The sequence below is a fragment of the Lactuca virosa genome, chromosome 7 (genome assembly GCF_052849685.1).
Source record: "Lactuca virosa cultivar CGN04683 chromosome 7, Lactuca_virosa_CGN04683_v6, whole genome shotgun sequence".
NCBI classification, from domain to species: domain Eukaryota; kingdom Viridiplantae; phylum Streptophyta; class Magnoliopsida; order Asterales; family Asteraceae; genus Lactuca; species Lactuca virosa.
The window spans coordinates 1,544,056-1,616,144 of NC_136432.1; the positions used below are offsets into that span (position 1 = coordinate 1,544,056).

At 40.5% G+C, this 72,089-nt stretch overlaps 1 protein-coding gene across 1 annotated transcript; it reads right to left on the reverse strand.

Moving 5' to 3' along the window:
• Nucleotides 1-22,589: 22,589 nt before the first annotated feature.
• CRK3 (CDPK-related kinase 3) lies at nucleotides 22,590-26,724 on the reverse strand. Its single transcript, XM_079059123.1, has 11 exons — nucleotides 25,737-26,724; nucleotides 24,756-24,886; nucleotides 24,599-24,640; nucleotides 24,402-24,510; nucleotides 24,235-24,313; nucleotides 23,869-24,165; nucleotides 23,666-23,775; nucleotides 23,464-23,571; nucleotides 23,277-23,339; nucleotides 23,008-23,175; nucleotides 22,590-22,928 (listed from the first exon to the last, which is right to left on the reverse strand). Exons 1-11 carry the CDS (start codon nucleotides 26,310-26,312, stop codon nucleotides 22,797-22,799), a joined length of 1,815 nt encoding a protein of 604 aa, XP_078915249.1. The 5' UTR covers nucleotides 26,313-26,724; the 3' UTR covers nucleotides 22,590-22,796.
• Nucleotides 26,725-72,089: the final 45,365 nt, after the last annotated feature.

The following is a 72,089-nucleotide window of genomic DNA, read 5'->3' on the forward strand; positions in this document are numbered from 1 at the left end:
TCTCACTGATGGCAAGGAAGTGAGCACTCTTCGTCAATCGGTCTACAATCACCCATATCGCATCAACCCCACGTGCATTCCTCGGTAACTTGGTGATAAAATCCATAGAAATTTGTTCCTACTTCCACTAGGGAATCTCTAGAGGCTGTAACGAGTCATGTGGACGTTGGTACTCCGCCTTAACCCGACGACATGTCAAGCACCTCTCAACTACCCATGCCACATCTCTCTTCATACAGGGCCACCAGTAATCTCTCTTCATGTCCAAATACATCTTAGTGGCCCCTGGTTGGATCAAGAATCTCGATCTATGTGCCTCCTCCATCAATATACGTCTAGCTCCACCCGTATAGGGCACCCAAATCCGCCCTCGGAAGGTCATAAGCCGACGACTATCCGTCTCAAACTCGGAAACCGACCCAATCACCCGCTCCCTCTTTCGGTTCTCCGGTCTCACGGCCTCCACTGGGCCTCTCGAATAGAATCCAATACTGGAGTCATCACTGTCATCCTCATACACACCCCTCGGATCGGAGCACTCTCTGCTCTGCGGCTCAAGGCATCGGCTACCACATTAGCCTTGTCTGGGTGATATAAGATCTCACAGTCATAGTCCTTCACTACATCCAACCACCTCCTTTGTCTCATATTCAGGTTGGGCTGATCCATGAGATACTTCAGGCTCTTGTGGTCCGTATATATGGTACACCAGACTCCATACAGATAGTGAAGCCAGATCTTGAGGGCGAACACCACCGCCGCCAACTCCAAATCATGGGTGGGATACCTTGTCTCATGAGGCTTCAACTGCCTTGATGCATACGCTATCACATCCCCCTGTGCATCAACACCGCTCCCATCCCGGATATAGAAGCATCACAATAAACTACAAACTCCTCTACTCCCTCGAGAAGGACTAACATCGGGGCTTCGCACAATCTATAGCGAAGAGTCTCGAATAAGGCCTACTGCTCGGACCCCCAAGCGAAAGTAACACCCTTCCGGGTCAATCTGGTAAGAGGAAGAGCAATCTTGGAGAAGTCTCTGATAAATCTTCGATAGTAACCGGCCAAACCCAGAAAACTCCTGATCTCGGACGGAGATCTCGGCACCTCCCATCTCATAACTGCCTCAATCTTGGCCGGGTCGACCAATATCCCATTCTGATTAACGAGATGTCACAGGAACTGGACCTCTCGTAACCAGAAATCGCACTTGGAGAATTTGGCATAAAGCCTCTCCAACCTCAATACTCCAAAAATCTCTCTGAGATGCTCCTCGTGCTGCTCTCTGGACCTCGAGTACACAAGAATATCATCGATGAACACGATCACCAATCAATCCAACATGGGCCTGCACACCCGGTTCATGAGGTCCATGAACGCCTCCGGTGCGTTGGTGAGCCCGAAAGGCATCACCACAAACTCGTAGTGCCCATAACGATTCCTAAAGGCCGTCTTCAGAATATCCTCCTCGCAAACTCTCATCTGATGATATCCAGATCTCAAATCAATCTTTGAGAACCAAGACGCCCCCTGCAGCTGATCGAATAAATCGTCGATCCTTGGAAGTGGATAACGGTTTTTTGACCGTCAGCTTGTTCAACTCCCGGTAATCAATGCACATCCGGTGTGAACCATTCTTTTTCTTGAAAAAAAGGATCGGAGCTCCCCACGGTGAGCTACTCGTTCTGATGAACCCCTTCCCCAGCAGATCCTGGAGCTGTGAGGATAACTCCTGCATCTCTCGCGGCGCAAGGCGATAAGGTGCCTTGGCAATAGGCACCGCACCCGGAACCAAATCAATCCGGAACCCTACCTGCCTCTCGGGAGGCACACCCGGTAACTCCTCGGGGAAAACATCCGGGAACTCGCATACTATCGGAACGTCGGACATAGAACTCGACCTCTCCGTAGCAACCCGCGTATCCATCACATACGCCAGAAAACCCATACAACCCTGCTGTAAACTCTGTCTCGCTCTGGCAGCAGAGCAAAAAGCTGATGTAGATTTGGTACCCTCGCCATACACCGTAAGCACTCCCCCACTAGGGTCTCGTATAGTCACCATCTAACGCTCACAATCGATCATAGCTCCGAACCGACTCAACCTGTCCATGCCCACTATGACACAGACATCACCCATCACCACCGGTACCAGGTCTATCGGGAACTCAACACCGAAAATATCTAGTACACACCCTCAGAATACATCAGTAGCAAAAACTGCATGCTCGTCGGCTATAGAAACTCTTAGAGGTCGACTCAACGCCTCACGTCGGATACTGAGGTGGCAACTAAAAGCTAAGGACACGAAAGATCGACTCGCACCTGAGTCAAACAACACTAAAGCAGGTACAAAATTCACAAGAAAAGTACCTATACACAGCACAATGTAAGTATAAACAAATCTCAAAACAACATAGATAAGGAGATACGTACCAGCAACAACATCAGGCATGACGCGGACCTCCTCTGCTGTCAGCTGAAATGCTCTCCCACGAGCCTTCGGAGGCTCGGCCTTCCTTGGCCGGCTATCAGTAATACGCAAAGCAGCAGGAGTGGATCCCTGGGTAAGCTGAGGACACTCGGCCTTCCGATGACCTGTCTGGTTGCAGTGAAACCAAACAGAAAATCCCTTGGGGCAGTCCCTCGCCATATGCCCCTCGTTGCCGCATTTGTAGCAAATCCTTGCCCGACAAGATCCCTCGTGAGTCTTGCCGCACTTGCTACAAGTGCGGCCCTTCTGGCCTCCAACTCTCGAATCAGCGGGCTTAGCCAGCTTAGCCGTCGGTTACGACTGTGTCGGTCTCCTATCTCTCCCCTGCTTCTCTCCCTCCTCTCTGGTGTGGATCTCCAACTTAATCTCCCTCCTCCTTTCATTGGTCTGAAACTTAGCCAATGTCCGATAAGACGAGTTTGCCACGAACTCCCGAATATCCCTCCTCAAAATGTTCAAATACCGACTCACACATGCCTGCTCCGTGGACACGTGCTCAGGGCAGAACATCGCCCTCTCATGAAACATCCTAGTAATCTTAGTCACCGACTCTGTCTTCTGCTTGAGAGACAGAAACTCTTGTGCCAAACGTTCCCTCTCCACCTGGGGAACATACTCATATCGAAACAACTTGGTGAACCTCTCTCAGGTCACCACAACATGATTTGTAGGGGTAAAATGAGTCGTCACAAACTTCCACCAGTCCTTCGCTCCCAAGCGAAGCTGGTTCAACGCGAACCGGACTCTCGGATGCTCTATACATGAACACGTGTAAAAGCATCCCTCAATGTCAGTGATCCATCTCATGGCAGCAATCGGATCTTGTGTCCCATCAAACTCTGGTGGCTTCGTGTTGTTGAACGCCCGGAACAACAACGAGTCACATCCATGTGGTCTCGAAGCAGCTAGGGTTGCGGTGGCTGCGGCAGCAACATCCTCAGTAACAGCCGCATAGCGCTCATCAAAAGTCTCAATCAACGTGGTCTTAATAGACCCAAACATCTCCGGTATCGCCTCTCGGATAGCTGCGCCCACCTCGGCATGGATGATCCTGTGGATCTCCTCGTCACTAGTGCCACTGGTGCTCCCTGGGTTGTGGCGTGTACCCATCATGATGTCTCTAAAACACAACACGAAAATAATCGGAGACTCAATCGAGCATACTCGCACTCGATTACCCGCCCTACATGCTCCTTCGTATCCTAAGGATTCTTCCTTGGATTGCATACAGATCCGGTGCTTTCAGTAGTACGGGCCCATTACTACCTTCCACACCAACCTGTAGTCATCCCAAGTCCTCCTCCTAGGATTCTAATTCACAAGTACTCTATCTCTCACAATATCAGACTACTCTCTTAGTATGATACTCGTATGCTCATCTAGGTATCTCTCCTAGATTACCCCTCAACTCAGAACTCAGCACATTCTCAGGGAAAATAACAGATAACACTGATCAATAGCATCTCCTAGGCTAAGGCATCACAAATCAGGCAACTCTAACCCTAGAATATGAAATAGCTAGCCTATTCTCTATCATGCATTTCTAATTTCTCATAAACATCTCATAAATATCTCATAAAGTAAACAACAAAGGGTATTTTGGAAAACCACTGTTCGGGCTCTGGCTGATTGTACACACTGCTCATTCTCGTTTTCTCTTAGAAACTCTTACTCGGTTTTAGAAAAAATCATTCTTTTGAAAAAATTTCTCAAATCCTCAGTTTGAGTCCAGTCATACCTGAAGGTGCATCCGAATCCCTCAAACCAAGGCTCTGATACCAACTTGTAACACTGTAAATTTTTCAACCAAATTTTTCATTTTCAAAAGCACATAAAACTCATATATTGTATTTCATAAAACCACAAGTGTCTCAAATGTCAACATATATCCACAAATAAAGTCAAATCCTAGAATCCTCAACATAGTCTCGAACAAGTGTGTACAATCATGCATGTGCCTTCTTGCGGTCCTGAGAGGTACCAGAAACACATAACACATAACACGGTAAGCACGAAGCTTACTGAGTTCCCCAAAATACCATACATAACTCATTAGCCTCTCATGGCTATGCTCGGATAAGACCCTCCGGTTAATGTGTCTCAGTGGAACCCTCCTGTCCCACAACTCGGGTAGGACCCTCCAAACTGGTATCTCAGTGAAGACCCTCCGGTCTCACAACTCGGTTTGGACCCTCCGGTCCTAACTCAGTAAGGCACAGAATAATACACATCATAAATCACAAAGAAATAATGCAGGATATCACAGAACTCAATATAAGCACATAATACCCTCCGTTCACACAAAGGTTACCACTCTAGGTAAGTGTAGTGAGAAGACTCGCCTCGTAAGTAAGCTAAGAAAATGTGTACTCCTCGAACACGAATCATCAAATCTAGCCTCCGCCTAATCACATATGATAATTATCTCTAATTAACATCTAAATCACAACTCTAGATAAATTAAGTTATTATCCATCTCTAACTCTTGGATTGGGAAAAAGACCATTTTACCCCTCCATGGTCTCCAAAAGTCATGATTGACCAAACCCTAAAGTCAACAGAAGTCAAACGCGAGTCAACAGTCCATGTTGACCCAACTCGCCGAGTGCAACCATGTCTCGCAGAGTCCCCATTGTTCCTCAGAACATCGCGAAAACTCAAATTAACTCGTCGAGTCGTCTCGCGACTCGCTGAGTTACCCATATCCAGACTCATCGGGGAAAACCCTAGCCGACTCGTCGAGTCAGCTCATCGACTCGTCGAGTCCCTTAAGTCAACTTCTCATTCATACGTTTTTAAGGCAGATCTGCTACTCCAAACTCTAGATCAAGACTCCTAAGGTTCGAATGTCACATAAAGATTCGATATTTACGCATGCATGGCATATTTGCTCCATAATGCCACTACAAGCTCTAACTAAGGTGTTTAAGCACATGAACTCTCTTATGGTTGGATAAAGCTGGGACATTTGGACTATATGGACCTTACAAGGTCCAGATCTGAAGTCTAGACCTCCTGATAAGCTCAATGCGCTCAAAGTCCCAATAAAAGGTGGTAAAAGCCCTAACTTCCATAATCATGAGATCTAACAAATAAGATGAGAAAGGTGTAGGCTTTTTACCTTCCACGGAAGCTCCGGACGAAATAGCACTAGATCCAACAGTTTCTCCTTGCTCTTTGCTGGATAATCTCCTATTCTCCTCAAAGATGCACTAGAATACTCAAATATTAGCTCTATAACTCTCTTAGCTCACTACAAACGTTTAGGGTTGCACACAGGGGAGTTGGGCAGCTGGTGATGCGGAAATGAGAACATAAGTTCTCTTAAATAGGCCCCAACCCCGGAGATTAGGGTTTTCATCTCACAGCGCCTACTCGGCGAGTAGGCTCCCTGACTCGTCGAGTCAATTACTAAACCAACGTGGTCAGTTCGTCTCTACTCGACGAGTTGAGGCACCAACTCGTCGAGTTGCTCAATAGATCTCAAAATAAATAAATAGATAATATACCTGGGAGTCCGGATGTTACACATACCTTGACCTTTGTTCTTCTTGTTTCAAGTATGAGCCCATTTTTTGGATATTTTAGACCCATTCTTGGGTGCTCTTGGAGTTTAAGGAACTCCATATGTAACATCCTAAAATTTCAGATAAAAATTTCATTTTTAATTCATTCCAAAACATCCAATAACCATGTCAAAACAACCAAGTATGTATCATAGTGAAATAATATCAGAGTACAAAATCCCAAAATCACATAATGTGGAAAACATAGGCGGATACGATGCGATCAAGTTGGGCCCTTCCCTTTCGAGCTGAAAGTACCTAAAACACAAACTAAAAACCGTAAGCACAAACCTTAGTTAGCTTCCCCAGAATACCCCATACCATACATATGTTACAGTCAAAACATAATTGGGTCTATTTCACCCTCTTCGGTCTCTTCCATCCGGTATTGGGTATATTTCACCCCCTTCGGTCTCTTTCAACCGGTATTGGGTCTATTTTACCCCCTTCGGTATTTTTTTAACCGGTACTGGGTATATTTCACCCCCTTCGGTCTCTTTCAACCGGTATCGGGACTATTTCACCCCTATAGCTAGCACATATTCATAACAACAAGAGACACAGAGAGAACAAGAACATACAAGCATAGCAGGACATTGTCAAAAAGACAAATAACATCATCTAAACATAATTAAGTGGGCCGGAATTGTTGCCTTCAACCCACGAGTACAGTGAAGGAAACTCACCTCAATCTGAATATAACAAATCACACTCAGGCTATCGAATCACAAAATCGTCTCACCAAATCACAAATAAAAGAACCCTAGTTAGCAATTAGGTCATTAACCCATCCCGAGAGTCCAAATCCTAAATCCCGACTTCAAGGGTAAGAAGGTTGCTTTACCCTTCCCTTATTGGGCCTAATATACCAAGGCCCAAATCCAAACTATCCAGAAGTCCAAAAGACACACCACGCCCAATATGGCCAAATTCCATAAAAGCCCATCTCAGAAAGACTTGTAGCCCAACAAGGGCCCAATACCCTAAATCCAAAGGTGGCCCGAAACTAAAAAGCCCAAAACTCCCTGGTGAGTACGTTAAGCGTGCCATCAGCATGCCCGGCGTACTCGAGGGTTTCACGTGATCGGGATCCCAGGTGTGTACGCTCAGCATACACCTGCGTACGCCCCAGTTGGCCAAAATCTCATTTTTAGGTCTTAATCCGTTAAGACTTAACGTCCAACTTCAAATCTTGCCTCATAGCGACGTTCTTAACGTTAAAGTTGGCAACTTTATCCCTTTGCATCCATTAACGGGACTCAAGTCGTGGATTTGGCATTCTACTTCCACTAAGTGATCACTAACTCCTGCATGGTTGATCAACAACCATCAAGATGCAAGCTTTATGGATCTAGGATCTCAAAAACATCAAAAGGAACATCTCATAACATCTGGAGTAGCATTTACTCACAATAGTTTATCCATAGGACCAAAATATGTTAAATTCTTCCACAAACCTAGATCTAGACATAGGATGAGCAAGGTTCATATTTTATACCTCCAATAAGTTGGAAAGAGTGAATAATCTCCGGATCTACAAGCTCCCTCTTGTCCAGCACTTCTCTACAAGTCTACTTCTTATTCAATATGCACCACACACACCATAACACACACTCAATGGTCAATCTCTTGGGAAATGAATTAGGGTTTTGAGGTATAGCTCAAAGAGGCAATTGAGGCTGATAAGGTGAAGAATTTGGGGACTTAATGTGTTTAACTATGGTGCAAAGCCTAAAAATTAGGGTTTTCCCCTGACAGACGTACGCCCTGCGTACGCATGGGTACGCCCAACGTACCAGGGGGACACCCCATCTCATGCATGCTTTGGAGTACGCCTGGTGTACCATATGTATGCCCAACATACTCGGGTCTATGTGTCTAAAAGAAAGAATTTAATTAACTAACATTTACCTGACATATCAGGCATTACAATTCTCCCCCACTTGAATCAGACTTCGTCCTCCAAGTCCACCTCTGCAAACAACTCTGGGTAATGCTCTATCATATCCTCCTCAGGCTCCAATGTTCATTCTGACCCCTTTCGGTGTTGCCACGGTACCTTTACCAATTACACAACCTTGTTTCGAAGAGTATTCGTCTTCCTTTCAAGAATGGCCACTGGTCTCTCTATATAATTCAAGCGATCATCCACCTGAATGTCCTCCAATGGAACCACTACGGAATCATCAAACAAACATTCCTACAGCTGAGAGACGTGGAAAGTGCTCTGCATCTGGCTAAGCTCCTCTGGTAGATCCAAGTGATGCGTAACTCTGCCCACCAGGGCTAACACTCTTAAAGGACCAATATATCTGGGGCCTGGCTTACCCCACTTCCTGAATCGGATGACACCTTTCTAAGGTGACACCTTCAGGAGTACCATGTCCCCGACATGGAACTCCAAGTCTGACCGGCGTCTATCTGCATAGCTCTTTTGCCGACTCTACGCTGTTTGGAGTCTGCCGTGAACCTGTTGAATCAATTCAATCATCTGGAGTACTACTTTCGTACTCCCCATAACTTGTTGACCGACCTCACCCCAACATATCGGGGTCCTACACTTCCTCCCATAAAGCATCTCAAAAGGAGTTCTATCAATGTTGGCGTAATATTTGTTGTTATACGAGAACTCCGCCAAAGGAAGATACGTATCCTAACTCCTGCCAAAATCTAGTACACATGCTCGGACCATGTCCTCCAAATCCTTGATAGTCCGCTCACTCTGACCGTCCATCTGTGGGTGAAAAGTCGTGTTGAAGTGGGGACGAGTACCCAACTCCTTATGAAATCTCTTCCAGAACCTAAAAGTAAACCGAACATCCTTATTTGAAACAAGTGAAACCGACACCCCATGTCGTGCCACAACCTCCCGACTGTAGATGTCTGCCAACTTCGCCGCAGAGATACTCTCCTGAATCGGGCTAAAATGCACGCTCTTGGTCAGTTGATCCACAATGACCCAATTTGAATCCACTTCGTGCATCGTTCACAATAACTTCGTGATGAAATTCATCGTAATCTCTTCCCATTTCCAAATGGGAATACCTAACGGCTCCATTGTTTGTGGGGTCACTGATGCTCGGCCTCGACTTTCATGCAAGTCAAGCACCTCTCCACATACTAGGCCACATCCCGCTTCATGCATGGCCACCAATAGTCAATCCGGAGATCTATATACATTTTTCACTCCGGATTAAATAGAGAACCTCGACTTGTGTGCCTTCTCCATCAATACTTGACGCGCACCACCCCAATATGGAACTCACACCCTCCGATGAACGGTCAATCATCCTCAGCTATTGTAATCAAAGGAAGCCACCTGACTCACTATGTGCTCACTCTTCCAGTGCTCTTCCTTTATAGCCTCAATCTGAGCCTCTTGAATCTGCTGTAAAAGTAGGGTAATCACAGTCATCCTCAAACGCACATCCCTAATCGGGGTAGCAACCACCTTACGGCTGAGGGCATCGGCCACCATATTAACCTTCCACGAGTGATAAAGGATCTCACAGTCATAATCCTTTACTACATCCAACCATCTACGATGTCTCATGTTCAAATTCGGCTGATCCATCAGATACCTCAAGCTCTTGTGCTCCGTGTAAATAGTACAACGAATCCCATAGAGGTAATGTCGCCAAATCTTGAGGGCAAAAACCACAGCCCCCAACTCTAAATCATGTGTAGGATAATTTGCCTAACGAGGCTTCATCTGCCTCGAAGCGTAAGTGATCGCATGACCGCGCTACATCAAAACTGCACCCAAACCCGTGATCGACGCATCACAATATACCGCAAAGTCCTCAACACCCTCCGGTAGGGTCAGAATTGGCACTTCACATAATCTCTTCCTCAGGGTCTCAAAAGCAGCATGTTGCTCAGGCCCTCAACGAAATATGGCGGTCTTCTTCTTCAACTAGGTCAAGGGAACTGCTTTCTTGGAGAGATCCTAAATGAATCTCCGATAGTAACCTGCCAATCCAAGGAAACTCCAAATCTTGGATGGAGACCTCAGAACCTCCCACCTCATCACCGCCTCGACCTTGGCTGGAGAGACCAGAATATCGTTCACATTTACAAGGTGTCCCAGAAACTGCAGCTCGCGCAACCAAAACTCATATTTGGAGAACTTCTCCTACAACTTCACCCCCTTCAAAGTCTCCAATACCTCCCTCGGATGCTCCTCATGTTGTTCATGAGTCTTAGAATAGACCAAGATATCATCAATAAATACAATCACTAACCAGTCCATCAAAGGCCTGCATACACGATTCATGAGGTCCATGAATGCGGCTGGAGCACTAGTGAGCCCGAAGGGCATCACCATGAACTCGTAATAACCATAACAAGTCCGGAAGGCCATCTTCTACATATCCTCATCTCTGACCCTCATCGGGTGATAACATGTACAAAGATCAATCTTGGAAAACCAAGATGTACCCTGAAGCTGTTCAAACAAATCATCGATCCTTGGGAGTGGATAACGGTTCTTTACCATTAGCTTATTCAAATCCCGGTAGTCGATACACATCCGATGCGTCCCATCCTTTTTCTTTACAAATAAGATCGGTGCTCCCCATAGTGAACTACTCGGCCGAGTAAATCCCTTGTTTGACAACTCCTGTAGCTGTGTAAATAACTCATTCATCTCTGGTGGTGCTAACCGATAAGGTGCTTTGGCTATCGGAGCCGCACCTCGAACCAAGTCAATTTGAAACTCTACCTGCCTCTTCGAAGGCACTCCTGACAAATCCTCTAGGAACACATCTGGGTATTCCTGAACAACCAGTACATCGTCCACTGTCACCTCACCCTTCTCCCGTGTGTCCATCACATAGGCTACAAACTCGGAACATCCCTGCTGAATCTAATGCTTGGCCCTTGCAACCGAACAGAGAGTCGACCCATGTTGAGCACCCTCACCATGGATCACCAACTCTCCCCCACTTGGGGTTCGAACACACACCAGATGAAGCCCACAATCAATCATCGCCCCATGGGGGCTCAACCAATCCATCCCCACAATGACCTTGCTCTCGTTCATGGGAATCAGAACCAAATCAATCAGATACTATAGTTGGGTTATTGGGTTACATCGTTTCGTGGTCTTCCTCACTTTGGGAGTCTATGATATGTGGAAGGTAGCAGGATGGTCGCATAGGTATTAGTGATTGGAGCCCCATCGATGTAAAGTCTGATCGTATTTATATATATTTATAAAAATAAATAAATTACTTGTGTTCTTAAATTTTTCTTTGGTTCATTTTTTTTCTTATGTATCTTTTTTACATGTATTTCTTTTTCATGGTTTTCATTGCATGCATTCATTCTTAGCTTTTAGGATCTTTTTGTCCCCTTTTGCTCTATGTTTCTTTTTGCTATCTAAAAATCGTCCTGTTCCTCCGGTTCTTGTTCTTTCTTGAGGACAAGAAAGGTCTAAGCTTGGGGAAATTTGTTAGGTGCATTTTGTGCACCTTTTTGCACACCTTTTAGTCCCTTTTATGCATCTATTTAGCATAGTTGTTATTCATTTTTCTTGCATTTCATCTAATTCATGTTAGTCTCTAGAACAACATTATTTGCAAGTTTTCATGTTCTTTTCAGGTAAGCCAGAGGTTAGAACACGCTTTAGGAGGTGCCGGGAAGCACGGGTGAAGATTCCAGGATGATCGGGCGCAAAACGGAAAAGTTAGAAAAATCAAGTTTGGATTCGGAGGCAGAGGAGTACACAGGGCGTGTTGAATTTACACTAAAAAGAGAGCACGGGTCGTGTTTGATCAAAAAGGAGCTGTTGACCATGCTAAACACGACCCGTGTCAGTTTAGCCTATTTCGACGCGGGGCGTGTTTAACCAAAAAGGAATTGTTGACCATGCTGAACACGACCCGTTTCAGTTTAGCCTATTTCGACACGGACCGTGTTCGAACCAAAAACTGCCTTTTGACTGTTTTTCCTATCTTTAATATTACGGTATTAGGGTCATTTTTAGAGACACACATCATATCAGAGCACTATTGGTGAGAGGATTTCGAAGGCTTTTGCAAGGGTTTGATCATTTGTCATTTGGAAACATTATTTCTCTTATTTGTAAGTTGTAATTGCATACTATTTCCATCTTTTGACTTGTGATCCTGTTCTAGCCATGTGTGGCTAGAACCCTAGTTTCTCCAACTTTATGTTTTGACTTCTTGAGTTGTGATTTCAATCATATGACTTGATGTTTGCTTTTAATTTCTATCTAGTGAATTTGATTTTGCTTTAATCAAATGTTTGTATCTAATTGTGATTCTTATTGGCCATTTGAATTAGGGTTAGGTCATTCAAGTTATCTAGTTGCAAAATCCGTAATTGTTTTGTGAATTGGACTAATTAACAAGCACTAAAATGATTTCCATTGAATGAATTCAGTGTAAATCTTATTCACACACTCTTACACTCCCGAGCTTGTGAGGAGTATTGGGTGTTGTAGGGAACATTCACATAAAGTTTAATGCAATCTTTTGATCTAATTCTAAGAGCTTTTTTAGATTACGTTAGTAAGGTTAGGGTTAATCAAAGAGCTTGTTTTGGTTAATTAATGTGGTGAATGGGAAGTGTTAGAGCTTGTTAACACTTTCAAGTACCAACTTAGATAGAATTGAGCAAGTATCTAGTCATCTTTGAATCGCATTGCTAAGTTGTCATACATAGAGGTGGAGTCCTTACAATTTTTGAATTTAATTCACTCATTTAATCGATTACTTGTGTCTTTAATTATTACATTCAAACCCCCCTCTTTACTGTTGGTGACCAAAGTACCTTGCGCAAAGAGGTATATGCTGATTGTCCCGTGTCTCTTTGGATCGACCCAACTTGCCTTGTACTACCCTTTATTGCAATATAGAGTATATCGTACCCCTTTATTTGTTGGTTTTGACACGCCTAACAAATTGGCGCCGTTGTCGGGGACACGTTGTTACTAATTGTTTATGCCAAGATTTTTGTGAGCATATCTCTATAAAAAACAAAAAAACAGAAAAAAAAAACAAAACAAAAAGTGTCGCTTAGAAATGAATACTCCTTACATTGAAGACCAACTTTCTGAGCTATCTCAGTTAGTTATGATGATTGGAAATGACCAAAGTGCGCAACCCACACCTATTCCTTGTGATTTTTGCACTCAAAATGGACATCATACCAACATGTGTCCGTATTTACAAGGGGAATGAGAGGAAGTGCAGGAAAGGGGAAGCTATTATTGGCCAAACCAATGGAGTTATGATCACCCTCAACATGATCAATGGTGGGAAAGCAACCAAGCTTGGGGAAATAACCAATGCCAAAACCCATACCAAGCTTAGGGAAATGACCAATACCAACTAACTCCACAGTTCCAACAACCATATCCTCCACCTCCCCAACAAACTGAAACTTCGAGCATGTCCTTGGAAGACATTGTGAAAATCATTGCCACTACTACCAAAATCTTCCAGGAAACAACCAAAGCTAGCCTCAAAAGCTTAGAGCAACAAATTGCATAACTTACTCAATCTGTGAGTATATTGGAAACTCAAGGAAAACTACCATCGCAGACTGAAGTGGACCCAAGACATACCGTTTCTGCCATCACCTTGAACTATGGGGAAAATTTTGATGCCCCAAGACTACAATTAGTAGACGGGGAAGAGGAGGAAGAAGTAGAAGTGGAGAAGGTTGTCGAAGAAGAAGTAGAAATTAAGAGTGCTGACATGGAAGTTGTAGAGGAGGTGTTGGAGGTTGACAAAAAAGAGGCTGAGCCACCCACTACCAATGAGAAACTCCTTTCACCGGTAGACCAACCACAAGAGCCGAAAACGTTAAATTTGTTGGACCCTTCAAAGGATATGTACCCCGAGAAGGAAGACACCCAACCGGTCATCAAATCGACCAACTTATTAAAGAATGAAGATTTGACCACCTTACTGGACAAGTACAAGAAAGGGGTCGGTTGGACGATTGTTGTCATTAAGGGTCTAAGTCCAACATGGTTCCCACGCAAAAAGAAAGTCAAGTAAAAGATAAGTGTTCTGTTGAAGGAGGTGGCGAAAAGTTTACTAAGTTGGAGAGCCCCACATACTTAGATTGATGAATATTCAGGGGTCATGTCGAGCCAACGACTTTAGAAAAGGGCGGCTAACCGGGAGGCAACCCGGGGGTATTTTTGTCCTTTCTTTTAAAAAAATTTAGTCTTTGGTAAATTTCAAAATTTTAATGTCCCAAATGGTTTTAAAGTTGTTTTTTATGCCTAGAAAATGAATCCCGGGCTCCAAAAATATTTCACGAATAGCTTGTGGAAGATGAAGAGAAGGTTCTCACCACAATTTCTAGGCTCCAAGAACGATTTGGTAAATTATTTTCATATCTTTAATCGTTCATATTTTGCTTAAAAATCCAATTGGTGTGCATTTGTGACTATTTTGGACCCATTCCCAACCCGGCTACTATCCTCTTCCTCATCCTCAATAGGTTGTTCCTCCCTCTCCGAGCATCGGGGACGATGCTTATATTCAAGCTTGGGGAGGGGTAGAGTTGTACATTAGGTTCATCTCCATGCATTTTCATTTTCATGCATTTCATTAAAAAAAAATTAACTTTCTTATTTTTCATTTTTTTCTCCCTTGCATTCTGCATTTAATAAAATTTATAAAATCCAAAAGGATTTTTCTTTCTATCCTGATTTTAATATTTTTTGCATCTCAATCTTTGCATTGCACAATTTTCAAAAAAAAAATCCGAAGCGACCGGATCGTTATTGTAAGTGTAGAATCAGTTGTCATAACTAGGGGACCCAAACACCGTAATTCGAGACCCCAACCTTAGATAATAAAAAAATTGCATACTGAAACGTTTTGTGGGCGGTAATAACAGCTTTAGGATGATTTGCGTCTGAATGTTTAAAAAGAATCTTTATCGACAACTCTGGACCCACTTAACATGACCCTATTTGTTGACACGCGTTACCATCGTGGTAACAGAGAGCTTAAGTATAAGATCCACACAGTCAAGAAGGAAGAAAGGGTACAACTATCATATCCAATACCCAAATCAAAATTTCAAGCACTCAATCGAATAAACTTTTAGAAATTCAAAAGTTGACTGAAGAATTCAAGCTCAAAACGAAGTTATAAATCCAAGTTCAATCCAATCAGAAGCCATCTCAAAGTCAAATCTGGCGAATTAAGAACTGTGTAATATGATACTTGTGGCTCTCGAAACAAGTGAAAGCATAGAGCTTGGGCTCCTACGGGGGTTGGCCCTTGCTGCTTCGGCGAAAGCTGATTTGGTCATGTCGGGTTCTTAAGGATGCGTCGATTCTGATTCTTGACCATCTAGTCTCAAGGACATGAGATCCCAGACTGTGTTATTTTTGCTCATAAAGCTAATTAAGGTATAAAGTTTAAATAAAACTATAGTTGGGTTATTGGGTTACACCGTTTCGTGGTCTTCCTCACTGTAGGAGTCTGTGATATGTGGAAGGTAGCAGGATGGTCGCATAGGTATTAGTGATTGGAGCCCCATCGATGTAAAGTCTGATCGTATTTATATATATTTATAAAAATAAATAAATTACTTGTGTTCTTTAATTTTTCTTTGGTTCATTTTTTTTCTTATGTATCTTTTGTACATGTATTTCTTTTTCATGGTTTTCATTGCATGCATTCATTCTTAGCTTTTAGGATCTTTTTGTCCCCTTTTGCCCTATGTTTCTTTTTACTATCTAAAAATCGTCCTGTTCCTCCGGTTCTTGTTCTTTCTTGAGGACAAGAAAGGTCTAAGCTTGGGGAAATTTGTTAGGTGCATTTTGTGAACCTTTTTGCACACCTTTTAGTCCCTTTTATGCATCTATTTAGCATAGTTGTTATTCATTTTTCTTGCATTTCATCTAATTCATGTTAGTCTCTAGAACAACCTTATTTGCACGCTTTCATGTTCTTTTCAGTTAAGCCGGAGGTTATAACACGCTTTGGGAGGTGCCGGGAAGCACGGGTGAAGATTCCAGGATGATCGGGCGCAAAACGGAAAAGTTAGAAAAATCAAGTTTGGATTCGGAGGCAGAGGAGTACACGGGGCGTGTTGAATTTACATTGAAAAGAGAGCACGGGTCGTGTTTGATCAAAAAGGAGTTGTTGACCATGCTAAACACGACCCGTGTCAGTTTAGCCTATTTCGACACGAGGTGTGTTTAACCAAAAAGTAGTTGTTGACCATGCTGAACACGACCCGTTTCAGTTTAGCCTATTTCGACACGGACCGTGTTCGAACCAAAAACTGCCTTTTGACTGTTTTTCCTATCTTTAATATTACGGTATTAGGGTCATTTTTAGAGACACACATCATATCAGAGCATTATTAGTGAGAGGATTTCGAAGGCTTTTGCAAGGGTTTGATCATTTGTCATTTGGAAACATTATTTCTCTTATTTGTAAGTTGTAATTGCATACTATTTCCATCTTTTGACTTGTGATCCTGTTCTAGCCATGTGTGGCTAGAACCTTAGTTTCTCCAACTTTATGTTTGACTTCTTGAGTTGTGATTTCAATCATATGACTTGATGTTTGCTTTTAATTTCTATCTAGTGAATTTGACTTTGCTTTAATCAAATGTTTGTATCTAATTGTGATTCTTATTGGCCATTTGAATCAGGGTTAGGTCATTCAAGTTATCTAATTGCAAAATTCGTAATTGTTTTGTGAATTGGACTAAGTAACAAGCACTAAAATGATTTCTATTGAATGAATATAGTGTAAATCTTATTCTCACACTCTTACACTCCCGAGCTTGTGAGGAGTATTGGGTGTTGTAGGGAACATTCACATAAATTTTAATGCAATCTTTTGATCTAATTCTAAGAGCTTGTTTAGATTAGGTTAGTAAGGTTAGGGTTAATCAAAGAGCTTGTTTTGGTTAATTAATGTAGTGAATGGGAAGTGTTAGAGCTTGTTAACACTTTCAAGTACCAACTTAGATAGAATTGAGCAAGTATCTAGTCATCTTTGAATCGCATTGCTAAGTTGTCATACATAGAGTTGGAGTCCTTACAATTTTTGAATATAATTCACTCATTTAATCAATTACTTGTGTCTTTAGTTATTGCATTCAAACCCCCTTATTTACTGTTGGTGACCAAAGTACCTTGCGCAAAGAGGTATAGGTTGATTGTCCCGTGTCTTTGTGGATCGAACCTACTTGCCTTGTACTACCCTTTAGTGCAATATAGTAGTGTTCTTTTGGAGTATATCGTACCCCTTAATTTGTTGGGTTTGACACGCCTAACAATTACAATCCCTTCCAAAGTGCCCCGTCTTGCCTCAGTTGTAGCAACCCAAACCACCCGCCCTGCAGATTGCGCCATGTCGCACTTGCTACAGCGTCCCCGACCCTGCTGGCCCCTCGATCTAGAATCGAAACCCATGTTTTTCTCTGCCGAAGCCCCATTCGTCTGCCCATGCTCTTCCTTCCTCTTAACTATGTTCTCTAAATCAATTTTCCGTTCCCGAGCCCTGGATATCATCTCATCCAGTTTTGGGCAGGCGGTAAAACTAACAAACTCCTGAATATCTGATCTCAACATGTTATGGTACCGATTCTTCTGCATATCCTCGTATGCAGCATACTGGGATATCAATAAAGCTCTCTATCGGAACTTGGCGGTTATATATGCCACGGTCTCAGTCGTCTGACGCATATCCAAAACCTCCCTTACCAACTGTTTCACATCAAAAAATGGTGCAAACTCTGCTCAGAACCTGGTCACAAAATCCGACCAGGTCATGGTCTCAATGGCTAGGGCTCCCAAAGCATAGACAACCTCCTCCTACCAATCTCGGTCTCGCTCTTTCAGACAGCCTGCAGCGAACATCACCTTCGACCCCTCGAGCCAGAAGCTAGTCATCTGGGCACAACTCAATATCTGATATCCATCATCTGGCTACAAGAAGGTCTTTCTCCCCAAATAGTTCTAACGCCCCACATCCCCTGATATCCTTGAAGGAGAGAGTATGGGCTACATGCTGACTAGCGGCCAGATCGACCCTACTGATCCGAAGGCAGTCCTCTATCAACTTGATGATACCCTCCTTGATCGACCTAAACATCACCGGGTCGCATCGAGGATGCCTCTAGTAATCTCAGACGTAATGAACTCGCATAAACCCTCATCAATTGGTTTGGTGCCCATGCCCGAACCAGATCTAGATCATGAACCTTCTGCACCACCGTGTGACATCACCATGCTAATACATAAAACATAAACAATTAGTATACACACGAAGAAGTTCACACTCTCGAAGTTTCTTGAATTCATCATGACCCTCCTAGTCTTGGGTATAGATCATGTGCTTCCAGTAGTATGGGCCCAATACTACCTTTCACACCTATCTATACCCTCCCCAAGGACTGTCTCGAATCCTCCAAGTCACTTCCTTTCTATCTATTACTCCTCTCATATTATAGGGCGTACTATGCGCCAAGACATATTCCAGGAACTCCTTAGGGTTCCTTTCCTCACCACTCTCTGTCATCAGCTTCAGAAGAAACTCTCTCTAATACCATCTATCTACCACACAAATATAATTACATACTATCGGTACTAGATAATTCTTCAAATGAAAGGTCCCACACTACAATGGTTAGACTCAAACAAGAGCTGTGTAATAGCGTTAAACGTAACCTTATAGAATTATCTAATATCAAAAATATGTAACTAAGCGCATTCGTCCACTAGTCAATTGGTACTAATGAGAATTCCAAAAATCACAAAGCAAGCATCATTCAATCATAAAGCAATTCGAATTACAACATAGCCTAAACAAGACATCCTATTAGATAACTGATCTATACTAGCATGCAGATCTATAAGCGTGTACAATAGGCACACAAATGCATCTCTCCTAGCATTATATCATGTGATTCTAAACCGATAATTAGCCCTAATCTAGCATGCAATTCTCATATTATAGCATAAAACATTTAACATGTATGGGTATTTTGAGAAAACTTACTTGAGCTTGGCTGATTGCACGTATCACACCCCCTTCTTTTATTATAAACTTCTTAACAAAATATTTCTTCTTATGAAAATCTACCAAATCCTTAGTTTGAGTTCAGACATACCCGAGATTATTCCCGAATCCCTCAAACCAAGGCTCTGATACCAACTTGCAACATCCCAAAATTTCAGATAAAAATTTCATTTTTAATTCATTCAAAAACATCCAATAACCATGTCAAAACAACCAAGTATGTATCATAGTGAAATAATATCAAAGTACTAAATCCCAAAATCACATAATGCGGAAAACATGAGCGGAAGAGATGCGGTCAAGTCGCAGCCTTCCCTTTCGAGCTGGAAGTACCTGAAACATAAACTGAAAACTGTAAGCATAAAGCTTAGTGAGCTTCCCCAAAATACCTCATACCATACATACGTAAAAGTTAAAACAAAATTAGGTCTATTTCAACCCCCTTCGGTCTCTTTCAGCCAATACTGAGTATATTTCACCCCCTTCGGTCTCTTTCAACAAGTATTAGGTCTATTTCACCCCCTTCGGTCTCTTTCAACCGGTACTGGGTATATTTCACCCCCTTTTGTCTCTTTCAACCGGTATCGGGTCTATTTCACCCCTACAGCTAGGATACATTCATAACAGCAAGAGTCACAGAGACAAAAATCACATACAAGCATAGCAAGACATTTTCACAAAGACAACTAACATCATCTAAACATAATTTAGTGGTCCGGTATTGGTGCCTTTGACCCACGAGTACAGTGAAGGAAACTCACCTCAGTCTGAAGATAACAAATCACACTCGGGATACTGAATTGTCATATCCTCTCACTAAATCACAAATAAAAGAACCCTAATTAGAAATTAGGTCACTAACCCGTCCCAAGAGTCCAAATCCTAAATCCTGACTTCAAGGGTAAGAAGGTTGCTTTACCCTTCCCTTATTGGGTCTAACATACCAAGGCCCAAATCCAAACTATCACAAAGTTCAAAAGACACTCCAAGCCCAATATGGGCCCAATTCCATAAAGTCCCATCTCATAAAGACTTGTGGCCCAACAAGGGCCCAAAACCCTAAAGTCCAAGGTGGCCCGAAACTAAAAGCCCAAAACTCCCTGGTAAGTATTATAAGCGTACCATCAGTAAGCCCGGCGTACTCGAGTGTTTCACATGATCGGGATCTCAGGTGCGTACGCTTAGCATACACCTACGTACGCCCCAATTGGCCAAAATCTCAATTTTAGGTCTTAATCCCTTAATACCTAACGTCCAACTTCAGATCCAACCTCCTACGGACGTTCTTAAAAATAAAGTTGGAAACTTTATCCCTTTGCATGCCTTAATGGGACTCAAGTCATGGATTTGGCATTCTACTTCCATTAAATGGTCACTAACTCATGCATGGTTGATCTACAACCATCAAGATGCAAGATTTATGGATCTAGGACCTCAAAAACATCAAAAGGAACATCTCATAACATTTGGAGTAGCATTTACTCACAAGAGTTCATCCATGGAACTAAAATATGCTAAACCCAAACCTAGATCTAGACATATGATGAGCAAGGTTAAGACTTTATACCTCCAATAAGCTTGAAAAAGTGAATAATATCTAGATCTACAAGCTCCCTCTTGTCCAATGCTTCTCTACAAGTCGTCTTCTTCTTCAATATGCACCACACACACCAAAACACACACTTAATGGCCAATCTCTTGGTAAATGGATTAGGGTTTTAAGGTATAGCTCAAAGAGGAAATGGAGGCTAATAAGGTAAAGGATTTGGGGACTTAATGTGTTTAAATAGGGTGTAAGACCTAAAAATTAGGGTTTTCCCCTGACTAACGTACGCCCTGCGCACGCATGGGTACACCCAGTGTACCTAGGGGACACCTCGTCTCATGCATGCTTTGGAGTACGCTCGACATACCATATGTACACCGAGCGTACTCGGGTCCAAGTTTCCAAAAGAAAGAATTTAATTAATTAACATTTACCTGACATATCGGGCTTTACACCAGAGCTTAATGTGGTGCTTATTTGGTCATGAACTTGTGAGCTAGTTAGAAAAAGGTCTTAGCTTGAGTGTTCTTAGCCCCATGTTTGAGTTTTGGTCATATTAAGGACTTCATGGAATTAGGGTTTAAGATCTTGTCTTATGGTGAGGTCCTAATGGATAAAGTTTGAATCTTTATCCATTAAGTCAATGTGGAGAAGTAGATCTGGAAGTATGAGCTTAGATCTGAAAGGATTAAGCTCTTAATGAGAAAAATGATAATTTTCTAGTGGCCACGGCATGGCGAAGTAAAAAATCGTGATTGTCTTGTTCTGGCATTGCCACGGCGTGGCAATATCCTGCATGTTGACTATTTGACTTTGTGACCCCACGACGTAGCCAAGGAGGGCCACGACGTGGCGTTGACTTTGACCAAGTTTAACCGTTGACTTTTGTGACCAGTTTGACTTTGGGTCAAACTTGAGGGTTTTGGACTGTTGATTAAGATTCTACCTGGTTTGGTGATTAGTGGATTCGCGGGAGCTAGCAGTGTAGAAAGGGAAGCACGTCTCAGTGTTTCGGGGTTCTTCATTCAGGTGAGTTTTCCTCACTCTACCCGTGGGTCGAAGGCACCAATGTCGGCCCACTAGTTTTGGTAATCATGTAGTATATGGATGCCATAGGACTGTATGTGGTCACATATGATATATTGAGGACTCTTGATCTAGGCTTTCCTACATGTTCCTTGTTTTGTTGTGGCTCTAGAGTAGGATCATATGTCCTAGTGTCTATCTCACCTCTGGGTACATATGGTTATGCATTCCTTGGATTGCTGGTTATGTATCCTTGTGTATAGGACGTTATAATGTTGTAGTGATTTGCTAGGTTTATGTATATATATATCCTTGTATGATAGGATGCAGTAGTAGTGGTATGTTGGTTAGAATACGAGTATGTTGATTATATCCTAGTAAAACAATAACCGAACTTACTATTATTTTATTAGAGCATCGATGTGTCCATTAAGGATTACTTTGATTTACATGCTACAATCACACATACACACAACAGTCCCTCTTCTTCATTAAACGCCAAATCAATTCGATATAAGGATACACACGGTCAACTATTATTATACAGTATATATTCACAATTTTTTCTGATAACATTATGTGAGACTTGACTTGCAATAAATAATTCCAAGTTGTGGCAGCGTGTATTAAAGAAGTCGCGCAATAACTGTTTTTCTTTGAAACGTAAGTAGGTTAGTATTTAACCGTTTGAAACTATCCTAGAGTTTTATTTACATATACAATATTACATAACTCCTCCCATAACAAAATCATCAGTGGCACAATATGAAATAGAAAGCTATCCGTATTCTGTTGTGGTTGTGGAGTTGGATGGGATAGATGATAGTCATACCAAACCGTTACCAATCTTATGTTGGGGGGAAACATTTGTTGAACCACAAGAAATATTCCAAAAAAAAAAAAAAAAACAAATCAACATGAAAATAAATAAATAAATAAATAAAATCTCTTCCACACCTATGATTGAAGGTAAAAAAGAAAAAGAAAAAGAGAGGCTTTGAGGTTGTGACTTGTGCTTTCGTCTCTACTATATAATATATTTCTACACAAGTTATGAATGGCAAAATAAAAGGAACAAGAATTTAATATAATAGAAAATCTAGTGCTAGTAATTAATTATTAATGTCTTGTGTTGGAGCTGCGAAGAGTGACTCCATGCAAAAATTTGGTATATCCAAGCAAACTCAGTTTACCATCGCTTCTAATCCAGTCCTTGATTATGGAATGTGCGGTGGGACCCACGTTAAGCTCCTACAGCATGATCATTAAAAATTAAAATTAAAAAAAAATTATAATAAAAATAAAGCATAAATTAAGAAAAGAAAAATACCCGAGCAAGTTCCTCGACAGAGACGGTACGGTTACCCTCCTGTTCAAAGTAGTCAAATGCTGTTGACCCGATCTGGTCCCAAGTCCCCAGCGCTTCCAATTGGTATGTGCTGATGGCTGCTGCACAGAACTCTTCAAAGTCCATCTTCCTGTAAGACAGGGGCGCCATCTACAAACACCACATATTAATCATTAATTAGTCTATCATATAAAGCCAAGGCAGTAGAGTAGGTTGGATGAGATGTGATTATGTGATGATGGCTGACCGACCGCATTTAGAATATCAGGGACCCTAGACTCCTTCATCGCATCTGTAGCATTTCGCAGGAGAGCCTGCACGCACGCACGCACCAAGTAAAATGAATATTCATATTCATACTCATATACATATTCATGTTGTGATTATTAAGGCAGAAAAGGTGGTGCTCTGTTGTGTTGTGTTCTGTTTAGTGTTTACCATTCTGAAGTTGTCAAGCGACACACGCCCGTCTTTGTTTGGTTCCAAAAGCATAAACTGAGCTCTTAGGTAAACCAATTCATCCTCTGTCAGAGCTTTTGAGAGTGCCTTCCAGTTCCAGTGCAAACAAAAAATAAAATATATTCAGAAGCAAATAAAATATATTCGGAACCAAAAACCAAAATGCAAATAAAATTAATACCTTGAGTGCAGCCCGTTTGAATGGAGACGCATGAAGATACGACTTCACCAATTTATATATCAATATATCTAAAGGAATTGGATGGTTTTCGCTCGACAACCATGGATGAGCTGTCGGTGGGTGTAGTTTAGTTTTAGTTGTTTGGAACTAATAACACTATTATTTTATTAAAATTTAAAAAAAAAAAAAAAAAAAAAACTTACTCAGAGCTTGAGCAGCACTCATTCTCTTTCTGTAGTCTTTATTCAAGAGCCTTTTAACAAAATCTTTGGCTTCCGGTGATACAGAAGGCCATGGTATATCATCAAAGTTAGGATCTGCTCTTAATACTGCCCGAAATATCCCAGATTCAGTTCTTGCCCAGAATGGTCTGCTTCCACATAATAATATATAACAGATCACACCAATACTCCATATATCTGCCTCCAGGCTATAAGATCTATGAAGCACTTCTGGTGCAACATAATATGCACTTCCTACAATATCATTAAGCCTTTCTTCTGCAATAATAACCAAATATATTTATAAATTACACACTACACCAGTCTATCATCTATCTCATTCTGTACCTGGCCTGATGAAATCAGAAAGACCAAAATCAATAAGCTTCATATCAGAGTCTTCACTTTTCGACATGAAAAGGAAGTTCTGCACACAACCCAATATATTTTTTATTTTAAAACAGGGCTTCTCAAATAGGAAAAAAGAAAACACCCATAATATAACATTTTATAACCTCTGGTTTTAGGTCACGGTGTACAACGCCTTGCAGGTGACAAAAAGCAACGACACTTAGGATCTGGACTATTATCAATTTTGCATCTGCTTCTGTGTATCTTCCACCTCTGCATTCAAAAATCAAAACCAAGTGTCTGTGTCAGAACTCAGAAGGGGAACTATACTTATCAATAAAAAAGACAAAAAAAGTCATACCTGGACAATATTCGATCAAGTAATTCTCCGCCTTCACACAATCTGTTTGTTCAAGCAAAAATAAGTTATAGAACCCAACCAATTAAACCATGAAGACTATGCATGTTGTAAAAATAATATAGCATAGAAAGGTAAAAGAGTCGATTGAGGGACGTACTCCATGACTATGTATACATTGTTTGTGTCTTCACATGCATCGTAAAACTGGATCAGATGCTTATGCCCCGAAAGAGCTCTCAATATTTTTACTTCCCTACGCACATCCTCGATTGAAATTGCAGTTGTCATCTGCAAAAGGATGATAGTTAAGATACTATGCAAAAAAAAAAAAAAACAATAGTTCATAATTTGAATTTAAATGATTCACACATGACAGGAGATACCATGGCATAACATTAGAAAATTCTAGGTAAAAAAATATGCTACGAATGGTTTTACTTAAACTTCATAAGTTTTATTGTGTTACCAAATATATCCCTATATCAATTAACGTGTACCTGAGATTTAAGCATGACCTAAAAATAATCATTAGTCATTTTCCTATATCCCTGGACATTCCAATATCACATCTTTTGTACTTGTATACTTAGAGCCCAGGGGAACATTGGCAAAATAGAACATGTCAGCTCATAAGATTACAAAAGGGCCTCTATTTCAGCGAGAAAGGAAGAGTTTGAAAGAAAGGAAAAATAAAAAAATAAAAAATTGAAACTCCTCCGACAATCACGTAAAATATGAATCATGGGGTTTGTATGATCTTTATCCTTCCTCATGTTATTTGTCTGGAAGCTAGATATAGAAAGCATTCAAGCAATACCAAGGGACATACATTGAAAAAAGAGGACATATGTTGGCTCATATCATTAAGAAAACACCTATCTTTTGGCAAGGAAACAAATTTGCTACTAATTGACAAGAATTGTATACTTGACTAATTCTGCAAAACACCCAACATAAGCAAGCAACCATTGAATCACAACAAATTTTTACTCTGACTCTGGTTTTTATATCACAGTCTACATTGACAATAACATTACATTGCCAAGTGGCAAGTGGCAAGTGGCAAGTATGCAGCAGCAAATCAAATGAATGTATTTACTTATTTAGATTGAATGCAATTGGGCTATCTAACAAATACCTTGACTTTGGAGATGATCTTAACAGCCAGAGCATGATCCTTAAGTTCCCCTTTCTTGCCCCTGGCGTGGCATGTATGACCGAAATGCCCTCGTCCTATCTCCTTCCCCAATTCGTACTTTGCTCCAAAATTCTTATTGTAACCGAAATTCTTATCAAGAGACTGCCCTTCGGGTTCTACTGCTGCGCCATCCTCCGGAATGGGACCTTCCCTTGGCTGCTTTGCATGCCCAAATCGCCTGGCGAGCGAAGCCTTGATGTGCTTAGCTGGTGAGGGCGGCGGAAAAGGCCGTTTAAAGAACCTACGCCCGGGAGTTGACGATCTCGCCGGAGACGGAGAGACCCCAGCTGGTAACGGACTGGCTATTCCATGAGGGTAGGGACTGGACCATGGACTCGTCCCTGCCGAGGATCGGGCCGGCGTGTTTTTGACGGAGGGGACGTTGATGACGCCGTTGTTAGCGGATGAAGGGAGTGGAGACTGAGGGTAAGGACGTTGTTGCTCTCCGGCGGCGATGATGGTGGTGGGGCCGTCGTTGTCGGTAGTAGGAATTGTCTTGCCGTAGCACTGCCCCATCTTAGAGCCGGTGTTTGTCGGAAATTGATCTTATGATCAGGGATCAAGGCAAAGATGAAAGTCAAAACATCGGACAAAGCAAGGGGTAGGGATCTAAGGAGGAAGCGTCGGAGAAGATAGAAAACGTTAAAGTCAGGGAATTTGGGCCTGAGAAGACAAAAAGAAAACCGAAAAAAAACAAAAGAAATGGATTGAGCGAATGACAGAGATTGTCTGACAAGATCTGAGAGAGGAGGAGGAGGAGGAGGAGGAGGAGGAAGCGTATCTAAATCAAGGAAGCAGACATGGAAGGGATTTGGTTTGGGGTTGTGATCTTCTTCATTTCTTTCGCTGCTGCTGCTGCTGCTCTCGTCTGCAAGAAAGAAAACCCTTCCGAGTAGTTGGGTTTTGTCCTTATTACTTAACTTTTGCTGCTTTTAAGTTTTTATGCCCCCCCCCCCCCCCCCCCCCCCCCCAACTTAAACTAATTCACTGTCAATTCCATATATATATCCCCTCCCTTTGAGCTTTGAGTTTTGAGTTTTGAGTTTTGAGTTTTCACTTTTCACAGTTACTATTTACTAATTTTCATATATTATTACAAAAACCTATTTACTTCTTCTTAGTTTAATATATATGTTTTAATTTTCATTAATTATTTACCTACTTTCATTTTTACTAGATGATTTTTTTTTGCGAGAAATTCAATATTTTCCTATCTTTTTTCCTAAGTATCTATTTTACTCACTACATTAAAGACAAATATCAAAATAAAAAAAAGATGATTAAGAAAAAAATCAGTTGTATCTAGGATAAATAGAAAGAAAATGTAAAAATAAATTTAATTATTCTTTGCTTAGCCTTAAACAATAAAAGTATATTCATTTTAACAAAAGACAATTATAAAAGAAATAAACAAGTATGATGATTCATCTTACCAAATGGCGGTTGATTCTTCCACATGAGGATTTTAATAAATCCATAGAAACTATAAAGGTAAGGACAATTATGCTCTCATTCAAATTTACAATGTATTTTACTTTTTTCTGGATCCTGATTATTTGTGAGCGAGTTATACCAAAAAACATTCCAACCACTTTATAACCTTTGTTTTTTTCTCTTTGCTCCTTATTTAAGCCGTCATATTTGCTCTTTTTGACATTTCACCCCTCATTTCAATACTTTGTTGTTTTTTTCTTCTTTAGTCATTTTTTACACCACCGACCCTTATTTTTAAAGAGTTTATAAACATATTATGATAAAACTATTATACAATCAACTACTTAACAAGTAAAAAACACAACTTCAAACTAATGCATATCAAATCATAATAAATGTTGTCCAACAAAAATATTCCTAGTGCATATTAAATATTCAAACTATTTATATGACATATCATCACTTGAAAATATTATATATGTATTTAGATCAAATAAGTTGTTCTCTAACTAATATTATGAGACATTTTATTATTTATTTGAAAAGACACTGGTAGATTTTGAAGTTTTTGGTGTTTGTGATGATTCCACAAGCTCAAATTTAAAAGGTCTCGCACAGTAGAATTTAATCACCTTTTCTTTTTTTGCTTTTGGAGGTCATCTACCATTTGCTCGAGGAATCATGGTCCAAAGAATATATTGAATTCAGTCAAACATTACAATGTAAAATTGAGTGGTTGTCCGAGACCCCTGGGAGACACCTAAATCCCGCTGACTATACATATTAATTTGAGCTATTGTATGTTATTTTGTGCTTTTAGTTTAGCCACTCTTTTGTTATTATTAACTTGTTTTTTCTTACAAGTTAATTGCATGGAAGATGAGACATAAACATTCTCACTTGATTAGTTGTTCAGATGTTTGTTATTTAGATTTGACGGAAACCGAACCAATTAAATCGACTCATATAAAACCAAAAACGATTAAATCGAGCGTTATTTGGTTCGTTTTTGGTTAATATTTTGGAAGTCAAAAAATCAACTAAACCGAATCAAACAACCAATAATCGATTAAACCACCTGAATAATAATCATAATCAAAGAATTAATATATTTATTTTGATATTCTGAATAAACATAATCATATCCATCAATATTCACAAGAATCATAAGCTCTTAAAAAATGATAAAAAAGAAAAAAAAAAACAAACTATTAAATAAATGACGAAATGTAAAAAAAAAAAAAAAAAAAAAGATATGGTGGTTTAATAAGGAGCAAAGTGAAAAAGGGGTATAAAGTATAAACTATCCATAAAATATTTTTTGGTAATAAATGTCTTCTGAATAATTAGAATCCAAAAAAAACGCTACAAGCTTAAATAAGGGCATAGTTGTCATATATTTACAATTTCAGTGGATTTATCAAATTGATTTGTGGAAGAATCAATGCCCTTACCAAATACACCATAATAATAATAATAATAATAATAATGTGGTGATTTTAATTAAATGTTTTATCTTCTTCACTTGAAGCCAAGGTGGACACTTACACATATGTTTCATCCATTTAGCATCATCCTAAAATCAATATAAGCGTTAAAATCATAATCATGAAACCCTACATACATAAATATCATTTTAGCTTAATGACTATGTATTGTGTTATTTATATCCCACAAAGTGATATCGGCTAATTAAAGATCATTAACTCATGTAAAAGGTATATATTTTTTCAGAATTATGTCAATGTTTATGTTAATGAGTTCGATTTACATATAAAGAAACGATATTATTAACTCTAATCACAACAATGCTCAAACTTCACAAACAACGATATGGATCAAAAACCTATTAACAACTTTAACAACATACAAAACCAATTTCTAAGTATTGGACAATATTTTTGTAACTCACATAACACAATCTTCCAAGTGATAGTGACTTGAATGTTGGAGTGTATTCTCTTGTTCACCCTCATGATACCTTAACAGTCAATCTTTTGTGATTGATGCCAGGCGGTCCAACTATTCACTAAGGTTATAGCGCCAATAAGGCTAGACGGAGTGGACTTGCCAAAGAAGGTCGCTATGGCTCGTTAAGCAATTGGAACACCGCCCCCTGGCACTTGCTAGGGGGCTCGCTATGAAAGGGTCGCTACCAGCTCAACGAGAGGAGAGAGAAGGCAAGCTTGGCAGTGATTGTGTATTCACCTTTTGACCACAAAAACTATTGGTTATTGTTTTTTCTTTTCTTTTTTTCTTTTTTCTTTTTCAAAATAAAACTTTTTTAAAATCAAATACTACTATAAGATTTGATAAAACTCACCACAAAAATATATGGAGTTGTATTCATTCAACATATATAGTACAAATAATACAATATAAGGATATAGGATAAATACCAAAATTACAAAGAATCCTAACTAAAAAATAAATCATCAAGATATCTTTGATATCTTGTTGTTATCGTCAATACCCCCTCCCCCTCAAGCGGATTAGCAAACACACGCATAATTGGGATCGAAAATGCTCAAAGAGTGGCTTCGGTAAACTCTTGGTGAAAAAATCCGCCAATTGAAGCTTGGTTGGAACAAACTTGGTGTAAAGTTTCCCAGATGTAACAAGCTCATGAACAAAGTGATGGTCGAGATCAATATGTTTCACACGCTTTATGAGAGACTAGATTTTGACTCATAAAAACAGCACTTTTATTGACACGCAGAAGAGTGGGTCGTTCCGGAGGCAGAACATGAAGTTCCTTGAGAAGATGAGTGACCCGAACAATTTATGCAACTGTATTTGCCATGGCATGATACTCAGATTCACAGCTAGATTGGGACACAGTAGTTTGTTTCTTTGCACTTCGAGAAACAAAATTTCCTCCAAGAAAGATTGAATAGCCATAAGTAGAACGCCTTGTTTCAATGCAATGTACCTAATCAGCATCAGAATAACCAAGGATAGATGGGACAGTAGAGTGAAGAAAAGTGAGACCATATGAGATAGTGCCTTTAACATACCGGAGAATATGCTTGACAACTTGAAAATGATCCAAAGTTGTGTTGGATTAGGTGTCTAATCCAATAACTAAATTAGTATAATCTTGAATTATTAGCGAAGTCCTTTTAGGTTGCCCTCAAACCTAATAATTGAATATGACGACTTTTAGAGAGAGAGAGAGAGAGACTGATTTATTGACTTATTATATGATTAATAAATAGCAATAAATGAATTTATTAATATGTTATGAAAATAATATATTAATTAGAAATAATAATATTTAATTAATATTTAATCAGAAATTAATTAGATTAATTTTGGGATTAATTATATTAATTAAAAGTGTGAGGGTTAAAGTGCAATTGTTCAATAGTTGAACAAGAAAGAGTCTAGAACCTTCCTTGGAAGGAGGTGGACGAAATTAGGGTATTCCAGGACATCTGGAATATTCCTTGCAGATAAATAGGATGTTGAATAATTACCAAATTGAATAAATATTATTTTATTCATTTAAGGTTATCTAGGGGTTTCCAAGTTGCACTATAAAAGGATCCATTGAGCTACAATTTTCGACCACTCCTTCTACCCTAGAGATAGCTAAAATTTTGACATCCCCTCTCCTCTCTTAAAAGCTTCTTGTTGCTAGTGTTAGGTGTGAACCATCAGAGGAAAGACATTTGTGTTGCTAGCTTCCAAGTTATTAAAGAAAGGATTCTTGATTGCTTACTACAACAATCAAAAGGTATGTTGTTCCTTCTATAATTTTCGAAATTACCTAGGGTAAGAGTGTTCTTGTCTAACAATAGAATGTTACATCAATAGTGTTATGACTTAGATCTTTAGGTTGCATATACCCTTAAGTGTTAAGGATTTATCCGTGTTAATACATGTAAAACCCATCAGTGGTATCAGAGCGTATGGTTGTCTAACAACTAATGTACATTGCTTGAACTTGAAAAAGAGGATAAACATAATCGTCATTCTGTTTCGAGACCACGAACTGGTGTTCTTCCGCCACGACGTGGTGATCTTCATATATGCGTTTTTCTGATTTACCACGACATGGTAATTATTTACCACGACATGGTGGACCCTCAGAACAACTAAAAATCAATTTTTTGGCTTAATTCGTAAATTAATTAGGATAATTACCTTAGATAATGTTTTTAATTGTATAAAACTGAATAATTATCTTTTCTTATCAGATATCCTTATCTTGAATTTTTGAATTATCCTTATGTTTTAATTATTTGATTAATTAAAAGATAAAGATCAAAAACATAATTGGTTTATTTTAAATTAAATTAATTCCTTCATTTCGAAAATTTAATTTAAACCTTGTATTTTTTGAAAAGTTTAAAAGACACCTTATATATAATATATTAAAAGTTAATTACTATATGTATAAGGTTAAGTCTGTCAAATTGCTTTTACCTACCTTCATAAATTTGCAATAAGATTACGACATCCCTCTTCTTAGTTGTGAATTGTTATTTTGGATCCTAGCCTTAATCATTTATTATGGGTTAAAATATTAAGGATAATTGTCATCTAACTAAAACTATTCTTCTTTTTCTCTATAGATGTCTACTCCTGTTGATGCTTCTGCTCCATCGTCTTCTACCCACCACTCAGGTTTCTCCCTACTCTCCATCGTCTCCAAAGTGACTTTTGATGGATCCAACTATAATGATTGGATGCGCAACATCATAATGGCTTTTTGCTTCGAGGGCAAGTAATATGTCCTTGAGTAAAAGCTCGTTGAAGTTAATGAAGCTACTGTTACTCCTGAACAACTAGCCTCCTACAAAAAACACTACGACGATGCAACAAAAGTCGCTAGCATCATGGTCTCCATAATGACTCTTGGATTGCAAAGGTTCTATGAGACTATTGGACTTTTGAGATGAACAATGACCTTGTGGAAAAGTACCACAAGAGAGCTCGTTAAGAGAAGTTTGAAGTGGTCAAGTCCCTCATGGCTTGCAAAATAAAAGAAGGAGATTGTGTCTGCAACCACGTGCAAAGAATGCAAAGATACGTGGAGCGCCTGATCAATCTCAATATGCATTTTGACGAGGAGTTGGCCATTAACATGGTCTTAAATTCCTTGCCAAGTTGTTATGATCAGTTTATATTAGCTTATCATTTGAACAACACAGAAACCACATTGGCCCAACTCCACAACTTGCTATAGACTGTTGAGTCGGGATTAGAGGGGAAGAATTTAACCCCTTATACTAATGATATCGTTCTCGCCATTAAAAAAGGTAAAGGGAAGAAAAGGAAAGATGCTCCCGAAGCTAACTGGAAGAGCAAGGCCCATGTAGAGTTATCAAGCAATGGGCCAAAGGCGAAGCCTAATTCAGACATTCCAGCTGTTAGTGACCCCAAAAAGGTCATTTGTTACTATTGCAATGACAAGGGTCATTGGAAGAGAAGTTTCCCCAAATACTTGCAAGACATCAAGGATGGCAAGGTGAAGCCATCGTCGGAAGGTACATACACTATTCAAACTAATAACTCACCATCTACTCATTCTTGGGTCCTTGATACAGGATGTGGATTTCATATTTTGAAATTATTTGCAGGGGCTAAAAGAAAGTGAGGAGGTGGAGCATGGAATATAGGCAATCTTCTCCTCTTACCAAGATTGGGACTTATCAGCTCGTGCTTAGTAGTGATGTTAGTATTAGTTTAATTTATTGTTTCTATTCGTCAGAAATGAAACGAAACATTATTTCATTTCATGCATTGTTTAGACAAGGTCTCCGCTACCCTTTTTGATGATTTGAATGGTTCAATTTTAATTTATAAAAATGGTGTTTTTATATTTGAAGCTTTACCTTGTAATGGTGTGTATGAAATTGTGACTTGTGTTGATAGTTTAGGCAATACTTTATTTCATATTGATTCATCTAATGGTTTACACAAGGCATGCTTGTGGCATTGTCTTCTTGGGCACATTAACAAGAAACGCATTGCCCAACTCCAAAATGATGGAGTCTTGGAATCTTTTGACCTAAGGCCAAATGATGAATGTGAATCTTGTCTTTTAGGTTAGATGACAAAATCACCTTTCACTGTATCTTGTGAAAGAGGTGAGAGTTTGTTGGACCTCATGCACAGATGTGTGTGGACCCTTTCAGATCTACCACTAGAGATGCTAATCGATTTTGTTGGATTAGGTGTCTAAGTTCATAACTATTTATGGAATGTACTTGACCCGATTAGCATGGTCCATTTGGGTTGCATGGCATCATGCATTTGGATAGACTAAAATGAGAGAAATAACACTTAAGGTTTATTAATATATTATAAGTTCTAATATATTAATAGTATTATTTAGTTAGTATTGATCAATAATTAATTTGGAATTAATTAAGTGATCAAAAGAAGACTAATTAAATATATGGGTTGATTGTGTAAATCATCCATACTTATATAGTGGGCTAGTGCTTCATGGATTATCAAGTTGGGCTAAAACCCATAGGATGCTCCATGGTGGTTATAGAACCCATGGGTCATGGAAATGAAAAGTCATGACAATTAGGGTTTATATGGTGTAACCCTAATTGTAACACACTATATAAGCTTCATGTTCTTCACCAAAATCAGCCACTAAGCAAGAAGTGTGAGGGCTAGCCGATTTCAAGAGTGTATCATTTCTCTCTAAGTCATTCCAAGTGCATTTGGTGTTGTGTGAGACATTTGAGGCATCACACTTGAGGTGCTAGGCTCACAAGGTTTTCAATGAATCCTAACTACTACAAGGTATGTATTTCCTACTAACTTTTATGGTTAAAAGTTCCCCATGTATGCTAGATAGGTTATGAACCTTGGAAAAACAATTTTGCATGTATCATAGATAAAACATAGATCCAAGGTTTCTAGGGTTGCATGTACACCATAGGAGTGTTAGAATGCTCAAAACCCTACAGTGGTATTAGAGCCTAGGCTTGTTTGTTTGATACTTGATGCAAAATTGTGAAAAAAAACTCAGTTTTTCTGCACTCTGCAGCATGAACTCGCCGAGTCCATGGGGGGACTCGATGATTCCTTGAGTAAATTCATCCTACTCGTCGAGTAGGTTCTTGCACTCGACGAGTAGGAGCCCCTAAGTGCAGATTTTCGAGTTTTGCTGCTGGAAATGGACTAGAAACATTACCCTAAACTTTTTGGTGTTATAAAACTTGTTTTAGATGGTGTAATGGTTATGCTAATCCATTTTCAATAGCTATTATCAAAATTTCAAGTTTTATATGGTTTATTTATGATTCTTGAAATTGTTGATATGAACATTCATGAACTTATGAGTTTAGAAGATCATAGGAATTATTTGTAACTTGCTTGTTAGTTTGATTCTTGATCATTATGTGTTTTAATGGAATCCATAATTTGTCCTCAAGTTATGGATTACCAAAAGTCACTCTTTTAAAGTCCATTATTAAACACATAGGTTACATAAAATGAAAAGTCTCTCATTTTATTAATTCATTAACTCATAAGTTATGAAAGATGAAAAGTTTTGAAAGTTACAAAACTTGCCCTCAAGTTTTGGAACATGTAAAGTCACTTTAAAAAACTTTAGTTCCAACCCCTAGAATTTTAAAAGTTAAAATTCAACACTTATACTTTATAATATTATAAGTTAATAATATATATATATGTATAAGAACAAGTCGTTTTACCGTTAGTAGGCCTCATTCACGAAGCCGATCTATAAGGGGGGTATAAGGTTGCTGCCTATAAAATGGCAACTTAATGGGTGTCCACTCTCACCCACCGCTTCCTTGACTGGTGGAGGGTCGTTAGCCGAACGGGTAGGACAAGGACTTCTAAATCTTCATTAAAAGTATGATGAAAAATAAAGTAACTAAATGTTTTTATAAATTCTCAATCTTAGTTACTTTAGGAAAATGTGAATAAGGTGCTAACCCATGAAATTACACTTTGCACTTTGATTAAGTCGTTAGTGGAGCGTGTGTGGTTAACCGGCACACTAACCTGGACTTAACAAGGTAGGCAAAGGGTAACTTAATATTTATCATAGTATTGATGGAGCGCGTGTGGTTAACCGGCACATCGATTGAGGGGTAAATATTAAGGGTACCAAGTAATTTGCATGGTTACTTTACACCTTGTTTTGTGATCCTCGGCATCCCAGTCACAAAACCTGAAGGTCACACTCGAGATTGAAACATGCCATTGAAAAGTTCAATGAATCTCAAAGAATCTAGGAGTTTCAAAAACCAATTAAAACCTAATAATTTATTTCGTTTTTCATGGTGGAAATTAGTGAATCGTCATTCACCTACCTTCAAATATTTTATAGCTTGGATTACGGCATCCCTCTTCTAAGTTATAAAATATTGTGTTGGGTCCTAGCCTTAATATTATATTTGGGTGTTTTATTAAGGACTATCTTTATATCTAATCTAAACCTGTCTTTCTTCTTTTCAGATGTCTTCCAACAATGCTGCTTCTGGCTCAAACCCTACCGACTCCTTCTCTCTCATGAACCTTTGTGGGAGAGTCATCTTTGATGGATCCAACTTTATGGATTGGATCAGGAACATCAGAATGGTCACTCGGTATGAGGACAAGTAATATGTCCTCGACAAGGAGCTTAAAGAACTCGAGCCGACTGCTACTCCTGAGGAGGTCGCTGAATATCAGGCCCATGAAAGAGATGCTATCAAAGTGGCATGCATCATGTTGGCCACTATGACAGCCGAGCTCCAAAAGTCCTATGAGGACTACTATACTTTTGAGACGCACCAGGATTTGATGGACCGCTACCATCATAGTGCTCGTCAAGAGCGATATGAGATCATCTCCTCCATGATAACAACCAGGATGAAGGATGGTGAACCCATCACGGGCCACATGCAGAAAATGCAAAGGTATGTGGATCGTTTGCTGAAACTGAATGTGAACTTCCCAGAGGATTTGGCAATAAATATCATTTTTCACTCTCTACCTTCGTGTTATGATCAATTCCGCATGACATACCACATGAACAAGGAGGAAGTTACACTCAGCAAACTTCAAGGACTTTTGAAGACCGCATAAAGTGGTCTTAAAGGTAAGTCGGTTGTTACCACTCCTACTCCTACCGCGGCCCCTGTCTTGGCAATCGGGCAAGCCAAAGGAAAGAAGAGGAAGAGCCCTTCGAAGGGTACCAAGGGAAAGTCTCTTGATGGCTCCTCTTCAAGTGGAACCAAGAAAGGTTTTGTCACTCCTTCTGCTAACCCTAAAGAGGCTGAATGCTTCTATTGTCATGAAAAGTCGCACTGGAAGCGAAACTGCCCAAAGTACCAGCAAGATGTTAAGGATGGGAAAGTAAAACCCAACCATGAAGGTATTTACACTATATTGTCTAATAACTCACCCTATTCTAATTATTGGGTTCTTGATACAGGTTATGGTATTCACATATGTTGTGATTTGCAGGGACTAAGAAGAAGTGAGAATGTGGAGCATGGGAAGATAAACTTGATCATGGGAAATAGGAAAGTTACACCTGTCACCAAGATTGGAGTTTATTCTTTATTGCTAAGTAGTGTGTTAACATTAGAGTTGAATAAATGTTGTTATTCGCCTGAAGTGGCAAGAAATATTATTTCCTTTCATGGTTTGTACAAACAAGGTTTTACCTTTTCATTTGATAATGATAGTGGTGGTATTAATGCTTTCTTTAATAATGTTCTTTTTTTTAAAGCATTACCTTGTGATGGTGTGTATGAAACTGTTTCGGTTGTAGATAACCTAGGAACTAATGTGTTGTGTATCGATTCTTCCACTAGCTTGGATAAATCATCATTATGGCATTGTCGTCTTGGACATGTAAGCAAGAAACGCATAGGCCAACTCCAAAAGGATGGAGTCTTGGATTCATTTGACCTAAAGTCAGATGATAGTTGTGAATCTTGTTTGCTTGGGAAAATGACAAAGTCACCCTTCACTGGTACTTCTGCTAGGGGTGAAGGTTTGTTGGATCTTATACACACTGATGTGTGCGGACCCTTCAGAACCACCATAAGGGATGCTAACCGCTTCTATGTGACTTTTACTGATGATTTTAGTAGATATGGGTATGTCTACTTAATCAAGCATAAGTCGGAGACCTTTGAAAAGTTCAAAGAGTTTAAACATTAAGTGGAGAATCAGTTGGGCAGGAACATTAAGATGCTTCGATCTGATCGAGGTGGTGAGTATCTTAGTACAGAGTTCCTTGACTATCTTAAGGAATGTGGGATTATCTCACAATTGACACGTCCCAGGACACCGCAGTTGAATGGTGTGGCTGAGAGGCGCAATCGAACATTGTTGGATATGGTTCGTTCCATGATGAGTCGAGCTTCACTACCAATCTCATTCTGGGGGTATGCCTTAGATACTGTCGCCCATATCCTTAATCTAGTCCCTACAAAGAAGGTTGCCAAAACACCTCATGAGATGTGGACCGGAAAAGTTCCCAATCTGGACCACATCAAGATTTGGGGTTGCGAGGCTTTTGTGAGGCGTGAGTCTCACGATAAGCTCGAACCTTGAAGTGAAAGGTGTATTTTCATAGGCTACCCAGAGAGATCCTTTGGTTACCTCTTCTACAGACCTAGTGATAATGTGGTCTTTGTAGCATGGAAAAGAGTCTTTCGCGAGAGAGAGTTTATAAGCCAAGGAAACAGTGGGAGGCCGATTGACCTTGAAGAAATTCAAGAGTCAAGTGGTGAAGGAACCTCAAACCCTAGCAATCAACCTGAGGAGGAAACTCCTGTTGATCCGACAAAAGAGTCTATACCTCTGAGGCGTTCCACGAGAGTTAGGAATGCACCTGAGCATTACTATGGTTTCCATATTATTGCGGAAGGTGATACACTTATCAGTGATAGCACACTAGTAAGTCTGGATGAACCTAACAACTACACGAAAGCCATGGCAGGCCCTGTGCCTGCTAAATGGAAAGAGGCTATGGACAGCGAGATACAATCCATGTATGATAATCAAGTTTGGAACTTGGTTGACAATGTACCAGGTCGTAAGACGGTTGGGTGCAAGTGGATCTTCAAGAAGAAGACCGACATGGATGGTAATGTACACACTTATAAGGCGCGACAGGTTGCAAAGGACTTTTCTCAAACTCCGGGAGTTGATTATGATGAGACCTTTACACCAGTAGCGAAGATTAAGTCTATTAGGGTTATGTTAGCCATTTCTGCATTTCATGATTATGAAATTTGGCAAATGGATGTCAAAACCGCTTTCCTTAATGGAAAGTTGGCTGAGGATGTTTACATGAGTCAGCCAGAGGGTTTTGTCAGTACAGAGTATCCTAATAGAGTGTAAGCTTGAGAAATACATTTATGGATTAAAGCAAGCACCTCGCAGATGGAATCTTTGATTCGATGAGAAGGTCAAAGAGTTTGGCTTTTCGAGGAGTGAAGATGAATCTTGTGTATATGTCAAGGCTAGTGGGAGCATAGTCAGTTTTTTGGTATTGTATGTGGATGACATACTACTTATAGGAAATGACATCCCAACTCTGCAGGAAGTTAAGTCCTGGCTTGGGAAGTGTTTCGCTATGAAGGACCTTGGAGAAGCTGCCTATATCCTAGGGATAAGGATTCTAAGAGACAGGAGTAAAAGACTAATTGGACTTAGTCAGAGTACCTACTTGGAGAAGGTGCTGAATAGATTCAGCATGCAGAATTCCATGAAGGGAGAGTTACCGATCCAGAGTAACGCCAGATTGAGTAAGACTCAAAGCCCGAGTACAGAAGCTGAGACAGCAGAAATGAGTCGAGTACCTTATGCTTCCGCTGTAGGCTCGATCATGTATGCTATGACTTGTACTCGTCCTGATGTGGCCTTTGCACTGAGCATGGTCAGCAGATATCAAGGGAATCCTGGCAAGGCTCACTGGATTACGGTAAAGAACATTCTCAAGTACCTGCAGAGGACTAAGGACTGGGTTCTTACCCTTGGCGGGAGTGATGACATGAGAGTATTGGGGTATAGTGATGCGAGATTTCAGACTGATAGGGATAATTTCCGCTCTCAGTCAGGCTGGGTCTTTACCTTAAACGGAGGAGCAATTTCTTGGAAAAGTTCCAAGCAGGAGACAATGGTTGATTCAACTTGCGAATCAGAGTATATAGCGGCAAGCGAGGCAGCAAAGGAGGCTATATGGCTAAAGAACTTCATTGGAGACCTTGGAGTTGTACCAGCTATAAAGGAGCCTATAGAGATTTTCTGTGATAGTGAAAGTGCAGTTGCCTTAGCCAAGGAACCAAGGGATCACGGGAGATCCAGACACATTGACAGAAAATACCATTTCATCAGACATCGAATAGAAAAAGGACTCCTCGTGGCAAAGAGGGTATCATCAGATGAGAACCCAGCAGATCCCCTCACGAAGGGACTGGGTAGGGTTAAGCATCTCCAGCATGCAAGGAGCATATGGCTGAAGGATGATATTAGTTTTAGTAGTTAGATAGCTTTGAAATGTGTAAAGTGTAATTGACATTTGATGATGAATAAAAGTTGTATTTATTTATGAGTAAAGTGTTGCTATCTTTTGTCATTCGTTTACTATCGTTTCATTTTGCATGTTTTGACTTCCAGAATAATTATGTTTGGTATATCATATTATTCGAATTCTCCACAGTCGGTCATATGTTGGAAGTAGGTATGAATCAAGACTGTCATGAGTTGGTTGTAGAGGTTTAAGATGTTGGAAATGGCTACAACACTCATGAGTGCTCATAAGTTCTGAGTATTGGATTCAACTCACGCTCGCTGGTATCACTTCATGGAATCTATCTCGAGTGATCGCGAGACGGTAATATCATATAAGTCTTCAAACCTAGAGATATGACTTGTTGCCTATGAGTTGGTTATGCATTGATTGTACGAAAATGCATTGGTAACTCGATGTTATAAAACGTGCCTTTGTGTATGATTCAAAAAGTAGTAGAACAAGCATATGAGTCGAAGTTTATCTGTTCCTTCTTAGATTAGAAGCGATATCTGGGCCCCTCGATGATTTTGTGTTGACCCATGTACCGGGCCCGGTCAGAACTAAGTTGATGTGTTCAATTAAGTTCTATGTCAAACAAATCGGAAATCGAGAAACAAACTGCTGGACAATAAGTAAGACATTGTTCCATGTATTTGTCCGGCTGATATCTAGAACAGAGGATTATATGATCACTTATCTTAAATGGCGTATCATCATCATTTCAGTTTTGAGAGACCTTGAAAGAGCTACGGTTGCTGATCGGTTCCTGAAGTCATTCTTGCAGTTATGGTTATTAGACTTATCCAAGTGGGAGACTGTTGGATTAGGTGTCTAAGTTCATAACTATTTATGGAATGTACTTGACCCGATTAGCATGGTCCATTTGGGTTGCATGACATCATGCATTTGGATAGACTAAAATGAGAGAAATAACACTTAAGGTTTATTAATATATTATAAGTTCTAGTATATTAATAGTATTATTTAGTTAGTATTGATCAATAATTAATTTGGAATTAATTAAGTGATCAAAAGAAGACTAATTAAATATATGGGTTGATTGTGTAAATCATCCATACTTATATAGTGGGCTAGTGCTTCATGGATTATCAAGTTGGGCTAAAACCCATAGGATGCTCCATGGTGGTTATAGAACCCATGGGTCATGGAAATGAAAAGTCATGACAATTAGGGTTTATATGGTGTAACCCTAATTGTAACACACTATATAAGCTTCATGTTCTTCACCAAAATCAGCCACTAAGCAAGAAGTATGAGGGCTAGCCGATTTCAAGAGTGTATCATTTCTCTCTAAGTCATTCCAAGTGCATTTGGTGTTGTGTGAGACATTTGAGGCATCACACTTGAGGTGCTAGGCTCACAAGGTTTTCAAGGAATCCTAACTACTACAAGGTATGTATTTCCTACTAACTTTTATGGTTAAAAGTTCCACATGTATGCTAGATAGGTTATGAACCTTGGAAAAACAATTTTGCATGTATCATAGATAAAACATATATCCAAGGTTTCTAGGGTTGCATGTACACCATAGGAGTGTTAGAATGCTCAAAACCCTACAGATTTTATGTAATGTTTACATATGATTATAGTAGATATGGCTATATTTACTAAATCAAACATAAATCAAAAACCTTTGAAAAGTTCAAAGAGTATAAGCATGAATTCGATAATTAATTAGGCAGGAAGATAAAGATGCTCCCGTCTGATAGAGGAGGAGGGTATCTTAGTATCGAGTTCTACGACTACCTCAAGGAATGTGGAATAGTTTCACAATTAACTCCTCCTAGGACACCACAACTTAATGGTGCGGCTGAGAGGCGCAATCGAACCTTGTTGGATATGGTTCGTTCCATGATGAGTCGAGCCATTCTTCCCATTTCCTTCTGGGGGTATACCTTAGAGACAGCCGCCCATATCCTCAATCTTGTCCCTACTAAAAAGGTTGCCAAAACACCTCACAAAATGTGGACAAGGAAATTTCCATCGTTAACACATATCAAAGTCTAGGGTTGTGAAGCTTTAGTTAGACGAGAGACTCATGAAAAGCTAGAAGCCAGAAGTAAGAGATGTATTTTCATTGGCTACCCACAAAAGTCTTTTGGATATTTTTTCTATAGGCCTAGTGAAAACGTGGTCTGCGTAGCACGAAAAGGAGTCTTTCGCAAGACAGAGCTCATATGCAAAGAGGACAGTGGGAGCACAATTGACCTTAAAGAGATTCAAGAGTCAACCAATGAAGGACCTTAGAAGACACTAGCACTCAATCAAATAAAGAAATTCCAGTTGATCCAGTTTACAATTCATTATCTCTTCGTCGTTCCAGTAGAGTTAGCATGCCACCTGAATTCTATGGTTTCCATATAAATTCAGATGGTGATACGTTTATCGGTGGTCAAACACTGATAAATTTGGATGAGCCAACTAACTACAAGGAAGCAATGACAGATCTTGAGGCTGCTAAATGGAAAGAGGTAATGGACAGAAAGATCGAGTCCATATATGACAACCAAGTTTGGAATTTGGTTGATCAACAAACTGGTCCAAAGACAGTTGGTTGCAAATGGATCTTCAAGAAGAAAACCGACATGGATGGAAATGTGCTCACTTTCAAGGCACCACTGGTTGCGAAGGGATTTAATCAAACCCAAGGGGTTGACTATGATGAGACCTTCTCACTAGTGGCTAAGATAAAATATATTAGAATAATGCTCACCATAGCTGCATTTCATGATTATGAAATTTGGCAGATAGATGTCAAAAACACTTTTCTTAATGGAAAGTTGGCTGAAGATGTTTACATGAGTCATCCATAGGGTTTTGTAGATGAAAAGTTTCCCAATAGAGTGTGTAAGCTTGAGAAATCAATTTATGGATAGAAACAAGCATCTCGCAGATGGAATCTATGCTTCCATGAAAAAAGTCAAAGAATTTGGTTTGTCTAGAAGTGAGGATAAGTCTTGTGTATATGTCAAAGCTAGTGGGAGTATAGTAACTTTTCTAGTGTTGCATGTTGATGTCATACTACTCATGGGAAATGACATCTTGCAAGAAGTGAAATCTTGGATTGGAAATTGTTTCGCTATGAAGGATCTAGGAGAGGCTGCCTATATTCTCGGGATAAAAATTTTAAGAGATATAAAGAACAAGCTAATTGGACTTAGTCAAAATACATACTTGGACAAGGTACTAAAATGGTTTAGTATGGAAAATTCCAAGAAATGAGAGCTACTTATTCAAAGCAATGTCAAATTAAGTAAGACTCAAAGCCCAAGTACGAGTGAAGAGTTAGCCGATATGAGTCGATTCCCTTATGCTTCAGCTGTAGGAATAATCATGTACACTATAACATGTACTCGCCCTGATGTGTCCTTTGCTTTAAGCATGGTCAGTCGCTATCAGGGAAATCATGGCAGAGCTTATTGGACGACAATTAAGAGCATTCTCAAGTATTTGCAAAGGACAAAGAACATGGTTCTAGTCCTTGGTGGCAATAATACGTTGAGAGTGACTGGGTATAGTAACGTCAACTTTCAAACTGATAGAGCCAACTTTCATGCTCATTTTGGCTGGGTATTTACATTAAATGGAGATGCAGTTACTTGGAAAGGTTCCAAGTAAGACACATTGGCTGATTCTACATGTGAATCAGATTTCATAGCGACAAGTGGAGCATCAAAGGAAGCAACATGGTTGAAGAACTTCATTAGAGATCTTGGAGTAGTCCCAACCATTCAGGAACCAATGGAACTTTTTTGTGTATGAATGAGCAATTGCTTTAACCAAAGAACCGAGAGATCATGGCAAATCAATACATGTCGACATAAAATACCATTATATCAGACATAGAGTTAAAGAAGGTCATCTTGTAGTGAAAAGAATCTCGTCAGAAGATAATCCTGTAGATCCTCTCACAAAGGCTCTAAGTAGGATTAAGCACAAACAGCATGCTAGGAGCATTGGATTGAGATATGACATTATTTTTAGTAGTTAGATGATCAGTTTGAAACTTGTAATAAAATAAATGTAACTGAATTTCAGTGATTAAATAATAGATATTATTTATGAGTTTGTTTACTGCCTTTGTCAATTATTTATTCTTGTGTTTCGTTTTGCATGTTTTACTTCCCAAATAATTTAATTACTCAAATTCCACAGTCGCTCTTACTTTAGGAAGTAAGTAGTGAATTAAGACTGTCATGATTTGGATTGTAGATTGTCTAAAGAAGTTAAACATAACAATTGTATTGCTACAACATTCATGAGTACTTAGAAATGGAGATTTGAGTATTGGATAAACCCACGCTCAGAGAATTACTTCATGGATTAAATCACAAGTAATTCTAAGATGATAATATCTTATATTCTTGAAACGGAGATATATGAGTTGTAATTTACAAGTAGGGTGTACATTGGTGTTGCATAAACGCATAAGTAACATGATGTTATAAAAGTGCAATATCATGTTTGATTTAGTGAATAAAGGATACAAACATATAAGTCAAAGTTTATTCATTCCTCTTTCCCTAACGGAAAAGGCGATATCTATGGGCCCCTCAGTGATTTGGTGTTGACTTATAGTGTTGGGCCCAACTTGGACTTAATTGATGTGTGCAATTTGAAGTCTTATGTCGTCATCATATATCGGGAAATCGGGAAACAAAATTTTGGACAATGAGATTGATTCTAATCCATGTCTCATGTCTATATGATATCTTGGGGAACGGAGGAATATTTGATCACTTATCTTATGACCAATGTCTGTTTGTTTCAGAGTTCGGCAGCTGCTATGGAAACATTCTTTGCTATTTAATTTAGAAGTTATACTAGTAATTGCAGTTATAGACTTATCCAAGTGGGCGACTTTTGGATTAGGTGTCTAAGCCAATAACCGAATTAGTATAATCTTGAATTATTAGCAAAGTCCTTTTGGGTTGGACTCAAACCTAGTAATTGAATATGATGACTTTTAGAGAGAGGGAGTGAGAGATTTATTGATTTATTATATGATTAATAAATAGAAATAAATGAAGTTATTAATATGTTATGAAAATAATATATTAATTAGAAATAATCATATTTAATTAATAATTAATTAGAAATTAATTAGATTAATTTTGGGATTAATTGTATTAATTAAAAGTGCAATAGTTGAACAAGAAAGAGTCCAAAACCTTCCTTGGAAGGAGGTGGACAAAATTAGGGTATTCTAGGACATCTGGAATACTCCTTGAAGATAAACAGGAAGCTAGATAATTACCAAATTGAATAAATATTAATTTATTTATTTAAGGTTATCTAGGGTTTCCAAGTTGCACTATAAAAGGATCCCTTGAGCTACAATTTCCGGTCACTCCTTTTACCCTAGAGATAGCCGAAAATTTGACATCCCCTCTCTTCTCTCAAAAGCTTCTTGTTGCTAGTGTTGGGTGTGGACCATCAGATGCAAGATATTTATGTGGCTAGCTTTTAAGTTATTAAAGAAAGAATTCTTGATTATTTACTACAACAATCAAAAGGTATGTTGTTCCTTCTACAATTTTCGAAATTACCTTGGGTTAGACTGTTCTTGTCTAACAATAGAATGTTACATCAATAGTGTTATGACTTAGATCTTTAGGTTGCATGTACCCTTAAGTGTTAAGAATTTATCCACATTAATACATGTAAAACCGATCAAGTTGGAGCCTACAAAAATTTATGTAACATAATTAACTTCATAAGAAAGATCCGGCCTTGTAATAGTAAGATATTGAAGGGCACCAACCAAAGAGCGATAATTTGTTAGATCATGTGTAACGCTCGATTCCTGGTATGTATTTAATTCAAAATTTATTGGTTTTTGTATAGAAACTCGACGAGTTGGAGGCCCCAAACTCGTCGAGTAGGGATGAAAGTTTGACGCAAGATGGGAAATCTACTCGACGAGTTGAGAGCCAAATCGACGAGTAGGACTGGCAGAATGAAACCCTAATTTTCAGGGTTTTGCACACTATTTAAACACCTTAACCTCCAAAGGCTGACCTCATTTACAGCCTCCAAATTCCAAACCCTAAATCTCGAAACCCTAATGCTTTGTGTGAGTTTGTGAGCCATCCTTGAGAGAGCTTTATGTGTTTGAAGCTTGTGGAAGAAGAAGAAGCTTGAGGATTCAAGAAGAAGCTAGTAGATACAGAGACACCATTTTATTCTTATCATTTTCTGGTAAGCAAGTCTCAAACTTGCTTAGTGAATTCTTAAATCTCCTTATTATCACTTTATTGAGTTTTTTGGTCCAAGAAGCATGATCCTTTGGAAATGGACGTCCCAAGTGAGTATACTTCCACATCTAGGACTTTGAAGGGCTTTCTTGGCATAAATATGCAAACTTTATGGCCATTGATGTCCCATGCAAGCTTTAGGATGTCATTTTGGCCTTTTAAGCTCCAAAAGGTCATGCATGGAGAGAAAGTCAGAGACTTTACGTGTTAATCTAGTCTCTAAGGTCCATATCTCTGTTTGTACACCCTATCTTGAAGTATAGATGGCTTTTGGATCAAGATCTAGATCTTTTAGAGTTAGGGTTTGAGTTAAATATCTTGAGGAAGGGTATTAACGGGTAAAGTTGGAAACTTAACCCTTCTAAGGACATTCCCGGTCTATATCTGAAGTATGGAGCTTAGATCTGAAGATTAGTGACTTAATCCATTAAGAAAGCTTAACAGACTAAAGAACTCGACGATTTCATAGAGGAACTCGACGAGTTGGGTCGAAGTGCCCCGATTCTGAAAAAGGAAATACTCGACGAGTTCAGGACGAACTCAACGAGTGGGGTTGGAAAGTCCCGATTTTGTGATAGGAGAAACTCGACGAGTTCATGAAAAACTCGACCAGTTGGATGGCGATTTCAGGTTTTATGATTTATGGAACTCAACGAGTTGATGGACCAACTTGGCGAGTTGAGTCAATCCAGAATGTTGACTTTGACCTGAACGTTGACTTATGACCAAAATGTTGACTTTCACTTGGACTTTGACCAAAGTTGACCCTTAAGGGGTTATGAGTATGAAAGGGGTAATTAAAGGAAATCTTTGATGTATAGGAGTTAGAGTGGGGTTGATTTCAGAGCCGAGGACAGTTCAACTACTTTACAACAGTTGAGGTGAGTTACCTTCCAGTAGAAGTGGGTCTAAGGCACCAATGTCGGCCCACTAGTAGGTGATTATAGTTGAGATGATTGTCTTTGTGATAATTGTATGGTTTGCCACTATCTGTTATGATTTATGTGCTAGTACGCTACGTTATTATGCGGTAGTGGTAGGGGTGAAATAGTCCCCGGCTACCGGTTGAAAGAAACCGAAGGGGTAGGCCAGCACCCAGATATGCTAGGCAGTATGTGATTTATGTGTATATGCTAGGGTATTATGTGGTACTGGTAGGGGTGAAATAGTCCCCATATTTGGTTGAAAGAGACAGAAGGGCTAGGCCAGCACCCAGATATGCTAGGCGGTATCCGTTTGAAAGAGGCCGAAGGGGTAGGCCAGCACCCATATATGCTAGGCGATTACCGGTTGAAAGAGACCGAAGGGGTAGGTTGGGCACCCAGATATGTCTGACAGTATGTTATTGTATGGTATGTGGTATGATGGGGGAACTCACTAAGCTTTGTGCTTACGGTTTACAGTTTGGGTTTCAGGTACTTCTTTTTCGAAAGGAAATGAGCCGACATGACTGCAGCGCATCACACCACGATTTTCCGCATTATGATATTCTTGGGATTTGTACTCTGACATTATTATCCTATGACATGTTTTTGAGACATATGACTTATGGGTTTTTATGATATGAGATAATCTTGATGATGTTTTCAATAATCTGTTTTATAAATTGTTAAATTAAAAATGAAATTTTTGGTCTTGGATTTTGGGATGTTACAAGTTGGTATCAGAGCCTTGGTTTGAGGGATTCGGACACACCTTTGGGGGTGTCTGGACTCAAATCGAGGGTTTGAAAAGTTTTTACAAGGAAAATAAATTTTCTAAAATTTAAAACTAAGGGTTTTTGAGAAAGAACAAGGAGTGTGATGCGTGCAATCAGCCGAGCTCAAGTAAGTTTTCCCCAAGATACCCATACATGTTATGATATATGATATGATTATGAGAATTGCATTCTATATTAGGGCTAAGGATCTAGGAAGGATGCCGTGTATGCCTACTGTATGAGAATTGCATGCTAGATTAGGGCTAAAGATCTAGGAAGATGCCTTATGTGCCTGCTGTATGAGCTTATTAAACTGCATGATAGTACTGATTAGTCAGTGATATGATAGCCTGATTAGGATATGCTTGGTTACTCAATGCCCAACTGCTGCTTGGTTTGTGCTTTTAGGAGTTCTAGTTATATTTAATTAACCAGTAAACAAATACATTAAGTTACATATTACCAGGACTAAATAATTTCAGAAGATTAGGTCTAGCCCTATTTCACAGCTCTTGTTTGAATCTAACCGTTGTAGGGAGAGACCTCTCATTCGAATAATTATCTGGTCTTAGTAATATGTAACAGTATTCGCGAGCTAGTTAGGGGGAGATAGCAGGGACTTCTTATGCAGCTGACGGCGGATAGTGGGTAGGAGATTACCTTAGGGTAAGCCTAGTATGAGATTAGCATGGAGAGAAATAGTAGTAGAAGGGACTTGGTGAAGTCGAGGAAATCCTTTAGGAAAGTACAGATAGATGTGGAAGGTAGTATAGGCCTGTACTACTGAAAGCAGAGGATCCGTACTCGAGTCAAGGAGGGCTGAGATAGAACCAGGGAACTTGTAGTGTGTGTGATACATCTCGAGGTTATGTATGACCTTGACGATTATGTGTTTTGTTTCAGAATGGTGGTGACACGTCACGAAACAGGAGGTTCAGGGTTTGGGTCAGTTTCGGGTTCGGGTTCGGGTTCCGAGCCAGTCGATGATGGATTGCGGGAGTTCATTGCATCTGAGATTACGAGAGGCATCCTTGAGGCGACCCCGATGATTTTCGGGTCAATCAAGGAAGGTATCATTAAGCTGATGGAGGATCGCCTTAGGGCATTCAGGAGCCACATGGCACTGGGCCAGTCAGGGACTCACATGCTCTCCTTTAAGGATTTCAGGGGATGTGGTGTGCCAGACTTCCACGGGGTGAAGGACCCCATTGTGACCAGGAGATGGATTGCAGAAATCGAGTCTGCACAGTGAACGAGATTCTACCCTGAATGGTCAAAGGTCAGGTATGCTGTCGGACGTTTAAGAGATAGCGCTAGAGACTGGTGGGAGGCAGACAATAACACGTTGGGAGCCCCAGCCATTGTTTGAATCTAACCGTTGTAGGGAGAGACCTCTCATTCGAATAATTATCTGGTCTTAGTAATATGTAACAGTATTCGCGAGCTAGTTAGGGGGAGATAGCAGGGACTTCTTATGCAGCTGACGGCGGATAGTGGGTAGGAGATTACCTTAGGGTAAGCCTAGTATGAGATTAGCATGGAGAGAAATAGTAGTAGAAGGGACTTGGTGAAGTCGAGGAAATCCTTTAGGAAAGTACAGATAGATGTGGAAGGTAGTATAGGCCTGTACTACTGAAAGCAGAGGATCCGTACTCGAGTCAAGGAGGGCTGAGATAGAACCAGGGAACTTGTAGTGTGTGTGATACATCTCGAGGTTATGTATGACCTTGACGATTATGTGTTTTGTTTCAGAATGGTGGTGACACGTCACGAAACAGGAGGTTCAGGGTTTGGGTCAGTTTCGGGTTCGGGTTCGGGTTCCGAGCCAGTCGATGATGGATTACGGGAGTTCATTGCATCTGAGATTACGAGAGGCATCCTTGAGGCGACCCCGATGATTTTCGGGTCAATCAAGGAAGGTATCATTAAGCTGATGGAGGATCGCCTTAGGGCATTCAGGAGCCACATGGCACTGGGCCAGTCAGGGACTCACATGCTCTCCTTCAAGGATTTCAGGGGATGTGGTGTGCCAGACTTCCACGGGGTGAAGGACCCCATTGTGACCAGGAGATGGATTGCAGAAATCGAGTCTGCACAGTGAACGAGATTCTACCCTGAATGGTCGAAGGTCAGGTATGCTGTCGGACGTTTAAGAGATAGCGCTAGAGACTGGTGGGAGGCAGACAATAACACGTTGGGAGCCCCAGCCATTGAGGTTATGACCTGGTCGGACTTTGTGACCAGATTTATGGCTAAGTTTGTGCCAACTATGGAGATCCAGAAGCTAGCCAGATATTTCTTGGATATGAGGCAAACTAATTAGTTAGTGGCGAAAATTACCGCCAAGTTTAGGGAGAGGGCCTTACTGGTGCCTCGGTATGCGGGTGATGAGGAGATGAAGAAAACCCGGTACCATGATATGTTGAGAGTTGACATTCGGAAACATGTCAGCTACTCGGCATGCCCGAGTTTGGATGACATGATAGCGAGGGCGAGAGAGATGGAGATTGATATAGAGCACATCAGGAAGAGGAAGGCGAAGACCGGCCAGACGACTGGGGTTTTAGGGAAGAAACCCAAGGGATTCGACTCTAGGTCGAAGGGCCAGCAGGGACGGAGCCGCTGTGGGAAATGCGGCAAATCGCATGAGGGAGTATGCATATTAGGGGGAACGGGCTGCTATAAGTGCGGCAAGCTTGGGCACTTTGGCAGGGATTGTACTGCCCTTACCCCCACCATTCAGACATCAGACCTGATTTGCTTTCATTGCAATCAGAAGGGCCATAAAAAGGCCAACTGCCTGAGATTGACATCAGGAGTGCCAGTGGCGGCGCTAGTTCCAACGACCCTGCAGATCACAGATGACCGACAGGGAAAGTCAGATGCTACAGTGGTGAGGAGTCGAGCCTTACAGTTGACAGTCGAAGAGGCGCATGCCACACCGGATGTGGTGACGGGTATGTTTTCTTCTCTCTATCCTTAATTACATGTCAGTTTTCATATTTATATTTTATGTGTTTTGTTTAAAATCGTTCATTGTGAACGGTATTCCAGTACAAGTGTTATTTGACTCGGGGGCTACCCGATCATTCATATCTCTTGCACTCAACAAGAGGTTTGCCGAGTGTTCAGGCATGTTGGATTGTCCTTTAGAGGTCGAGATTGCTGACGACCAATCTGTCCGGGCATCTGAGATTTACAGAGATTGTGTCTTGAGGATGTATGAGGAGCGTTACCTCGTGGACTTGGTTTCCATTCCTTTACGTGGGAACAACGTCATCATATGCATTGATTGGTTGAGCCCTAATGGGGCGGTGATCGACTGTGAGAAGCAGTTGGTTCGTGTCAGGACCCCACGTGGGGGAGAGTTGGTGATTCAGGGCGAGAGGTCGCAGTGTGGGCCAACTTTGTGTTCAGCAGCAAGGGCTAGGCGCTACCTTCAGCAAGGTTGCACATGTTATGTCGCCTACGTTATGGATACACGAGAGGAGGGTAAGGCAACCGTGCGAGATGTGCCAGTTGTGCGGGAGTACCCGGATGTGTTCCCAGAGGAGTTGCCTGGGATACCTCCAGAGAGACATGTAGAGTTCTGGATTGACCTAATTCCTGGTGCGACGCTGATAGCCACGGCACCATATCGGTTGGCTCCTCCCGAGATGCAGGAGTTGTCTACATAGCTGCAGGAGCAGTTAGACAAGGGATTTATCAGGCCGAGTAGTTCGCCTTGGGGAGCCCCGATTCTGTTTGTGAAGAAGAAGGACGGGTCACATCGGATGTGTATAGACTACCGGGAACTGAACAAGGTAACAGTGAAGAACCGTTACCAACTCCCGAGGATTGACGACCTCTTCGATCAGCTTCAGGGGGCATCTTGGTTTTCCAAGATCAATTTGCATTCAGGATATCAACAAATGAGAGTTAGAGATGAGGATGTACATAATACTGCTTTCCGGATTCGCTACGGTCATTACGATTTCGTGGTGATGCCCTTTGGGCTCACCAATGCTCCTGCCGCATTCATGGATCTCATGAAACGCGTATGCAGACCGATGCTGGACCGGTTTATTATAGTATTCATCGATGATATCTTGGTTTACTCCAAGATGCAGGAGCAGCATGAGGAGCACTTGCAAGAGGTGTTGGATACCTTGAGGAGGGAGAGCTTGTACGCCAAGTTCTCCAAGTACGAGTTCTGGTTGCACGAGGTGCAGTTCTTGGGGCACATTGTCAACCAAAACGGTATTCTGGTCGACCCGGCCAAGATAGAGGTCGTGATGAAGTGGGAGGTTCCAAGGTCTCCATCTGAGATTCGGAGTTTTCTTGGTCTGGCGGGTTACTATCGGAGACTCATCCAGGATTTCTCTAAGATTGATGTTCCTTTGACCCGACTGACCAAGAAGTCGGTGACATTCTGCTGGGGGCCTGTGCAGCAGGCAACCTTCGAGACTCCCAGACGGCGGTTATGTGAGGCACCGATTCTGACCTTGCCAGAGGGCGTCGATGATTTTGTGGTTAATTGCGATGCTTCAATCACTGGTATGGGTGCAGTGCTGATGCATCGGGGTCATGTGATAGCTTACGCTTCGAGGCAGCTGAAGCCTCATGAGGCAAGCTACCTGACGCACGATTTAAAGCTGGAGGGTATGGTTTTCGCCCTCAATATTTGGCGAAATTAACTCTATGGGGTTCGTTGTACCATTTACACGGACCACAAGAGTTTGAGGTACCTTATGGATCAGCCAAATCTGAACACGAGGCAGCGTCGGTGGTTAGATGTGGTGAGGGATTATGATTGTGAGATCCTTTATCACCCGGGGAAGGCCAATATGGTTGCCGATGCTCTTAGCCGCAAGTGGCGGCTCCGATTCGGGATATATGTCTGAGGATGACAGTGATTACTCCATTGTTGGAACGGATTCGGGAGGCGCAGGTCGAGGGTATGAAGGAAGAGCGCCGGAAGTGTGAGCGGATCGTAGGCCAGGTGGCTTCATTTGATTATGACAGTCGTGGGTTGTTGACCCTGCATCAGAGGGTCTGGGTTCCTTACTATGGCGGGGTACGCCAGGTTCTGATGGATGAGGCTCACAAGTCGAGATTCTCCATCCATCCCGGGGCGACGAAGATATATCAGGATCTTCGCCCTGATTATTGATGGCCCTGCATGAAGCAGGACATTGCCTGGTATGTGGAGCGATGCTTGACGTGCAGGATAGTCAAGACCGAACATCAGCAACCTCACGACAAGATGCAGCCGTTGGAGATTCCCGTATGGAAATGGGAAGATATCACTATGGACTTCATCACGAAGCTTCCCAAGACTGCACGAGGAGTGGATTCGATTTTGGTTATCGTGGATCAGTTGACCAAGAGTGCTCATTTCATCCCGATCCAGGAGAGTATTTCGGATGAGAAACTAGCCGAGATCTACGTACGTGAGGTTGTGGCACGTCATGGAGTGCTAGTTTCGGTTGTGTCAAACTGAGATGTTCGTTTCACTTCCAGATTCTGGAAGAAATTTCATGACGAGTTGGGTACTCGTCTGCACTTTAGCCGAGCTTAGTCAGATCCACAACACCTTTCATGTCTCCCATCTTAGTAAGTGCTTGGTAGATGACTCCGCAATGGTGCCCTTAGAGGATATTCAGGTGGCTGACAGCCTGAACTACATCGAGCGAAAAGTAGCCATTCTTGATAGGAAGACGAAGGATCTGAGGAACAAGAGGGTGGAGTTGGTGAAGGTGCAGTGGCAGCACCGCAAGGGGTCGGAATGGACATGGGAGTCGGAGGATGAGATGAAGGAGCACTACCCAGAGCTATTTCCAGGCGCAGCAGACATCGAGGACGAAGTCTAAAATAAGTGGGGGAGATTTGTAATGCCCGATTCCTTGTATGTATTTAATTCAAAATTTTTTGGTTTTTGTATAGAAACTCGACGAGTTAGAGGCCCCAAACTCATCGAGTAAGGATGAAAATTAGACGCGGGATGGGAAATCTACTCGACGAGTTGAGAGCCTCAACTTGACGAGTGGGACTGGCAGAATGAAACCCTAATTTTCATGGTTTTGCACCCTATTTAAACACCTTAACCTTCAAACGCTAACCTCATTTACAGCCTCCAAATCCCAAACCCTAAATCTCGAAACCCTAATGCTTTGTGTGAGTTTGTGAGCCATCCTTGAGAGATTTTTGTGTGTTTGAAGCTTGTGGAAGGAGAAGAAGCTTGAGGATTCAAGAAGAAGCTAGTAGATCCAGAGACACCACTTCATTCTCATCATTTTCTGGTAAGCAAGTCTCAAACTTGCTTAGTGAATTCTTAAATCTCCTTATTATCACTTTATTGAGTTTTTTGGTCCAAGAAGCATGATCCTTTGGAAATGGACGTCTCAAGTGAGTATACTTCCAAATCGAGGACTTTGAAGGGCTTTCATAGCATAAAGGTGAAAACTTTATGGCCATTGAAGCCCCATGCAAGCTTTAGGATGTCATTTTGGCCTTCTTAGCTCCAAAAGGCCATGCATGGAGAGAAAGTCAGAGACTTTACGTGTCCATCTAGTCTCTAAGGTGCAGATCTCTGTTTGTACACCCTATCTTGAAGTATAGATGGCTTTTGGATCAAGATCTAGATCTTTTAGAGTTAGGGTTTGAGTTAAATATCTTGAGGAAGGGTATCAACGAGTAAAGTTGGAAACTTTACCCTTCTAAGGACATTCCCGGTCTATATCTGAAGTATGGAGCTTAGATCTGAAGATTAGTGACTTAATCCATTAAGAAAGCTTAACAGACTGAAGAACTCGACGAGTTCATAGAGGAAGTCGACGAGTTGGGTCGAAGTGCCCCGATTCTGAAAAAGGAAAGACTCGACGAGTTCAGGACGAACTCAACGAGTGAGGTTGGAAAGTCCTGATTCTGTGATAGGAGAAACTCGACGAGTTCATGAAAAACTCGACCAGTTGGATGGCGATTTCAGGTTTTATGATTTATGGAACTCAACGAGTTGATGGACCAACTTGGCGAGTTGAGTCAACCCAAATGTTGACTTTGACCAGAACGTTGACTTTGACCAGAATGTTGACTTTGACTTGGACTTTGACCAAAGTTGACCCTTAAGGGGTTATGAGTATGAAAGGGGTAATTAAGGGAAATCTTTGATGTATAGGAGTTTGAGTGGGGTTGATTTCAGAGCCGAGGACAGTTCAGCTACTTTACAACAGTTGAGGTGAGTTACCTTCCAGTAGAAGTGGGTCTAAGGCACCAATGTCGGCCCACTAGTAGGTGATTATAGTTGAGATGATTGTATTTATGATAATTGTATGGTTTGCCACTATCTGTTATGATTTATGTGCTAGTACGCTACGTTATTATGCGGTAGTGGTAGGGGTGAAATAGTCCCCGGTTACCGGTTGAAAGAAACCGAAGGGGTAGGCCAGCACCCAGATATGCTAGGCAGTATGTGATTTATGTGTATATGCTAGGGTATTATGTGGTACTGGTAGGGGTGAAATAGTCCCCATATTTGGTTGAAAGAGACAGAAGGGCTAGGCCAGCACCCAGATATGCTAGGCGGTATCCGGTTGAAAGAGGCCGAAGGGGTAGGCCAGCACCCAGATATGCTAGGCGATTACCGGTTGAAAGAGACCGAAGGGGTAGGTCGGGCACCCAGATATGTCTGACAGTATGTTATTGTATGGTGTGTGGTATGATGGGGGAACTCACTAAGCTTTGTGCTTACGGTTTACAGTTTTGGTTTCAGGTACTTCTTTTTCGAAAGGAAAGGAGCCGACATGACTGCAACGTATCACACCACGATTTTCCGCATTATGATATTCTTGGGATTTGTACTCTGACATTATTATCCTATGACATGTTTTTGAGACATATGACTTATGGGTTTTTATGATATGAGATAACCTTGATGATGTTTTCAATAATCTGTTTTATAAATTGTCAAATTAAAAATGAAATTTTTGGTTTTGGATTTTGGGATGTTACATCATGAAATCGAGTCCCTGTAGTTGTGAGATAATCAGTAGTAGAAAGTGGCGTAGGAACTGGTTTGGGGCCTAAAAGACCAGCTCAAACTAGCACATCATGAGCATACTTGGCTTGACTGAGAAAAAGACTATCAAAATGGTGAACAACTTCAAGTCCCAAAAAGTAGCTAAGCGGACCAAGATCTTTGATTATAAATTCTTGATTAAGGAGTGTAATAAAGTTCTGTATAAAAGATGAGTTATTCCCTGTAAGAATTAAATCATCAACATAAAGCAACAAATAAAGAGTGCAATCACCCGTGTGAATAACAAATAGCAAAGTGTCAGCACAACTGCAAGTGAAACCAGGTCGGATGAGAAGGCTGCTTAAGCGTTGAAACCAAGCACGTGGAGCTTGTTTAAGGCCATATAAAGCTTTTTTGAGGTGACACACGTGATCAGGGAAATTTAGATCAATAAAGTCCAAAGGTTCCTCCATAAAAACAGTTTCAGTAAGTTGCCCATTTAAAAAAGCATTTTTAACTTCCAGTTGATGAAGTGTCCATTTGTGAAGAACTACAAGATATAAAACGATATGAACTGTGGAGGCTTTAACAACAGGACCGAAGGTAAGAGAGTAATCAAGGCCCGATATTTTATTGAAGCCTTGAGCAACAAGGCGTGCTTTAAAACAATCAAGAGAACCATCAAAATGGTACTTAATGCGAAAAACCCATTTTGAGCCGACAATGTTAGAAGCTGTGGTTCTAGGCACAAGAACCCAGGTGTTGTTGGACTTTAAAGCTTGCATTTCTTCTTCCATTGCAGTGAACCAATTGGGATTTTTGGCCGCACTTTTAAAACCTTTGGGCTCTTTTTGTGCAAATAGAGCAACATGAATCTGGTTATGTTGTAGTTGCACAAAATTAACAATATAACTTGGTTTAAAAACTCATGCACGTCCCCTTGTAACCATTGGGTGTGTCAAAGGAGCAACAGGAGGTTGGGTGGATGAGGCTAGTTCATCGACAACAGGAGCTCAAGAAGGTTTGGCGATAATATAGGTATCCATTGTTGGTGGTGGCAACGGAGCATCAGTCGGCAATGGTGGATCCAGAGAAACAACGGTACACAAGGGCATGTAGATGGGATGGGTGACACATGACACCGGTGTGCATGCGTTGTAGTGGCAACAGGTGCAGAAGGCACTTCCATAGTAAAAGGATCGATAAACAATGAAAACACTAAGGTAGAATGATCAACAGGTTGCAACGTCCCGAAAATCATGTCATAAAATTTTTTGTTTTTAGATTAATAAATCGTTAATACATTTCATTCCCATGAAGCCAAGGTAACCAAGAGTTAGCAAAAACATCATCAAATCAGAGTAATTCACAGAATGCGGAAACATGTGGTGTATGCCCTGCAATCGTCCCGAGCTCTTTCCTTAGAAAACTGAAGTACCTGAAACATAAACTGAAAACCGTAAGCACAAAGCTTAGTGAGTTCCCCAAAATACCATACAACATACAAATACAGATTATCATGCAACATACATATAGTTGCCATGGGCTCCCCCCATGGTCTTAATCTGATATGCCATGGGCTCCCCCATGGTCTTTACCTGGAATGTCATGGGCTCCCCCATGGTCTGATATCCAAATGTCATGGGCTCCCCCCCGGGGTGTTCCATGTAAGTATCACAGAGACAACTAGCATACCACATAACACGTAATGGGTCGGCATTGGTGCCTTTGACCCATGGATATAGTGAGAAGACTCACCTCGAATACTGAACGATAACTGACTAGGTCCTGGCTCTGAATATCAGCTCCACTCAACCCCTAAACAATAACAATTTCTTAGTTCCAACTCAAAACGCCCCACAACCCCTTATAGATCAATATTGGTCAAAGACTAAAGTCAAAGGTCAAAGTCAACGATCCGAGTTGACCCAATTCGCCGAGTCTTATTTCAACTCGTCGAATTCCTCCCTTAATTGCACGGATCAGGAAAACTTCCATCAACTCGCCGAGTTCACTAATGAACTCGCCGAGTTGGCCAGAAATCCAAAATCTTAATGCATGAAGCTGTTTCCATCGAATCTAGGAACTCCAAATCTCATATTTCCTTCAAAATGATGTCTAAAAGGGTAAAGTTTCCAACTTTAACCTTAGTAACCCCCACAAAAAGCCTAAACCCGAACCCTAGACTCAAAGGAGTGAGGCTTAACCCGTTAAGCCCTTAAACTCCAAAAGCATAGACCCAAAAAGCAGATCTGCCATCCAAAGGCTAGGAAATCACATAAAGTTTCCAACTTTACGTCCATGCATGCTAGAAGGAAGATCTAAGGCTCAAGATGGGCTTAATAAAGGACTTATTGCATGAATGGAACCTAGAAACTAGTAAAGCTTGCAACTTTAAGCCAAGAGAGGTCATGAAAGGATCAGATATAACATAATAACTCCTGGAACTCTCAACTTATTGGATGAGAGTTCCAATTTTATCGGATGACCCAAACCTGAAGAAGAATGAACCTTAAACCCTTGCAGAAAAAGCACCTCTACTTTTCCTGAAACCTGGAATGTCAAATTAATCTCACTTACTGACAGACCGCCCACTCTGAACCACTATCAACCAAATCTATAAGAATACCAGACTAGACAACGTACTTTCCACCCAACTTATCTTGATGCTTATATAGGAACAAAATCACCGATTATATACAGATACAGAACACTTACACTTGACAGAAGGCTCAGATAATCCTTCGAGTAGAAGATTCCTCCCTGAAACCGTTAGACTCATACGAGAGCTGCACAACAGGGTCTAATCAGCCACTCTGAGATTATTTAATCCAATTGCAAACGACTAAATATAAACCCCGAATAACAAGCGACTCCACACACGAATCCCAAATCATTGAAACCACTCTAACTCATCTTGCTGCCACCTAGTTGCTTTCCAAACGCAACCGAGACCTCCATGGTCGCAACTAGTCTGCCAACTATCCGAACACCTACACGATTGCTGAGTCAAAAGACAAACACACACACACACACAGTATCCCCACGCGACTCCCTAAAGAAGATCTCGACTGACAAAATTGCCCCAAAACACCTCGCCACCAAATCCACTTCTCCTGATTCTGAACACGCTGTGGTTCCTCCACAAATAGTACCATCCGAAGACATAACAAAATGGCTCGATCTGCTATCATACTAAACCCATTCATTACTCTTGAACCATGTGATTGATGCCTTTGGCATAAAGATACCCCAATTTCTTATTCCACTAAAACAAAACCTTGCACAAAACGTGCACGATACCCAACTCGAGATTTTACTCAAAACCGATTCTATACCCCTCACATAACCTAACATCCACGAATCTGCACCCACACTTCACACCACAACCTTCTGATTACCAACACCCTTTACCTAATCGATAAATAGGTATTCCCAAACCATCTCTGAGACTTCCAATATCACACCTGGTGCAACCACCAGGTTCCCAAGAGTCCAATAACAAGGCTACCCAGCCTAATACCCCTCTGCGTCACACGCTGATTACCCACATGATCCTGCAACTCAAGATCCAAACCCTTGACCCAACAGTCTCTGCCGGTTCCAACCTGAATTTCCATAATCACACGGGGCTCGCCCACGGACCCCAAAGATCCTCAACCTAGAACAAAAAATAATTCCTCGACAACCCTGGCCGGCGTGCCCAAGGCACGACCTGATTCCTCTTCCATGCTCGTGACCATCGCATAAATAGTCTACTGCGAACTGATGAATGTTACGATCCCATCGCAGCCTTACAATACTTCCATCCAACTATACTTATCACCCATGTCCTCACCACACTCAAACCATCACCACACCACACATCTTGATCCGAATCTCGTAACCCATCAGGAGTTCGGGTCACGCATTCGAATTCCCACTGCCCACTATGCAAAGCCAAGACGATGCCGACCGACGGTTGGAAGTTTCCTGAACTCCCACCAACACAACCTAAGTTTAAACAGCCACTTATTTCTCCCCCACGTGGACTCAACGATGCTCTCTCTCACCTCTTAAACCTTATGGGTCTCTGACCCATCTCCTTCAAATAGCATGAACCGCCCATACCTTGCGCTGAACAATACTAGCGCTCCATTGATAACCAAACACAATGATTACCCAGCTCTGGAAATCCTGAAGAATACTCTTTGAAATCTTAACCAGTCGGATAATCCCAATCACCTCCCATGATACCCCTTTACTGAAGAAATTCGAGAATAAATAAAAATTTCCATCATCATACCGCTGCATAGGAACCGGTGAACGCTACGGGCCTCCCCGCAGTCTTACAGCACTTCCGCTCCAACTGATCGCTAGTGAATGTTATAGCTACCCCGCAGTCTTACAACACTTCCACCTTAACACAACCACCCAAAACCTTATCGTCGATCTATCAGATCGAACGTACCTAAAGTCGGGCGCACACTCGACCGAACACCCAAAATGAACTCAATTCATGACTGGAACCCTAACCTGGTTCCCCAAAGCCTACTATCAAGCACCAAGAGGACGCAATTCAAATTTTGGGAAGTCTCCTGAACTCCCAACTCACACAACCCTCAAACTAAACAGCCACTTGGGCCGCCTTCCTCCCTGACGGGGATGCGAAACTCATCCGAGTTTCATAACCGCTCCTACTTCGGAATACCCGAACGATTCTCCACCACCTTGATTCAATTAAGTTCTCACGGAACACGAGAATTGAAGGATTCCCAATCCTTCTTACCCTCTATCGATATGCTGACAATTAACGCTTACCAATGCTAGTGTTCCATCACTAACCATCCCAAAAGACGACACAATCCCTGAAGATCCGCTGAACACTTCCTGAATCCCAACAACACTAATGATCCCCAAATACTTAAAATGATACAATACCCAACACTTGCAACCCTCAGAACTGATTCTCAAACCAAAAAATCGACAATGGACCACTTCACTAGGCGTTCCTAATAGCCAATCAAACACAATTGGAAACAATGTTGAATCCTGACCATAAACCCTCCACACAATGTCCCTGAACCGATCTCGACTACAACCTAAAATACAAACGAACACTTGGATCATGCTATATGCGAGGTGACCCTTCAATAACCCACTAATGATTCACAGCATGAAAATGCATACAATAATTCTCGAAGATATAACCCACAACAACAGGGAATTAGCCAAATATATCGCTTACCCCAACCGGTAAAACACTCCAAGCAGCATAAATACTGATAGAAACCGTAGAAAAAGCAATAGATAACATACTCGCAATATCACCTGTTGGAGCACTGGCCTCCCCTGACTGATATCGTAGTGGCCGGCTCCTCCCTGATGGGGCTCCTTCCCTACCCTCAAGGCTATCAGAGATCCTTACAATAGCCGGAGCAGGTGCACCCACCGATCTTCCTCTCCTCATCAGACAGACAGCCATCAAATGGTCCACTTGATTGCAGAGAAAACATAACGGGCTTGCCCCCTGAGGACAATCCCTGTTGACATGATCAATCTTGATACAATTGTAGCAACCCATACTCCTGGAACTAGAACTCCATTATGCAGTTTCCTGCACGTGCCGCACTGACTCCGACCCTGCTGGACTTTCAAATGCTGATTAGAAGCCTTGGGTCTCTTCCCGGGACCCTCCAATATATGCACCTGATCTTCAATAGGCAGGAAGCATACCTGACCTTCGCCTCCTTGGCAGGAACTTGTCCTGAACGTGTTAGCCATAACTGCTAACCACCTCCTACTGACAACGTGGTCCTTTCCTCCACTAAGCACAAAACTCACGGAAAGAAAGCGTGCGATCTCCAATGATATCCATAACCTCAGCATGGAATGCTCCCAAGTGCTCATCCAAGATCTCCAAAAACCTCTCCTTGGCCGAATCCAAGATCGCAAGAGTCTTCTTCAAAACACCACATCTAATCTCCTGACGAAATAAATTCCTGAAGGGTTTTGAGCATTCTAACACTCCTATGGTGTACATGCAACCCTAGAAACCTTGGATCTATGTTTTACTATGATACATGCAAAATTGTTTTTCCAAGGTTCATAACCTATCTAGAATACATGGGGAACTTTAAACATAAAAGTAAGTAAGAAAAACATACCTTGTAGTAGTTTGGATTCCTTGAGAACCTTGTGAGCCTAGCACCTCAAGTGTGATGCCTCAAATGTCTCACACAATACCAAATGCACTTGGAATAACTTAAAGAGAAATGAAGAACACTTAGAAATCGGCTAGCCCTCACACTTCTTACTTAGTGGCCGATTTTGGTGAGCAAAGTGATGCTTATATAGTGTGTTACAATTAGGGTTACACCATGTAAACCCTAATTGTCATGGCTTTTCATTTCTTGGATCCATGGGTTCAAAAACACCATGGAGCATCCATGGAGCATCTTATGGGTTTTAGCCCAACTTGATAATCCATGGAGCATTAGCTCACTATACAAGTATGGATGATTTACACAATCAACCCATATATTTAATTAGTCTCCTTTTGATCACTTAATTATTTCCAAATTAATTCTTGATCAATACTGTGACAACCCGAAAATTTTTTGCTTTGAAAGCTCAGTCAGTCAACTCAACTTAGTGTCAGACTCATTGGTAATGAGTTTTAGCCTGGTTAAAGGTCATTCTAAGGAGTTTTAAGCCTAGTACACTTTAGGAATGAGTGTTAGAATGTACCTGCTAGAGACACTGTTCAACGAATCAAGCCTTAACCTCTTCAAAAGGAGTTCACAGCCACAACACTTGAGTTTACGACCGTAAACTCAAGGTGGGCCGTAAACTACCTCCTTATAGGCTCATATCCTTCAACTTTATTCATTCTTTCATTTCCAACTCAAGAACACTCCATTTCTCTCTCAACTATCATCCCGATTTTCATCCTAGATCTTCAAAAGTTGTAAGTGTTCTTCCTTGATTTGTTGATACATCTCTTAATCTAGTATCATCTAATGATTTCATCCATGGAAATCATCTTTTCTTAGATCTTCAAGAAACACCAAGAACACACACTAGTGTTCTTGGCCTAAATCAGCCATTTCAAGCCTCTAGATCGTAAGTACTCTTCCCTATACTTGATATCTAGTTAAGACTCATGCTTAGAACCTTGAAATCATCAAGAATGCAAGACCAAAAGGAGTTTACGGCCAAGCCATCTCCTATGGCCGTAAACCCCTATAAAGGTGCCATTTTGGCCATAAACTCTTCCTAAGGCTTGGATTTGAGGCTAGAACACTCCCATGTGCTTTGTAAGACCTTGAACCATCACCAAACTCATCATTTAGAGAGTTTACGGCCCAAGAGTAAACACCCTTTGTGACATCCCCAATTTCACGGCCAGAAAAGACCGATTTGTTTATGCTTTGTTTTTAAAATTAGAGTAATCTTTTACAGAAAACAGTTACGGAAGTTGTTCCCAAAACAAAACATGATAAGAAGTTATCAAATCATTTCTTTAAAGAAATGTATTTTCATTATATAACAAAATCTCGGGATGTCATGTTCAATACAGACCAAAAGCATAAACAGAACAACATAGACCTTACACAGTTAATTATAACTACGGGCCTATAATCCTTATCTCTCGTTACGTCAGCCAACTTATGCTCTTGTGCCACAACCTGTAATACAAAGAAAACTGAGTGGGTCAGGCTTGGGAGCCTGGTGAGCATATAGGGTTTTCAACCCACATATATATATATATATATATATATATATATATATATATATATATATATATATTCAATCATCAAACGATCATTCCAATTACCCATCCCCATTATCTTCCTTAATCTTAAGGGTCTACCCTAAGAGTCATCTATTCGTTCACTCCGTATTAGGCACTAAGACAATAGCTGCCATGATTCTTTATTAGGAACTAAGACAATAGCTGCCAAGGTTCTTTCGTAAAGCACTAATTCCACAGCTGCTATGGCTCATTCATCGGGTACTATAAAGGTGCCATTTTGGCCATAAACTCTTCCTAAGGCTTGGATTTGAGGCTAGAACACTCCCATGTGCTTTGTAAGACCTTGAACCATCACCAAACTCATCATTTAGAGAGTTTACGGCCCAAGAGTAAACACCCTTTGTGACATCCCCAATTTCACGGCCAGAAAAGACCGATTTGTTTATGCTTTGTTTTTAAAATCAGAGTAATCTTTTACAGAAAACAGTTGCGGAAGTTGTTCCCAAAACAAAACATGATAAGAAGTTATCAAATCATTTCTTTAAAGAAATGTATTTTCATTATATAACAAAATCTCGGGATGTCATGTTCAATACAGACCAAAAGCATAAACAGAACAACATAGACCTTACACAGTTAATTATAACTACGGGCCTATAATCCTTATCTCTCGTTACGTCAGCCAACTTATGCTCTTGTGCCACAACCTGTAATACAAAGAAAACTAAGTGGGTCAGGCTTGGGAGCCTGGTGAGCATATAGGGTTTTCAACCCACAATATATATATATATATATATATATATATATATATATATATATATATATATATATATATATATATATATATATATATATATATATATATATTCAATCATCAAACGATCATTCCAATTACCCATCCCCATTATCTTCCTTAATCTTAAGGGTCTACCCTAAGAGTCATCTATTCGTTCACTCCGTATTAGGCACTAAGACAATAGCTGCCAGGATTCTTTATTAGGCACTAAGACAATAGCTGCCAAGGTTCTTTCGTAAAGTACTAATTCCACAGCTGCTATGGCTCATTCATCGGGTACTAAATCCATAGCTACCAGTGTAGGTACTAAGTCCATAGCTACCAACGTTTATCTAACATGTACTAAGTCCATAGCTATCATCGTCTATCTAACAGTACTAAATCCATAGCTACCAGCGTTCGTCTACACGGTACTAAATCCATAGCTACCAAGGTTCATCTATGCAGTACTAAATCCATACTACCGAGGTTTATCTTTACAGTACTAAATCCATTGCTACCAGTGTAGGTACTAAGTCCATAGCTACCAACGTTTGTCTATACGGTACTAAATCCATAGCTACCAAGGTTCGTCTTTCGTCTCATCCTCAAACTCATCCGTCATCACACACCAACTAATTCGTCTACCCATGTTCTACCCAACATATTTGTAGATATAACATACATATACAGTTTAACTCATTTAAAACCTATATAAAACATCCATTCCACGCTTATCTCAAATAAACAACAATATATAAACACATAACACGTATTTCGTAGCAAATACTTAATACTTATATGTTAGAAGAAAGTAACTATACACTCACTCATAACATAGATATAATACATTCAACCAATACTTGTACTAAGATCGTGTTTATGAAAGGGACTATACACTCACTCGATCAGAAGATGATCGGACAGCACTACGGCTCTAAGTGTAGTAGCTCTTCGGTGAAACTAGAATATCTTCAAATACCTGGCTTCTCGCAGGCAGAGCTTCGGCTCGGAAACTCCTTTCTCCTCGGGATCTTCAGGGCTTCGGGACTCGCTTCGGGTATCGGGATGATATCGGGGCTTTGGAGGTACTTCTTGGCATGTAAATCGAGGTAATATGGGTGAGTGAGAAGAGATTTGGCAACCACAAACGGCTGCCCCTTCAAATCTATTTATAGGGTTGTTTTCTCATTTTCCACATCGTGGGCACTTCTTCCATGTCGTGGGCTTGGTCGCCATTGCATGCTTCATCATCCACTTGCTCTGTCAGGCTCCAGAAGGCGTCAGAAGCCATGCCACGTCGTGGCCACTTTTGCCACGTCGTGGTCTCTGACAGTTTTTGGGGTTTCGCGCCCCGATCTTCAGAAATTCATAACTTTCGCATACGAACTCCGTTTTCGACGTTCTTTATATCGACGCGTAGGTAAAAACAAGATCTACAAATTACATTTAGACTTTGTAGGCTAATTTTGACTTTATTTTTAATATATTAATAATATACTATTGTTAGTAGGCCGGGACAGGAAAACACCGTTCGAAATTCATAACTCCTTCATTTGAACTCCGTTTTCGTCTGTCTTTTTTATCATTGGACTACTATTGATGAGATCTTCAATTCTCATTTAGAAAGTTTTGGCTAAATATCACTCGACCTCAATCTCGAGTTTCGGGCTGCATACTGCTAATGCTGAAACTTCGAAAAATCATAACTTCCTCATACGAAGTCAGATTTAGACGTTCTTTTTATGCATGCTCTCGGTTTAACGTATTCTATGACTTTCATTTAGATTGCTAAGGCCAAATATTGCTCTAACGTAAATTCACTATTTACGTCGCGCTGTGTCGTGCCGGTTCTGTCGCGAAACTTCGACAGGTCATAACTTCTTCGTTATAACTCGGATTTCGGCGTTCTTTATATGTACGGAATCCTTGTAACATATACTACAACTTAGTTAAGATTAATCCTTCTAAATAATCTACCATCAAAAAGTCATTTTTGATGCTTATCGTCTCTAAATTGACTAGCCCGGATCTACGGGCGTTACACCCTTGGCCGTAAACTCCAATTAAGGTCAAGTCTTGGACCTTAAACACATCTAGGCTCTTGCTAAACCTTAGAAAACTTGAACCCTTGAGACTCCTTACCTTTAAGACCTTAAATGGGACCATTAAGAGAGTTTACGGCCAGGAGTAAACTCCCTTGGCCGTAAACACCTCAACTCTCTCCATTGAGTTGGTCTTTCTCACCATTGTGTAGAGAAAAAGTCCCTCAAGCTTCCCTAGCCTTCAAACACCCTCATAGGCATCTTTGACAATGAGTTTACGACCGTAAACTCCCTTGGCCGTAAACACATGGCCGTGAACACCAAACCATGGCCATAAACACCCTTTAGGTCAATCACATGTGATTCCAACACTTGGTCAAAGTGTTTCCTAGTCCTGTGAGGTGTTTCCTTGCATTTGGTTGCTTCCAAGCACTATATTTATGTCAGTATATGCCAATGTATGTCATTTAGGACTTGTTGTATCTCGGGACTTCATTCGTGGAATTTCTCATCCTTGCACGCGTATTCGTTGAATCACCCACATCAGGTGAGTTCATACCCCGTAATGAATCTTTTAAACTGTTTTAAATGCTTTTAAGGGGGGGAATACAAGTTGAACACAATGATAATTGTGTAATTGTTTGTTATAAACATCTTTCAAAAGATTGCTTATGTCTTTTATAAGTGGTCAAACATTTCAAAAACTCTTTTAAAGTTATGTTACTTTATAGTTTTACAAAACTCCGTTTTTAAAGTACAAGCATAACTTAATGGATAAATGAGTCTTTTCAATAACAGTTCAAGTAAAACATTAGTAAACTATAATAGGTATAGTTTAGGAAGACACTACTCATTACTTCTAGTACAATGAAGCATACAAAGAGTCAGTTCATACATGAGTCAGAAACAGAACATACTATAACAAGTACATGGAGGAACATACTATACTAAGTACCGAGGAAAAATCACGTTAATATATCTTTCCGGTTTGTGTTAACTTTAGTACGATTACACGTATCTGGGTTAGCAGACACGAGGTGATAAAATATAATAATATATCTTTCCGGTTTGCGTTAACTTTAGTACGATTACACGTATCTGGGTTAGCAGACACGAGGTGATAAAATATAATAATATATCTTTCCGGTTTGCGTTAACTTTAGTACGATTACACGTATCTGGGTTAGCAGGCACGAGGTCATAAAATATAATAATATATCTTTCCGGTTTGCGTTAACTTTAGTACGATTACACGTATCTGGGTTAGCAGACACAAGGTGATAAAATATAATAATATATCTTCTCAGTTACATACGAGTTCACATTTAAACCTTTAATTAACCGACTTGGGATTAAAAGCAAAAAGACTCCCCGAGGTGTATTGTACATTTAATACTACCTGGAGTCTGTATTTTATTACTTTATAGCCAGCAGTGTCACTGCTGAGGTAAAACATTATTTTCCCTATTACATTTACTTTATGATCTTCTCACATATTCATTAATGTATAAACTATATTTACTTAATGATAGTCTCGCTTGGGAAAATACGCACTCATACAAGAAACACACATACATAACATTAGGTGCCTTGGTAGAAGGCTACGTTTAGTAGAAAGGACCATAATGCTAACCTTATGATTCCTTAATGTATACATCAAAGGATACATATATATCAATAGGATCCGACAGGTAATAGGATGTGTGCTCTCCGTTTCATTTCCTGTTCCTTGTTTGGTTGTGAGCTTGGAACAGATTCACCCAGTCTATTATCTATTCGATTCTAGATATATAGGTTCAGTATACATTAAGTCATCATAAGGGTACCGGGTATGGGTCAAGTCAGAACTTTTGGTATACAAAACTAGAAACTTACCAGTTAAGGGTTTAATCCATTTTAATTAAACCAGTATAAACTTAAAGGACCTTAGGTGATTAACTCTATAATACTTTAGTTTATACATCATGGGTATATATCATTAATACCCAATAGGTAGTTGGATGTGTGCTTTCCGCCTTACTTCCTGTTCCTTGTTGGGTTGTGGGCTTAGGGCAGATTCGCCCAATTAACTCTCTATCCGATATTAGATCATATATAGCCAGTATAAACTAAGTGATTATAGAAGTAATCACTGTGGTCACCATTTTATTATAAGAAATAATGGTTTCCTTAAAGAATCTTTTCATTAAATATAAAGAAACCATTACAATTAACTCCATGAGTAACAAGTGAACATGCCACAATTATATACAACAATGATCTAACAAACAATGGGATGTGTGCTATCCGCCTTACTCCCTATTCCTTGTTTGGTTGTTAGCTTAGGGCAGATGCGCACAATCGATTGCGTGTTTACTCTGAGTTTTATATCACTTGTATCCATTTAGTACTCATAGAAAGGATTGTAGGATCATTTTTACGTAACTTTCATCAAAGTAGGAAATATAGTATTTCCTCAGAGGAACAGGCGAACTTTTCTAAACAAAACTTACAACTCACTACATTTTTCAACTACATTTTCAACAACATTTTACCACAACATTTTACAACTTACTTACATCACTAAAATCTTATGAACTCACCAGCTTAATTGCTGATCAACTCTTTCAAAATAACTTGTATTCTCAGGAGCCTAGTAGACAGGTACTCGTGCTAGGAATTCAGAAGATGGAGCAGTATAGCTTCAAGTCTTGTTTGTTATTTGCTTATGTATTCTATGTTTTGTGAACACACACTTTGTAAACACTTACTTTCTAATGAAATGGTTGTTTATTACTTTGATTACTATGATGCATGTCTTGTGATACTAAACAAGACGTCCTCCACCCCAGAACGTTTCTGCCGTTCCGGTTTTGGGGTGTGACAAATACTAATTAAATAATATTATTAATATATTACAACTTATAATATATTAATAAACCATAAGTGTTATTTCTCTCATTTTAGTCTATCCAAATGCATGATGCCATGAAACCCAAATGGACCACGTCGGTTCGGGTCAAGTACATACCAGATATAGTTATGGACTTAGACACTATATCCAACAGTCTCCCACTTGGATAAGTATAATAACTATAACTGCAAGAATGACTTCAGGAACCGATCAGCAATCGTAGCTCTTTCAAGGTCTCGCAGAACTGAGATGATGATGATACGCCATTTAAGATAAGTGATCATATAATCCTTTATTCTAGATATCAGCCGTACAAATACATGGAACAATGTCTTACTTATTGTCCAACAGTTTGTTTCCCGATTTCCGATTTGTTTGACATAGAACTTAATTGAACACATCAACTTAGTTCTGACCGGGCCCGGTACATGGGTCAACACAAAATCATCGAGGGGCCCAGATATCACTTCTAATCCAAGAAGGAACAGATAAACTTCGACTCATATGCTTGTTCTACTACTTGTTGAATCATACACAAAGGCACGTTTTATAACATCGAGTTACCAATGCGTTTTCGTACAATCAATGTATAACCAACTCATAGGCAACAAGTCATATCTCTAGGTTTGAAGACTTATATGATATTACCGTCTCACGATCACTCGAGATAAATTCCTTGAAGTGATACCAGCGAGCGTGGGTTGAATCCAATACTCAGAACTTATGAGCACTCATGAGTGTTGTAGCAACACTTTGCTATGTCCAGTACCTTGGACATCTACAAGCCAACTCATGACAGTCTTGATTCATATCTACTTCCAACATATGACCGACTGTGGAGAATTTGAATAATATGATATACCATAACATAATTATTCTGGAAGTCAAAACATGCAAAATGAAACGATAGTAAACGATTGAAAAAAGATAGCAACACTTTACTCATAAATAAACACAACTTTTATTCATCATCAAATGTCAATTACACTTCGTGAGTGGATTTGTCGGGTTCTCATCCGATGATACCCTCTTTGCCACGAGGAGTCATTCTTCTATTCGATGTCTAATGCAATGGTATTTTCTGTCGATGTGTCTGGATCTCCCGTGATCCCTTGGTTCCTTGGCTAAGGCAACTACACTTTCATTATCACAGAAAATCTCTATAGGCTCCTTTATAGCTGGTACAACTCCAAGGTCTCCAATGAAGTTCTTTAGCCATATAGCCTCCTTTGCTGCCTCGCTTGCCGCTATATACTCTGATTCGCAAGTTGAATCAACCATTGTCTCCTGCTTGGAACTTTTCCAAGAAATTGCTCCTCCGTTTAAGGTAAAGACCCAGCCTGACTGAGAGCGGAAATTATCCCTATCAGTCTGAAATCTCGCATCACTATACCCCAATACTCTCAAGTCATCACTCCCGCCAAGGGTAAGAACCCAGTCCTTAGTCCTCCGCAGGTACTTGAGAATGTTCTTTACCGCAATCCAGTGAGCCTTGCCAGGATTCCCTTGATATCTGCTGACCATGCTCAGTACAAAGGCCACATCAGGACGAGTACAAGTCATAGCATACATGATCGAGCCTACAGCGGAAGCATAAGGTACTCGACTCATTTCTGCTGTCTCAGCTTCTGTACTCGGGCTTTGAGTCTTACTCAATCTGGCGTTACTCTGGATCGGTAACTCTCCCTTCATGGAATTCTGCATGCTGAATCTATTCAGCACCTTCTCCAAGTAGGTACTCTGACTAAGTCCAATTAGTCTTTTACTCCTGTCTCTCAGAATCCTTATCCCTAGGATATAGGCAGCTTCTCCAAGGTCCTTCATAGCGAAACACTTCCCAAGCCAGGACTTAACTTCCTGCAGAGTTGGGATGTCATTTCCTATAAGTAGTATGTCATCCACATACAATACCATAAAACTGACTATGCTCCCACTAGCCTTGACATATACACAAGATTCATCTTCACTCCTCGAAAAGCCAAACTCTTTGACCTACTCATCGAATCAAAGATTCCATCTGTGAGGTGCTTGCTTTAATCCATAAATGTATTTCTCAAGCTTACACTCTATTAGGATACTCTGTACTGACAAAACCCTCTGGCTGACTCATGTAAACATCCTCAACCAACTTTCCATTAAGGAAAGCGGTTTTGACATCCATTTGCCAAATTTCATAATCATGAAATGCAGAAATGGCTAACATAACCCTAATAGACTTAATCTTCGCTACTGGTGTAAAGGTCTCATCATAATCAACTCCCGGAGTTTGAGAAAAGCCCTTTGCAACCTGTCGCGCCTTATAAGTGTGTACATTACCATCCATGTCGGTCTTCTTCTTGAAGATCCACTTGCACCCAACCGTTTTACGACCTGGTACATTGTCAACCAAGTTCCAAACTTGATTGTCATACATGGATTGTATCTCGCTGTCCATAGCCTCTTTTCATTTAGCAGACACAGGGCTTGCCATGGCTTCCGTGTAGTTGTTAGGTTCATCCAGACTTACCAGTGTGCTATCACTGATAAGTGTATCACCTTCCGCAATAATATGGAAACCATAGTAATGCTCAGGTGCATTCCTAACTCTCGTGGAACGCCTCAGAGGTACAGACTCTTCTGTCGGATCAACAGGAGTTTCCTCCTCAGGTTGATTGCTAGGGTTTGAGGTTCCTTCACCACTTGACTCTTGAATTTCTTCAAGGTCAATCGGCCTCCCACTGTTTCCTTGGCTTATAAACTCTCTCTCGCGAAAGACTCTTTTCCATGCTACAAAGACCACATTATCACTGGGTCTGTAGAAGAGGTAACCAAAGGATCTCTCTGGGTAGCCTATGAAAATACACCTTTCACTTCAAGGTTCGAGCTTATCGTGAGACTCACGCCTCACAAAAGCCTCGCAACCCCAAATCTTGATG

Coding starts and splice junctions, on each gene's coding strand:
- CRK3 (XM_079059123.1), bottom strand. CDS start 26,312: ATGGGGCAGTGCTACGGCAAGACAATTCCTACTACCGACAACGACGGC. Junction 23,776..23,868: donor GAGTGCTGCTCAAGCTCTGA/GTAAGTTTTTTT, acceptor ACCCACCGACAG/CTCATCCATGGTTGTCGAGC. Junction 23,572..23,665: donor TCAAACGGGCTGCACTCAAG/GTATTAATTTTA, acceptor TGGAACTGGAAG/GCACTCTCAAAAGCTCTGAC.